The sequence below is a fragment of the Caretta caretta genome, chromosome 1, assembly GCF_965140235.1.
Source record: "Caretta caretta isolate rCarCar2 chromosome 1, rCarCar1.hap1, whole genome shotgun sequence".
Classification (NCBI taxonomy): Eukaryota; Metazoa; Chordata; order Testudines; family Cheloniidae; genus Caretta; species Caretta caretta.
In genome coordinates this window covers 166,451,931-166,524,019 of record NC_134206.1, presented here as the reverse complement: position 1 = coordinate 166,524,019, position 72,089 = coordinate 166,451,931, and the positions used below count along the sequence as shown (strand labels likewise).

At 44.3% G+C, this 72,089-nt stretch overlaps 2 protein-coding genes across 5 annotated transcripts in view; both read right to left on the bottom strand.

Moving 5' to 3' along the window:
• PAXBP1 (PAX3 and PAX7 binding protein 1) overlaps positions 1-8,093 on the bottom strand; it is a 35,053-nt gene extending 26,960 nt beyond the window's left edge. The window contains exons 1-5 of one of the 2 annotated variants that reach the window (XM_075133082.1): positions 7,597-8,093; positions 6,438-6,566; positions 4,014-4,205; positions 1,304-1,525; positions 560-663 (exon numbers count right to left, since the gene is read on the bottom strand). In XM_075133082.1, the coding sequence (XP_074989183.1) occupies positions 560-663; positions 1,304-1,525; positions 4,014-4,205; positions 6,438-6,566; positions 7,597-8,086 (1,137 nt within the window). In that variant the 5' untranslated portion in view covers positions 8,087-8,093. The remainder of the gene's footprint in view (positions 1-559; positions 664-1,303; positions 1,526-4,013; positions 4,206-6,437; positions 6,567-7,596) is intronic. The other variant, XM_075133086.1, reaches the window with a different exon arrangement.
• Positions 8,094-18,636: 10,543 nt separating this feature from the next.
• EPCIP (exosomal polycystin 1 interacting protein) lies at positions 18,637-55,771 on the bottom strand. 3 transcript variants are annotated; one of them, XM_075133072.1, is made up of 3 exons: positions 55,594-55,771; positions 27,230-27,639; positions 18,637-19,890 (listed from the first exon to the last, which is right to left on the bottom strand). In XM_075133072.1, the coding sequence occupies exons 2-3, from the start codon at positions 27,257-27,259 to the stop codon at positions 19,174-19,176; spliced, it is 747 nt and encodes a 248-aa protein (XP_074989173.1). In that variant the 5' UTR covers positions 27,260-27,639; positions 55,594-55,771; the 3' UTR covers positions 18,637-19,173. The 3 variants fall into 3 exon arrangements, with proteins under 3 accessions (XP_074989173.1, XP_074989181.1, XP_074989175.1); XM_075133080.1 differs by lacking the exon at positions 27,230-27,639 and adding an exon at positions 39,668-39,962 and having other exon boundaries at positions 55,594-55,770; XM_075133074.1 differs by lacking the exon at positions 27,230-27,639 and having other exon boundaries at positions 55,594-55,768.
• Between the last annotated feature and the right edge of the window lie 16,318 nt (positions 55,772-72,089).

Genomic DNA, 72,089 nt, shown 5'->3' with positions numbered 1-72,089 from the left:
CATTCAACCCAAATCTTCATTTTTTGGCCAAAACATTTCCCCTAGCTCTAGTCAAAAGTAGGCTCAGGCACTGGTACATCTGGGATGAACATGTACATTCATTAAGGCTTTAGATTTTATTAGCATGTCTTTCCAGTGTGGATTTGATATCGCTCCCACTGAAATCAGTGGCAAAAACCTCCAATTGACTTTAGTCGCAGTAGTATCAGGCCATACATGCCTAACAACTTCTGGACAGGAAGAATAGAAACAAAGTTCACTTCAAAGCTTCATTACTTACTGGCCCTAGTTAGCTAATAAGTGCTAGTCAATGCTACCACAATGCTCATTACTCTTCCATAATGGATAGAAAGCAGGAGCAAGACACCACCTATTTCCATATGAGAGGACTTTATAAATTAAAGTTACACCATTAATCTCATCAGATCAAATTATACCAACCAGCATAATACTGCTTTGAGTTTGGGGAAGTTTTAGTCAATATATGCACTGAAAGGTTAAAAATCCTATACCTTTCCCAAAAAATATACCATCTTTTTTGAACTATTTGAATACATGCCTGAGGTATGTTAATTCCTTTTCGTATCTGTTCCTGTTCCCATCGACTGAGTTCTTCATCCTGTTCCCCAGTCACGAGAGCTTCGTCATCGCTTCCCTCAATACCTGGGCACCCAAAGGAAATGAACAGACAAGATAAAAATGGAGATAATGGATTTATACCAAGGATATTTCATTCCGAATTCCAATAGTTAAATTTACGTAATCATTAGAGTAAGAAAAAACACCTAATGCTTATTACAAGCCAGAACCTTGCTAATCTTCCATGACCAAGAGATCCGCCGTAAATTCATTTTACACATTAGCTAGTAAATAATCAAAAGAATAATGTGGCACGATACATTTTGTTCAGTTGACAAGCATAGCTTTAATTAGTTTATACTTAAGAGTTCACCACAAATATTTTGTATAATTAAGTTTTCATGAAACTTCAGAAAAGCACTGTGCTATTAAAGCTTTGCTCAAAAGCAGAAAGGGGCCATTTTTGTGTGCAAACTGAATGTGTTTATTAGCTAGATTCTACTTTACCATAATTCCTTAAAATGGATCATTAAAGTTTTATGACATTGAGTTCAAATAAAATATTCTATACCAAACTACAATGTGGATTATGGTAAACCAAAACTGCTATTAGTTATGCAGAACATTTTGTTTAAGGGCTTGTAAAGGTCAGGGTGAGTAACCTACAATGAAAATAGTTTCTATATTTATTAGGTATGCTATCATCCTTCCAAAAACATTTTACCTATTTCCTCTGCAATCTTTTGCCTTTGGGATTTTTCCTTCACTGAGAATACTATTCTTCTCTTCTCATCATCATCTTCATCATCACTGGCATCATTTTCATCTTCTCGAACAAGGCGGCCTTTGCCCGGCTCATTGTCAATAGGCGTAAAGTCCCCAAGTTCCCGAGCCATTTGACGCTTTTTTCTAGCGGCATGAATAAAAGCAGCATCTGGGATTTCTCCTGGAAACATATGTTTACAAAGTTAAACAGCCAATGATTGCATCCGAACTCAGTGAGACTCTTTGCTACTTGTCTACTGCCATATCAGCTGAGAAAAATGGTACTGCAGACACACCAACCTGTCAGTATTTCTTATCAGTAAGGAAAACAGAGGAATCCAAGCAGAAAAGATTTTTAATGGTTAAAGCACTCTCAGCCCTTTCCACTGAGCCCTTTCCTGCTCGTAAGAACTTAAGAGTCCTCCGGCAAAGACAGGGAAGACAAGATATTCCACACAAAAAAAACAGAAGAAAGTTTAAAAATATATACATTTCAGGCCTTATTTAATACATTCCAGGGGCAAGAAGGGCAAACATTTTCTCCCTGTTAAGGAAACCAGAGAAAAAAATCCAAAAGAAACTATTCTGATAGGCAAGCCCTGAAAGATATTTCACAGGCTTTCAGAAAATGCAGCAGTATATACAAGCTGCATACATACAGCATAATGTCACCTCTTGCATATAATAGATATAGCCAAATGGATAGTTTTCTAGATTTAATTCTTTCTTGAACTTTCTTGTCTAAGTTTAGACAAACTATTGTTGGTGGCAGCTCTTTTCCCTTGCTCATGTGTTCCTGATGACTAGGGGAGCCCAAATGGTACTAATCTTCCAATAAAACAGCAATCCAAGGTTCCTCAATCTAGAATTCCTATTATTTGTATTACAGTAGTGCTAAACAAGATTGGGACTCTGGAGGCTGTGTAGGCACAATACAATTACTAACGTATTTTTTGTTTCTTCGTAAGCAGTGCAGTATTTAAATGGAATATCATCATCTCACATGATTTTTGTTATGTTTCAGATACTCTCAAAGTTCATGAAGCTAAAAATCTCTGGTAGCATGTAAGAAATACAGTTTTGAACCAGCAATATATAGTCAATGCACACATTTAATGATTTAGAGTCATTAAATGTAATGCTCCTACCTTTACATCATGTTCAGAAATTAGTGAACAGTATATGCTGCAGAAAGCCCTTCCTGCATGATTCTTTTTTAATTTACATTTTCTGAAAAGGCATCTCATAGTGCAGTTATCAATGCAGATAATAAATGTTAAAAAATAAATTGGATGCAGGCCAAATCCATCAAGTTCCCCCCCAAAAGATAACTTCCCATAGTCCATCCTTGATGACAGTGCCTTGAATATCTTTAACATAAGAGGTTCTGTTCTGCTTCCCTCAGCCTCTGTGGTAAGCACTTGGGGGTTCCCTCCTGGAGTCACTGGTATGTAGCCAGAAGTCCCGGTTGGACATCTCTCCCCCAGTAACAGCCAGCAGCAGCAGAACAAAGTACCTACTCTGCTACCCTCAGCCCATTTAGCTGGGAGAGAGGGTGATTCCCCTAGGGAGGTGCTCCCAGAGAAAGGGTAGCTTCTTAATAGAGTCTGGAGCTGTGTGAGGAGGTAAGAACTGAGAGCAGCTCTTCTCTCATTTTGCTCAAAGTTTAGTCCCTTCAGAAAGAGAGATTACCATAGAACTTGACAGAGTAGGACAAAGATAGTAAGGAAAGATGGGTGAATAAGGGAAACAAGGTGGCAGACATGTCTGAAAAATCTGTACAAGCAGTCCATCTGCTGTGTGTACCCAAGTTACATTATTTTAAGAGGGAATTAAGATGGATCCATGGTTGTCTGTGGATTGTGAGCATGAAGGCAACAACCTTATTCCCCAGACAGAAAGCTTCCTTATGTGCAAATTTGCTAGTTGTTATTATTCATGAAGAATAATACTTCAAACTAATTTCTTTGGCCCTTAATATTTCCTAGTCTATTTAACCAAGTTAACAGCATTCAAGACACTCAAATAGGGGGTCAAAAGTGTAAGAACATTTTCTAGTGCCTAAATTAAGGATAAATGCCAAACTACACCACAAGACAGGTTACTTGGAGAATTACCAGAATATCAAAAATAGAGGTGAGTTTTGAGGACATTCAATATTTCAAAGTTTTAGAAAAACAAATGCTGTAACTAGAAGGGGTGTTTATTTAGTTTTTTAAAGACCAGAGACTCCAGTTTGACTTATGCTTCATTTTGAAATATCACCCCACGAACTTGGCACCTGAAGGAATTCATATAAATACCTAACTTAAAAAAACCAAAACATTTTGTTACAGCCTTTGTTTTCAGCATATTAAACTCTGCTATTTGATACTGTGGTAATTAAATGGTCCTATTTTAGTTCTTAAATGAATCAGTTCAGTTTTCCTAGTTTTTCAAAAACAGTGTGCAATTATATTCTTCCACAGGCCAGCAGAATATGGATGAACCTTAGAAAGTGGACATTTCCATTTACTTTTAAATTTTCATTTCTAGTCACTGTTCAAGGGTGTGTAGGAGTTAAGCTTGGGAAGAGTGCATACAGCTGACTGGATATCAGTACTTACATTACAAATGTTAGAGACAGCATTTCCAAACCCACTAAACTAGATTTACTATAAAGTACAAACCTGGACGGAGAACATTCAGAGATGATAAAGCACTTGAAAAAGTTCCCCCGGTTTTAGGTTTTTCCTCTTCCTTCTCACTTTCGACTTCCATCTCTTCTTCACCTTGTTCACTGTTCGCAGTCCCATCTTCTTGGTTTGCTTCCTTAACCTGTCCTGTTTTCTCTATGGCCTGTTCAGCTGTAAGAGAAAAGTCTATATCGGTTTCTTTCTGTGAACATTTTTTAAAAGCACTTTTAAAAGAATACCACCAGATATGCTTAGGTTTAAGACAGCAATTAATTTTTAACTACTGAACTTACAAGGAGAAGAACATATGTTGTGGCTTCAATAAAAAACACTGAAATCTTCTCAAGTTCACACTATACAGTCTGACCAGTCTCAGATAGGAAGACTAATGCACCCAAGAAAACATTAAATATTAAGTTCACACAGTCAAGCATTGAGAGCCAGGAAATGCCAGAATTAAGGCTGCCTATGCAACCTTATTGTAGCCCTGCATACATATGCATTATGACAGTCTTCAATGACTGAACATACACCTTTTTTTCCCCCCCTCCCCCCACAGGAACCCTGCCTCACTCATTGCACAAGATGGACAGTACTCACTGAATGAGCAGCTATCCAATATTTTATTTTATTCTCATCAATCAGTGTGTGGCCCCAGACCCGATTTACTGCACACCACTCAAACACTGCTTTGAAGACAATTATTAATTTCAACAGAGGCTTTTCTATGACAATCACCATTGTAACATCTGAGTGCTTCACAAACTTACATTCATCTTCAAAATACTCCTGTAAGGCAACATTATTTCCATTCTACAAAAGGGGAACTGGCACAGAGGCACTATCAGAAATGCACACTAATTTTGGGTGTCCAATGTGAGATGCCCACGTCCTGAATTTTCCAAGAATTTAACATTTCATAGCTCTTTATTTGTTCAGAGCACAGATCTCATTGACTTCAGTTGCAGTTAAGCGCACTCAGCATTTCTGCAAATCCAACCCCAACTTCCACAAGATGGACACCAGAAAAAAAGGAGGAACATACAGTAGCCACCTGTGAAAAGTTTGATTTAGATTACTTGCCCAGCATCACATAGGTACTCTATGGCAGAGGCAGGGATAGAATCCAGTTCTTCACAGTTCCATTCAACTACAAAACCATCCTTTTACTTCCTGCAGTCCTCTGCCTCATTTTCTACATCCCATCCCTGGGCAGGCCCAGATTTTCTGCCACAAGTGAGGCAGGGGTCCTAAAGACAACAGGGGTCCTACACAATCATGATTGACTCCCTGAGCAACATACATTTTGTGCACTGAGATCCCAGGGAGCAAAGTTAGCAAAGTTAGTTAGATTACATGATCATAAACGACATAACAAGATACATACAGTGGCCAAATGAAGGTTACACATGCAACCTTCATTCTGGCATTTTCTCACTTTTGAGTGCTTGATTTTATAACTAACATTCCTTTAATGGAATTTTTTATATAATTTCTTTTTTTTTAAAATAGCAAACAGAAAAAACAGAAATTCCATCATTTGAAACCATACTGAGTCTCACATTATTCATCAGCTGGCCATGAACCTTCACAGCACAGACGCTCCACCTAAGCTAACAGTAACTGATAGCAGTAGTAGGTTGCCATCCTGTATGTGGTCCAGCTGTTAGAGGGAGATGAAGCACACACTTTTGCCAGTAGGCTTCAGTTATTAGCTGACAGCAGGAATGGTGAAACTCAGGAACCCTAGGCTCTATTCCAGGTTCTACAGATGTGTACTCAAATGGTTAGAGAGCTTTTTGCCCACCACTCTTCCAGCCTGTTCTCATCTCAGTCTCTGCCTCACCTCCCCATGCTCATTGATCCAGTCCTTAGTTTGGAACACACAGATGTAGGTCACTTCTTCTAACACAGGATCTCAACATAAGGAATTCAACTCTGCCAACCCCCTCAATAATTTTCTCCCTCACTTTAATGCTCTCCTTTTAACACCTGTGTTGAGAGGGCATCCTGGCAGAGAAGTGTGCTAGATGCAGATCCAAACTCCAGCTGTTAGAAAGCAGAAGTACAGCGTGATTTAAAGAAATGAGTCTAGGCTTGAGAGTCAAGAACTAGTCAGCTTTAATCCCAACTCTAATGAGGATTCACTGTGTAGCCTTCTAGTAACTGTCCTCACCTCTCCATATCTATTTCCATAACCATAAAATGGGGATAAATTCCATCTACGCCAAAAGGGTGCTTATGAGGATTAACTTAATGCTTATACAGACTGCTCTGAATACGTAGAGCAATCTACGTATTAAAATGCTCAGTCTCCCTGCAGAATTGACACTGCATCTTTAACACAACTCATTTTTATGAACAGTATTTAATCTTTCAGTTAATACAAGTTACTAGTAGTAGTAGTTTTGCAATTACCATCTGCTGGAGAATTGACTTCTGGTTTAACCTTTGATTTTTCGAGATCTTCTTTGTATTCTTTCTTCAGTAGTTTTACTATCTTTTTGCTGTAACTTGATTTTTTCACTTTAAAAACTTCTTCAGCTTCTTTAACAAAGAAAATCAGAAAACATTAAGTGACCTGGGAACAGATTGGTCAGCTACAACTCACAAAAATAGTTTCCATCTGTCAAGTCTTTTCACGTGGTGCACAGCACAACTTCATAGTAGAGTTACTAACAAAAGTATCCCACAAATCTAAATTCAAAATTTAACATAAAAGTTTTGAAAAGTAGGCACTGCATTTGCATGTTTTCAGTGCAAAAACGCTCATAATTTTATCATAAGCCTTGTGATAACAGGTGTTCTTCTTGAAGCCCAAACTCCTGGAATCACATCAAGATATGACAGGTTTCAGAGTAGCAGCCGTGTTAGTCTGTATGAAATGAGCTGTAGCTCACGAAAACTTATGCTCAAATAAATTTGTTAGTCTCTAAGGTGCCACAAGTACTCCTTTTCTTTTTACCAATATATGAGAATCTCGTCTTTCATTTTAAAACACATACCTAACTATCCCAGTTGAAGAATATAAAAATAAGCCCCTCGTTGCATCTTAAAGGCTCAAAAACAGAAGGCAAACAAAAAAAAAAAAAGAACGGATGTGCACTTTTTATATAATTTTTAAATCAAAAATTGAAGACACCTTATCATTCATTTTATTACCCAAGCAATATACTGTGAATCGCTGTGATGGCCCCTCTTTAAGTGCTAGTTTTCCTCTCCACTTAGCCCTTATTGGGGGAAACCACACGTTCAACATTTTGCCTTAATACAAATCGCAGCAGGTAAGCTGCGAGTCACACGTGGCCCCGGGAAGGAAGAACCAGGGCCTACATCGGGGGGAAGGAGGAGAGGGAAAAGAGATTTGACCTGATAGCCCGATAGGCCTCTTCCCCTCCCCCCTAACACCGACTCTCCCGACTTGCAGCGACGCTGGGGGGCCGGGGCCCGCGCGAGCAGAAACCGTCATGCAGCTGCGAGCTCCCGACGGGGACCCGGCCACCCAGGGGCTGGCTAGGTGCAGCTAGGGGGGCCCGCCTGCCCGCCCGCCGCTGCCCGGCCCCACTCACTCACTCACCCTCCTCCTCGTCCTGGAAGCTGAGCAGACTGGCCCGCGGCGCCGGCGCCTCTTTGTTCTCCCGCAGCCGCTTCCGCTCCCGCTCCCGCGCCCGCCCGGCCCCCGGCAGCCCGTTCCCCTGCTGTGGCGGCGGCAGCGGTGGCGGCGGCGGCGGCGGCAGAAGTGCGGCCAGGCCGGGAGCGAAGCCCGGGCCTAGGCCGCTGCCCGCCCCGCAGCCCGTCAGGGCGGGGACGGCGAGGGGGACGCAGCCGGTGGGGAGCGGCAGAAGCGGGGCCGCCTGGGCCATGGCGGCCTCGCCGGGCCCGTCCGCCTCCGGCGGCTCCTCGTCCCGCTCCCGCTCCTCGTCCTCCTCCTCGGAGTCGTTCCGCTTCCGCACGTTCACCCGCCGCGCCTTGCGGAACATCCCGCCGGGCCCGGCAGCGCGCAGCCCAGACACTCGCCCCGCAGCAGCGCGTCGCGGCCCAGCCCCAGCTCCCCCTCCCCGGAGCATGATAACCGGGCAGTCACAGCGCCACCTGCTGGCCCGCCCAGCCGCCGCCAGCGGCTGCCAGGGGAAGCGACGACGCGCCACACCATAGAGTGCCGCGCCGGGCTAGCGTGCCTCGCGCTACCATAGAGGGCGGGGGACTAGAGCGCCCACCCGTGACTGCACAGCCGCCGCCATCTTGTGTGAGCGGGGAAACAAGGGGGTGAGGGGGGAGCGATCACGTGACGGCAGTGGCGGCCCAGGTGCCGTTGCTTTGGGGGGCTGGGCGGGCGGCGCGACGGAAGCGCTATTGAGGACGGTGGAAACTTGACTCCCGCGGCGCTCGGCGCTGCCCATGACTTGGCTAGGGCGTTAGGGACTGACCTCTGCGGGTTTGTGTCACTGAGGGGCTGGTGGAGGCGCCAGCATGGCAGTGGGGAGCACTGGGGCCCCTGGCTGCATAGTGGTCACAGTGCAGGCCACCCCCCTCCCCCAGACACAGACTCAGCGGTGTGCCAGGTGCACCAAGTGTAGGCGGGCAGGCTCAGCAAGGCAGGATTCAAGTGTAGGGGGAGCTCTGTGTGGGGCAATCTGGGTGCAGGTGGCTCGGGATGCAAAGAGGCTTGTTGGGGGGGTTCTGGGTGCAACGGTCATCAGGCTGTGCAGGGGGGTCCAGATGAAACTGGTTAGGGCTCAGCAGGGAGGGTCTGGGTGTGGGGGGGATAGAGCTCAGGATGGGGATGTGGGAGGATCCAGATGCAGTTGGTTGGGGTTCAGTGGGGTGGGGATCCAGGTGACTCATCAGGGTGGTGCGGGGCTCATGGGGCTCATGGGGGACAGAGTTCTGAGTGCTGGGAGTGAGGATCTGGATATGGGGGTGGTCTGGATGCATTGGGGTTTAGCAGAGGGGGGAGCAGTTCTCTGTACAGGGATCCCTCCCCCTGAAGCTGAGGAGCAATGGGTGCAGGAAACAGGGGGTAGTGGGGGGTGGGAGTTTGCAGAGCTTCCTTCAGCCAGGGGAGAAATCATGGGGTGGGTCTGACTCGGTCTCGGATGCCATGCAAGGGAAGAAGTTGTTCCGTCCTCCCCAGCCCAGCCGGGACTAGCAGCTGAATCCAGTGCAGGGTAGGAGCCACTAGTGGGGTCTTCCCCATTCTCACCTCCAGCCCCACAGTGATTTATCTCTCTGCTGGGCTCCTGAAACACATTGCTGGGGAGGGTTGTATGACCGCTCTTGTGACTTCCCTTTGCTTCCCTGTCAGAAAGTCATTTTTCTGCAGCGAAGTAAAGAAATCTGCAGGGGATATAAATTCTGCACATATGGTGCAGAATTTCCACAGGAGTATGTTCTGTTTACACTTTCTGGGTCTCAGCCTCTCCTGCCAAAGAGGGAGGTTAATTCCCCCTGTTATAGTTTAAATTTCAAAATAAAAGTCTCCCACTAATAAAGATATTAGGACAAGGTCATATATTTATCATACACAAGTCCTACCAGAGTTCAAATTCAGTAGGCCTTAAAACATCCCAGGGGTCAACTATAAATGCACAAGATGTGTCCCTGCTGTATCCCTTCTTGTGCTCATTTCCCTGCATCTCCCTCAGTTTCCTTTCCTGCCTCAACCCTGTAACCCTTCAAGACTCCTATCTCCTATTCCCTAGTGCTCCCTCCTCAATCTCCCTGCAGCCTCCCTTCCCATGTTTACTCACCATTCATCAGCTGTAAGCACTAAGAATAGCCATCCTCCCTGAAGACAGCCTGGCTTCTGTCTTCTTAGAAAAAAATGGAAATTGGGGGTCATCTTTATTAGGGGTAGTTGTCAGGAAATGGTTTCATCAGAACTGAGGGCACCCTGGTCAGTCCTTCCTACTGGCAGTAATAAGAGATGGCAGCCATTTTAACTAAGCAAAATTCATGAGTTTGCTGGTAGAAATCAGAAAATAATACAATTTGAAACAAAGCATCTAAAATCAGAAGAGTTAGCAACTCACGTGACACTGTTTAGCAGCTCCCAAGGCATCCCTGCAACCCTCCTAGGATATCAGGCATCTAGCAAGATTGCAGGAACTTCCCAGCAGATCCTCCTTCCAACCACAGTTGGCTTCTATAGTAGAGAAATTGCAGGCAGCCTACCTCCATCTCCCTTTGCTCGCACAACTCCCTCTTTTGGATCCAAGTAAGCCTAGGGTAGCTGGGAGGAGGAGGCAGAGGTACCTGGCTGCCCTGGTGTGTTCTGCTGGCAAGGAAGGTGAGAATACTAGAAAAAGGGGGCAGAGACTTTGGGAAATTGAGGTAGTGGAGGGAGAATGGGTACAGGGAGTGGCAGAAGTAGGGGACAGAATCAGTGGGAGAGACTGAAAGATGATGGACAGCATGGAGAGCTAAAGAGACTGAAATTAGAGGCGGACGAGGTCCCTCAGAAGAGCAGGTTCCCCCAGAATCCCCTTGCTTACAGAGTCACTGTATTGCCAGCATCTAACTCATACTTTGTAAACCCTGTTGAATAGGAAAGGTGCTCTAATTTCTGTGCTGTTCTAAATTTATAGTGTTGTTCATAGGTTATGTCTGAACTACTGAGTGACAGGAAAACCATTCCATAGCCCTTGCACCAGTGTCCATTTTTTGATATATTTAATTTTTTGATGTTCCCATGAATGAGAAGCACACATTAATTTGAAAGACTTTATGGCAGCCACTTTCCTTACATGCTGCAAACTGAGCCAGATAGAGAATCTCATGTAAACGTTAACCTTTTCATGAAAATACATTGTTAAACACTACAGGTCTTCATCAAATTGTTCAATCAGTATTAAAGCCTGGAAAGTGGTTTACAATTTCTTAGGCACCTTACCTGGACCCCGATACTTGTTTCACAAAGATACATTATTTGCTTCAAGACAGAGCCAGAAATAGTGGTGCTTGTGTGTGGCCCAAATCCTCCCTTTCACCTGCAGATGAGACGGGTCCTGAACTGTGGCATTAATAGAGTTTGCAGCTTACATGGTGTCTACATGTGTTGTATTGGAGGCCAGCTATGTGGCATCTAAGGCAGCAGGTTTTTTTTGGGCACAACAGAAACAGGGTAAGGTTAGGAGCAGGTTGATTGACTTGACTTTCAAGTCTTTGGTGTCTCCAGAACAGGGGCATGAGGACTGCAGAGGCTACTCCAGCTAACTCCACTTTGCGGCTCCTTTCTCTCTCATGGGCTGGAGGAAGGTTTCCTCCCTACTTCCCCATCAGAGTTCTCTTGTGCTCAGCTGGGTATAGGGTTGAGGATTTTATTATGCGACCTTTATTCAGAACATTACTCTAAGCAAAACTAAGTGCAGTTTTCTTTTAAGTTACAGTATCTGGAAGACTTATGTGCTTTCCTATTTCCATATTAACCTTCCCACCAAAGCCAGAGCTCATATTTAATAGTACTGCATGCTTCCATTTTAAAAGATGTTGTTATGGTAATACTTAATTACTTTGTTATTCAATGCCTTTTTACTAGAGGGCAGCAGACCCTCACATATAGTCACTAATAATCTATTAGACTTTCTTGATTATATCAGTTTTTATATATGGTGTACTAACATCCATAAATGAGTTACTTTGTATAAACCAGTTCTGAGAATTTTTAAGACAGAAGTGTCCTGCCTCAGGATTATTAATCAGCCAAAAACAATTTGTGCTTTCAACCTTAATACGCTTGATTAGAGAGGAGGTGGCTGGAGTTCCTAGAAAACCAATCTGAATTAGTCTCTCTTGCTTGCTCATGAAGAGCTATGTCTCTCTCAACTCAGCTACAGTTCAGAACTGAGCCCTTAGCATTTATGAAGCAACCCCAAAGGCTCCATATCATGAGTGAGACCTAAACATCATGAAATTGGGTGAAAATTAGTGAGATGAAGATTAATAGTGCATTTTAGGTTCTTTTTATTTGCCTTCTGGCTTGTGAGCCTTTAGGATACATTGGGGATATATTTCCATGCTTTTCTCAGTAATCAGGAAGGCTAGAAATTTGTTTTTGTTTATGAAAGCTGGAATTCTCATGTATACATGTGACTCTAGGATCTGCAGCTTTAAGAAAACACCAATTATTTCAAGACTCATGATAAAATCATGGGAGTTGGCAAGATCAGCTAAAAAGCCCTTTATTTATTTATTTGAAATAATTTTTTGAGGAAGGTTGAGGGTATATTCCCAGAGATGGCAGGTGGAAAGGAGGCCGTTTGTAGCTGATTCACTGTCTTGCTGAATTGAGTTAGGTTCCAATCCTTTAAAAACGCACATTCTTAACTTTACTACCATGAGTAGTCCAATTGAAATCAATGGGATTTCATGGTAGTAAAGTTAAGCATGATTGTAAGTGTTTGCAGGATTGGGGGCTTCCTTTGTTCCTCCTGAATGTTTGTTTTTTGAATGCTGCTGGATATTATAGAAACTGTGAAACAGGCATGCACCAGACCTGCCGGCATAACACCCAAACTTATCAGGTGTGCCATAGAGGCCATAAGCGTAGCATTATTATACCAACTTTTTGTCCAGGCTTGGACTACTGTGAAGGTACCAGTAGAGTAAAAGGAAGGGATCATCAACCCACTTTATAAGGAGTAAGTCCCACACACTGAGTGCAGCAGCTATAGGCCAATAACTCTGCTTAATGTTCCTGGAAAAGTTTTTACACATGTCCTACTTGCCCAGCTCCAGCCTTTCCTTGTGAAACAGCATCACTAGAGCAATCAGGCTTCACTGCTGTGTGATCTACAATGGACTCTATACTTCCTCTTCATCTTTTATCTGAGATCAATCATGAATTCAATTGTCCTTTGACAGCAGCATATGTAGACCTAAAGGTAGCCTTCAGTTCTGTCGATAGAGCTGACCTGTGGAAGGCCCTGTGAGGCAATGGTGTTCCCGACATCTTCCTGAGATTAATTCCAGATCCACATAATGACTCACGGGCACGGATGCAATGAGGGACCCATAGGTCTGACAGGTTTTACATTAGATCTGGGGTGAAGCAGGGATATGTCCAGTGGTACAAGTAGAAATCATTTCTTGCCAGTACACTGCACTCATGGGAGGGAGACAAAGGGGGGCCACATGACTAAACCTCACCCCCAGCCCAGGGCCCCCATGCTCTCCCTGTCCCCTCCCCATGAGCCACATCTATCCCATGTTACCTGTGGGGGGGGGGGATTCTGTCCTCCAACTGCGCCAGAGACTTCTGCTGTACAGACCCCAGTCAGGAGGACTCAAGAGATGCAGCTGTGTGGAAGGGCTGTGGGCAGTATAGCCACACCAGAAGAGCTGCCGGCGTGGAGCCACCCGGTGGCCCCACGTTCTGCTTCTTTCGCCACTGTGGTTCCTGGGAGATCAGGGCTCTCCGGAACTGCAGCGGTGAAAGGAGCAGAAGAACATGGGGCCGCCAGGCTGCCCCACACCAGCAGCTCCTCCGGCGCAGCTGCTGTACTGCCCCCAGTGCACATACCCCCAGCCCTGTAGACCCCAGGGAAGAGGATTCAGGAGATGCCGCTGCGAGGAAGGGCTGGGGGCGGGCTCCTCCTGTGTCTTTACGGTACGCCATACTAACTATAAATATCTTACTGGTATGGCATACTGGACCGTACAACTGTACTTGCACCACTGAATATGTCCTGCCCCCAGCCCTGTTCTGCCATCCAATGGATTGGCTCCATAAACATGTCTCCACAAATACCGGTATAACTTGGATCAACTTCTTTTACCAAACTGGATTATATGGGTGATATCATCCTCTTCAGCCAGGGCGTAAATGACCTTACAGACACACTAGAGAGTTTCCTGCATGTGGCAGCTGCCCTGGGACTAAGGATTTCTTGGGCAAAAACAAAAATCCAGAGTGTCAGTGCAAAAGTTGTGATACAAGATAGCTGTGCTGCTAGACAAACTGTGGAAATAGTGGACAATTTCATCTGTCCAGACAGTACATTGTCATCAAATGGTTGTAGCCAGCCAGATATCCTAAGGAGAATCAGTTTAGTACTCTGAACCGTGAAGGATCTGCACAGGCCCTGGAGCCAAAAGAAGGTGAAACTACATACAAAAGTATGGATTTATCAAACCTGTGTACTTCTGAGCCTTTTATATGGATCTGATTCTGAAACATATATCAGAGTAACAGCCGTGTTAGTCTGTATTCGCAAAAAGAAAAGGAGTACTTGTGGCACCTTAGAGACTAACCAATTTATTTGAGCATAAGCTTTTGTGAGCTACAGCCCACTTCATCGGATGCAACCGATGAAGTGAGGTGTAGCTCACGAAAGCTTATGCTCAAATAAATTGGTTAGTCTCTAACGTGCCACAAGTACTCCTTTTCTTTTTGTGAAACATATATGTTGCTTAAACATGACATTAGGGAGGCTGGAGGCATTTCATATGCATTGCCAGCGGTGACTACTGGGTATAAGATGGTTTGATCTCATCAATAATAGGGATGTATTATTGAGAACTGGCCACGAGAGGATTGAAGTCACAGTCATCGCTGGCTGGCACTTTTTGGTCATATAGCCTGCAGTAGAGATAAAGTCCCTGCACATAGTGCCTTGAAGATTGGACTTGAGGTCAGGAGGGGACATTGCCCAGCCAAGGATTGTCAGGAGCCACACAATCGTCTGCAATTAACCTGGTTTCACCAGATCAGTAATAATTAGGGCTGTCAAATGATTAAAAAATTAATTGCAGTTTTAATCAAACTGTTAATAATAGAATACTGATTTACATTATAAATAATTTTGAATGCTTTTCTTAATTTTCAAATATATTGATTTCAATTATAACTCAGAATACAAAGTGTGGAGTGCTCATTTTATATTATGTTTTATCACAAATATTTGCACTCTTAAAAATCTACAAGTTGAAACATGATGGGGCATATGAATGTTTAGCATGTCTGGCATGTAAATACCTTGCTATGCTGGCTACAACAGTGCCATGCAAATGCCTGTTCTCACTTTCAGGTGACATTGTAAATAAGTAGCATTGTCTTCTGTAAATGTAAAGAAACTTGTTTGTCTTAGCAATTTGTTGCACAAGAAGTAGGACTGAGTGGACTTGTAAGCTCTAAAGTTTTACACTGTTTTGTTTTTGAGTGCAGTTATGTAAAAAATAATTCTACATTTGTAAGTTGCACTTTCACAATCAAGAGATTGGATTGCATTACAGTACTTGTATGAGGTGAATTGAAAAATACTACTTTTATCTTTTTTACAGTACAAATATTGGTAATAAAAATAATATAAAGTGAGCACTGTATACTTTGTATTCTGTGTTGTAATTGAAATCAATATATTTCAAAATGTAGAAAAATATTCATAATACATTTAGATTGGTATTCTGTTATTGTTTAACAATGTCATTAAAACTGTGATTCATTTTTTTAAATCAAGTTAATTTATTTTGAGTTAATCGCTTGAGTTAACTGCGATTAATTGACAGGCCTAGTAATAGCCCTGTGGAATGTTTAGATAATTGGAATAAAGCTATATAGTGTGGCTATGGACACTCAGCACTACGGCATATTGTCGTTGGATGTTATAAGGACAAGTTAGAATGCCTCATTTTTGGATAGGCATCTTTTTCATTATTCCCTAAAAGTAAATAAATGAAAGGTCCTACATGCAAATAAAATTGAAGAATGCATATGAAGAGCTGTTTCTTCTCTGTGGGCCAAACTCTGAGGTTCTTACTCAGTTTTCACTCAGGTTTTATACTCTATCCTTACTCGATTTGCAATGGGAGTTTGCCTGAGTAATGACTAAGTTAAAAAATGAGTAAGTACTTGTGGTCCCTTGATTGAGAGAAGGGAGAAAGGAGCTTCAGATCCAAGTGGTTAGTGCTTTGATGGAATCTGTTTTCACAAAAGAGAAAATGTGTCTTTACTTTTCAGACGTAAAAATAAAATAATGCTGAATCTCACCATCAGAAACAAAGCCCTAAAGAAAATAAAAGGGTAAAGAGAAAAAAGTGGGTAAAATGATGCTGGTATTTACTTATGGCATCAGGGTATTTACGACTATTCATGGATATAAATAAATATTGCATCTGGAGGGCCTAACTCATATCTTCATAATTTAAAATAGGAGCTCCTTGTTAAAGATACCATGATGGTGAGGATGGTCTGACAACGTATATAGATCAGAAAGATAGAAATTAGAGGTCAGAGTTGTAAGCTTTCTTACAACTACAATACCCACCTGCAGAAGTAAAGAAACAGATTGATAGAGCCAGAAGAGTTCCCAGAAGTTACCTACTACAGGACAGGCCTAACAAAGAAAATAACAGAACGCCACTAGCGGTCACCTTCAGCCCCCAACTAAAACCCCTCCAACGCATTATTAAGGATCTACAACCTATCCTAAAGGATGACCCAACACTCTCACAAGTCTTGGGAGACAGGCCAGTCCTTGCCTACAGACAGCCCCGCAACCTGAAGCAAATACTCACCAACAACCACATACCACACAACAGAACCACTAACCCAGGAACTTATCCTTGCAACAAAGCCCGTTGCCAATTGTGCCCACATATCTATTCAGGGGACACCATCACAGGGCCTAATAACATCAGCCACACTATCAGAGGCTCGTTCACCTGCACATCCACCAATGTGATATATGCCATCATGTGCCAGCAATGCCCCTCTGCCATGTACATTGGTCAAACTGGACAGTCTCTACGTAAAAGAATAAATGGACACAAATCAGATGTCAAGAATTATAACATTCATAAACCAGTCGGAGAACACTTCAATCTCTCTGGTCACGCAATCACAGACATGAAGGTCGCTATCTTAAAACAAAAAAACTTCAAATCCAGACTCCAGCGAGAAACTGCTGAATTGGAATTCATTTGCAAATTGGATACTATTAGTTTAGGCTTAAATAGAGACTGGGAGTGGCTAAGTCATTATGCAAGGTAGCCTGTTTCCTCTTGTTTTTTCCTACCCCCCCCCCCCCGATGTTCTGGTTTAACTTGGATTTAAACTTGGAGAGTGGTCAGTTTAGATGAGCTATTACCAGCAGGAGAGTGAGTTTGTGTGTGTATGGGGGTGGGGGGGATGTGAGAAAACCTGGATTTATGCAGGAAATAGCCCGACTTGATTATGTAAAGAGTTGTCACTTTAGATGGGCTAGCACCAGCAGGAGAATGAATTTGTGGGGGGGGGGGGTGGAGGGTGAGAAAACCTGGATTTGTGCTGGAAATGACCCACCTGATGATCACTTTAGATAAGCTATTACCAGCAGGACAGTGGGGTGGGAGGAGGTATTGTTTCATATTCTCTGTGTATATATAAAGTCTGCTGCAGTTTCCACGGTATGCATCTGATGAAGTGAGCTGTAGCTCACGAAAGCTCATGCTCAAATAAATTGGTTAGTCTCTAAGGTGCCACAAGTACTCCTTTTCTAGTTATGAGAATGTTTTCCCATTTAAAAGAAATCCTAATTAATAGATTCCCCAGTCCCTTAACACCATCACTCCCCCTGGTGTTATCACAGGCTAAGGAGGAAAGATTTGCATTCATCGGATGCATAGAATGGAACATATAGTAAGAAGATATACATATATACATACAGAGAAGGTGGAAGTTGCCATGCAAACTGTAAGAGGCTAATTAATTAAGATGAGCTATTATCAGCAGGAGAAAAAAACTTTTGTAGTGATAATCAAGATGGCCCATTTAGACAGCTGACTAGAAGGTGTGAAGATACTTAAGGAAATAGATTCAATATGTGTAATGACCCAGCCACTCCCAGTCTCTGTTCAAACCCAAGTTAATGGTATCTACTTTGCATATTAATTCAAGCTCAGCAGTTTCTCCTTGGAGTCTGTTTTTGAAGCTTTTCTGTTGCAAAATTGCCACCCTTAAATCTTTTACTGAGTGGTCAGAGAGGTTGAAGTGTTCTCCTACCGGTTTTTGAATGTTATGATTCCTGATGTCAGATTTGTGTCCATTTATTCTTTTGCGTAGAGACTGTCTGGTTTGGCCAATGTACATGGCAGAGGGGCATTGCTGGCAGATGATGGCATATATCACATTGGTAGATGTGCAGGTGAACGAGCCCCTGCTGGCGTGGCTAACGTGATTAGGTCCTATGATGGTGTCACTTGAATAAATATGTGGACAAAGTTGGCATTGGGCAAGGATAGGTTCCTGGGTTAGTGTTTCTGTTGTGTGGTGTGGGATTGCTGGAGAGTATTAGCTTCAGGTTGGGGGGCTGTCTGTAAGCAAGGACTGGTCTGTCTCCAAGATCTGTGAGCGTGAGGGATGATTTTTCTGGATAGGTTGTAAATCTTTGATGATGCACTGGAGAGTTTTTAGTTGGGGGCTGAAGGTGACAGCTAGTGGCGTTCTGTTATTTTCTTTGTTGGGCCTGTCCTGTAGCAGGTGACTTCTGGGTATCTCCAAGTTCTGTGTTAATGTAGAACCAAATTAAGACAACACTGGAGTAATTAAACAGCCTTCATAAGGAGACATAATTGCTCATCATACACTAGCCTAATGGTATTCCAAGGCAAATAATGGTGTGAGCTTTCAAACTACAACTGAAAAAGGTCCATGTACTTTTATGTAAAAAGATAAGAGATTCAGTACATATAACTAGACAAACTCACTACAATTCATACTATTTATACATTTTCCACATATTTACTACATCTAGCAGAATGTGTAAAAACACATTACAGATGGGTTATTATTATTAGGTAGTTCTGTACCTAAAGGTACATTGTCATGTTTTCATATGCCCAAGTAATGCACATTTCATAACAAAATTAATCAACATATTTCAATCTTTACCATACAATAATTAAGTCATTTTGAAAACTTAGTTACATCACTTTTAAAATTGATTGTTTCACACTTTCTTTGTTCCCTAAGAAACAGTTTACAGAATTAATTATCTGTGTTCAAACTATTTTGAACCCCACATTTTGTGAGTAGTGTCATTTTGAGTGCAGTAAGAACTGACCCACACTTACTTTCCTTTCTGGCTCAAACAAAACAGACTTGCAAATGCTCCATATCTTGTTCTAATGACAGGTTAACATGCCCCCTTACTGTACTGCTGAAGTTGTTGAACATGTTTCAGTAAATGAATGTTACAACGTAGCTTTTGTTATTAGTAGTTGAAAATATATCAGAATATGGCAGACTTGGAAAGTGGTCTGTAATGCTGGAGACATTTTCCACACTATAGGACTTCAGTAAAGAATACCTGTTGAAAAGAGATGTATCCAAGACAGAAATATACAAAAACATTTGCCTGTCTTTGTGTAGCACCTTCAGTTTGTCTGTCATCTCATTGTCTCCGCTTTTGTAGATTGTTAAATTTTGCTCTAGAAATTGGCCCTTAACCTCACTGTTTATTTGCAGCTTTCGCAATCCCAAAATGGCCAGGTATTCTGTTGGTAGAGGAGTGGAGCCACAGAGTGAAAGCTTCAGGTAGTGCACCACTGTAAAGTTCAACAGCATTCCAAGCACGGTCGTATCTGTGAACCAAATTGTTAGGTCACTGTGGTAGCTGGCTCTATCTATTGTATAAGGCAAGATGGTTTTGCAACTGCACATGAGGTTTGCCAAGCTGTAATCACAATCATGGATATCAGCAGAACAGCTGCAGTTGCGAATTGTGTTTTCCTTGGTGAAAATCAGAGTGTTGTTCTTTTGACCTCTCACAAAACTGTTAAGACAGAAACCAAGAAAGCCAACCAAAAGGAAATGGTGCTTATGGCAGGATACTGACATCATGCTTCCAGGCATCTTGTCTTCTTTTACTGAGTGATTCTTATCATTTGCCATTACCTAATGAGAATAAGAGTAACTTTATTATATTAGGGTTCACTTAATCGTTAAGACTTTCTCCCACTCATTGTCTGACTTGTCTATTCAGGGCTACACTGCCACTTTACAATTTACCCTAAGTTAGGGGACAAGATGGGTGAGGTAATATCTTTTATTGGACCAACTTCTGTTGGTCAGAGAGACAAGCTTTCAAGCTACAGAGACAGGGCCAGCTCTAGGTTTTTTGCTGCCCCAAGTGCAAAAAAAAAAGGGGGGGGGGCCCGAGCACCACCCCTTGAAAAGTGCCGCCCCAAGCACGTGCTTGGTTTGCTGGTGCCTAGAGCTGGCCCTGCACACAGAGCACTTCCTCAGGTTAGGGGAGACACATAGCTTCACTGATCCCAGTGCAGGTCAGAGAACAAACTGTGACTCCATTGGATTTCTTGCCACTTCTTCTACTCGGGGAGGAATAAATTGTTTTATCCACTTTTATAGAACAGCTTACTTTCCCCTGTGCACTTCGCCAGATACTCTGGCTGACAAGGGTGAGGGCAAAGACAGGGCTCCTCCTACTCCTTGCTCCTATCAGTTTCCTCCCAGTGCACTTGCTTGCTGGCAGGAATATTGAGTGAGTGCTGATAACCCCTGCAACACTAGCTGCAGTGGAGGGCAATCTGAGCAGGGAAGTAAAAGGTGGGGTCTTACTGCCTCTTACTCCCCTGCATGCCTGAGTAAGGGCTGTGACAATCTAGCCCTTAGAATGTGAACTCTTTGTGGGTAGGGACTGTCTATTACTATGTGTTTGTACAGTGCCAAGCACAATAGTGTCCCTACATTCATTCTAGGCATGCCTGTAATAGAAATAATAAAGACATGGAGATTTATAAAGAACAAATTGTATCTCAGTCATTTAATCTTTACTGTTTTATAGCTCTCATCACAGCTACGGTTAAGTACCAAACCAATATGAACATTCTTCTCTCAGGCTATAGTCTACACGTATGGCGATGTGTAGACTATACACACTGCATGCCCCCCAGCATGGGTATAAATAGCAGTGAGGCACTGCTTAAATGAGTAAAGACATGACAGAACCTTAGGATACATATCCTACACAGCTCTCTACTCACCCAAATAGTGTGTCTCCCATCTACACTGCTATTTTTAGCAGTGTAGTGTCCCGACCCTCCAGCAACAGGAAAAGGGTCTGTCAGGGGGGGAGGCAGCAGGGAAATGCCGCAGCAACTCCCGCTCTTGGAGCTGTTCCTTGCTGCAGTGAAAGACTCGGGCAGCGGGGCAAGGCTCCAGCAGGGGGAGGCAGGGGAACAATACACTGCTAATAATAGCAAGTGTAGATCAGGGGGGCACTGATTGGGCAAGTTAGAGAGCCGTGGTGAGTGCATCCCTATGGTTCTGGTGTGTCTTTACTCTACTCACCTAAGCAGTGCCTCACTGTCTACACTGCTATTTATACCCAGGCTGGGAGGGGTATGGAATGTCTGTACTGTGTAGACACCAGATTCAGACAGCATCTTACAATCAGGCTGTGGTGATTTGCCCTCATCCTGAAAAAAAAACCACTTTTTCTTCTGAGTAAAACTAGAACAGGCCATGAAGATTTTATGAAGTAAAACACAAAACATATACATTCACTTCATATGCATAATTATTCCTCAAACATAAAAAGGCATTCTGTCCAAAATGAAGAGCTTGTTGGATCATATTAAAGAAGTTCTGTATTAAAATCTCAAATGAGTTTGATTCCCCATAGTTTAAATTCCAGGGTATTACTAATTAAGAGGTCTCTTGGTTTTTGGTACTGTTTTTCTCCCTCTATGTGTGAAACTTGCAAGCTGCTAATTGTGTTAGTACATTCTAAGACAGAGTCTGTTCTCAAAGCAATTCACAGAGAGAGAGACTCAAAGCAATACTCTAACAACAGAAACAGCACCCAGAGACTCCCCACCCTTTTGTTGTATTAACAATTGTGATTAAAATAGAGATAGAGGATGTATGTGGATGGATGCTTGGTGTGGATAATAACTGAATGATCAGGGAGGTGCCAGCCTAAGAATCCAGTGTCCATCGGCTGAAGAAGGCATCAAGTGGAAATAACCAGAGGACCCCCCCCTCCCCCCGGAGGGCAGACTGGAATCCACCCAACAGCCTCAAGAATGGGAGAACCAAAGAACAAGATAACATCTAGCAGCACGGAGCCGCCAGGAATGTGCTATCTGCTGATTGATTCAGCAACAGCATGATGAAGCAATTCCCACAGACTGGCATAGGAAGAAATTCCTATAAAAATAGACTCTAAAAAGTGAGCACTTTGGGGTCTGATTCTGCAAACCAACTTCCAGGAGCATCAGATGAGCATCTGACAAGGCCCTGCTCCCTCCTCATGTCCAGGCCACCTGGCCAGTGGCTTGGCATGAGCAACTCTAAGGCTGGTAACTATGATAACAACCTTGCAGAACCTGTGTGTGTGTTTGTATGAATGAATGTGTGAATAAATATGAGATTGAATGGAATGTTATAGCTATAACTAACTGCTTACTATGATTCTTTCTGTATTCACAATAAATGTGGTCATTTGCCTTTTTCCCTTTAATAAGATCCTGCTGGTTTTTATTTTATTGGTATAACAAGCTTGCAATCTTGTAAGTAAAATACAAGAACACAATAATTTACTCCTCTGGTCTGCTAACTGGCTAGGCCCACCAGACTTTTGTATTTGTTCGGAGATACTTTTACCAGCTTATTTACTTTTTCAGAATCTAACCTGTTGCCCAATTTAGATTTAACCAGACCAAATATGCTAAAAACACACTTGATTGATACTGGGCTGCTTAAACAAGGGTGTGGGTCTTTTAAAATTTGACACAATTTTGAATTCAATTAATTTTACTTCCATAATTTTTCACCATTATGATGCAACCAAGTGTGCAACAACTCCTTTCCTGAACATAAATTTTAAGCAGAAGATGAATGGAGATTACTCATGAATGAACCTGATGCTGAAGAGTTGCTAAAGAGCCTGACACCGGGACTTAAATTATCATCACATCTATGTTTTCATGATGACAACGGCATGGAAAATGTCTCACTTTCAGGATCATTAAGTTAATGTTCTACTCTTCCATTTCAATAGACAGAGTTTCAGTGACTCCTTTAATCTTGAAGAATCTGAAAAACTGACTTTCTGCACCTTTTGAGATGGATATAACTCCTGTCTTACTACTTATCAAGGTTTACATTTTATTTCAAAATAATTATTTTTTTTCATTACTTCAAAACTTATTTCCTACACTCCCTTCAACTTTAGACATGTAGAATCAGATAAGTTTATACAAAGTTTGATCATCACTAAACACTAACCATATGTTCGCAGCACTGATCTGCAGCTTTCACATTTATTACTGGTAAAACCACATAGTGAATTCAACTCAAGACAGAAGACTCAAGACAGAAAACTAAGATGAGCTAGTCAATTATGTGGTCTGCTGGCCTTCCGAAAGCATTGTTGTAAACGGACAATTCACAGCTCCATCTTCTCCCCTCTCTTCTGTGTCCAAACACAGGTGATTCCACTCCTTATTTATGACCCTCTATGCAGTCGCCTTTGACTTCACCCATTCTCTTTCTCCTCCTAGCTTCTAGACAGTTCTATAATTTTATTACTGTCTTGTAATAGGCATAACAAAAAAATCTTTATTTTCTTACCACTTTCCTTTTTACTTTTTGGGGCCAGATTCAATGATATGTTCTGCCTCCTTTACGCTACTTCATCAAAGAAAAGTAGCAAAGCAAAGCAGTTTAACAACCTTCATGTGTGCTACAGACAACAGAGTAGATTCTTCATTCTGCCCAAGCTCCCCTTGGGTGCACTGGATGGGGGAGCCACAAGAGCTAATAGGGACACCTTGATCTTCAGCCATCCAGCCCCATGTTTTTACAGTATGTAGTACAATGGTACCAGATCCTGACTGTGGCCTTTGGTCCCTACCACAGTGGGTATAAATAATAAATACCATGGGCAGTGTGTGACTCCTGCATTTGGGGAGGCTGGGTGTGAGCACCAGAAGCTTCCTAGAAGTGGGGGAGGCCACTGGTGCCTGGACTGTGGCCCCTCCCCCTGCTCCACCCTGAGGCCTCCTCCCCCAAGGCCCTGTCCACACTCCACTCCAGGCCCCGCTCCTGGTTGGTCCCCTACCCTTTCTACCCCCTCCCCCAAAGCTCTCCCCCTCCTACCCGCCACTCCCTCCTCTCCGCCCCCGAGGCCCCCCACCCACTTCTTGTGCCTCTTTGTCCCCTCCCCTGAGGCCGCCGCCACTCGTGCCTCTTTTACCCCTTCCCCGAAGCCGCCCTACCCACTGCTCGCACTTCTCCGCCCCCTCCCCTGAGACCTCCCCTGCCCACCGTTCCTCAGAGGGGGTGGAGAGGTGTGAGCGGGATTAGGATCCTCGGGGGAAAGAGGCAGAGCAAGGGTGGGACCTTGGGGGGAAGAGGGAGTTGGGGCGGGAAGAGGAGAAGTGTGGGCAGGGTGATGGGGGAAGAGGACAAGTGGGAGCAGGGCCCTGGAGTGGAGCATGGGTGGGGCTATGGCCCAGATGCCCTTTTGGCAGCAGCGCTCTGAAGGCGGCAGGCTGGCGGCAGCACCTCTAGAGAGAGGTGCGCCACATCCTGTTTGGAGAGGCTTAGCCTCCCTGGTCTCTTATACCTGCCAGGCATGGGAGAGGGCCCACCCCAGGGGGAATCTTCCCTCCCTCATGCTGCCCCACCGTGACCTCCCTGAATCCCTGAGCCATCGCCCCGCCCCCCGACCCAACCCCTGTTAGCCAGCCCCCGGATGATGCCATGGAGGGCTGGGCCCTAGTACAGGGGAAGCGGGGCAAGTGAAAGGCTCGAGCTCTGCTCCTTCCCACCAATGCGGAAGCCCCCCTGAAGACCAGGAAGGGGGCACCGATGCCAGGCCTTCCGCCTTGCCCCTGGGTGGAATTTGTCAACCAGTACCAGCTGGGGAAGACATGGCAGCACCGGAGGGCAGTACCACCCCTCCACTGGAGTCCCTTCCCTCAGAGGCCCCCGATGGAGCCCTTCCTGCCCCCTTAACAGTTGAAGCCCCTGCGAGCCCCGAAGTGAGCGTCGCTTCGGGTGCCGGGAGGGAGAACCCCGGGGTGGTGGAAGGTGATCTCCCCTCCATTTATGAGGAGATCGAGGCCCTGGGTCTGACCTTGGTCACCCAGGGGGAGGATGACCCTCTGCCAGCAGTCCTCGATCTAAGTGACCTCACCTCAGCCCCCCTTTCCCCATGCTCCCTCCCCCTAACTGCTGCTTCTGCTCCTGCCTCTGAGGGTCCCCTGGGCTCTTTCATCTGCCCGGCACAGGTGGCACCCCGCTGATGGCCACCGAGCCTACTGAGGCGATGGCCAGTGCCACGCGGCCAGGACCCGAGTCCCATGGGGTATCCCTCATAGGTGTGGGGCAACCGACCTCCTTCCCGGGCGGGGACCCTACTGAACACTTTCCACCTCCCGATGCCGTGGCTGCCACACCAGCCATAAAGCCTGAGCCCAGCATCATTGAGGGTCCCCTTCCCACCCCCCAGATCCCTGAGCTGAACAGAGAGGGGCCACCTCCCAGCTGCCCAGCTGCTGGGGCTCAGGATCCTGCCTCTGTCCCTCTCCCCGACTCTGCTCCTGCCCCCTGCCCTGCCCCTACTCTTAAAAAAGGAAAAAAAGATAAATACTACAGTATTCCGATGCTAAATACTACTACTACTAATAATAATAATAAATAATATCCTGCCTCAAGATAAGAGATAAGATACTTGGGTGGAAATATTTTTTTACTGATTAATTTGAAATCTTATATAGTAGGACCAATTAGGACCAAATTGTGCCCATGGGTGTGGTTCCCACTGAAGCCAGCCAGAATCTTCTTTGAATCCGAGAGAAGAATTTAGCCCTTAGAATATTTAAATGTTCTCCCATCTCTAGAACACATGTCCAGTGCATCAGAAAGCCAGTACAATAAAAGCTGATTGTTTAAAAAAATGTCCTCAAGAAACTAATAGTAATAATATATAATAATGTATAATTAATGAATATTCACAGGGTACCAATCCAAACCTGATTTAATTAAACAATGGAGCCTTTTAATATACAAACGTTTGTGTAGCACCCTATTAACAGAATATTTTAAAATGCATTTAGTAGCTTGTTAGATTAGCCTTGTATTAGTAATCTGTGGTTGATCCTCAGAGGACAGCTCCCTGCTAATGGGTTTGCTTTGGAGCAAGATATTCTGGATTCAGTTCCTCCTGACAACCCTACAAAGAGCATTGTTATTCTAGGATACATTGAACATTAAAATTATAAACATCATTGCATCTTGATAGAATGACTTCTTTGTCCTTTTAATTACACTCCAAATTTACAGTTTACAAAAGAGGTACATTTCAGTCCACTTATTTCTTTGATGTTTGGTCACACACTAGTATATTTACAGAAATTATGGTGGCCAGTAAATGCCCCAGGATTTACACATCCACGAAAAGAGGAAGATGAGTGTTCTAGAGAACAAACTTTAATGAGCTCACTCCAAGGAAATTTAATTTCATGCTCACCTTCCATGTCTAGCAACTATTTTAAAAGTTAGAAAAACATGTTTCTCTTGAATTCAGGATACAGACAGCTTCTTGTTGAAATTAAATATTTAATCCAAATTCCACAGCATTATCTCTCACAACATACCAGAAATGCCACCTGAACATTTAGTTAATGTTAAACTTCAAAGGTCAAGTACAACCATTCTGTAACTCCCCTGATATTATGCAGTTACACAAGCAATGAAGTTGGCCCCAAACATCTAAGGATCCAATCATGCATTATAATGAGAATTCTACTACCATACTTTTACATTATAATGAGAATTCTACTACCATACTTTTACATTTGGTTTATTTTTCCTTGGCTTGAGGCTATGATAAAATAAATCAGAATATTTACAGTATCACTATTGTGTCATAAATGCAGTAATATTCCCCTCACACATTGCCGAGAATGATCTGGATTTATCTGTTTTGAAGATAGTATTTTACAAGCAAAATTCATAGATAAATTTAGCAGCAGTATGAATTTAATCTCTATAAAAGAGATTTTAATTAAAGTGCTATATGAGCCTGCCACTCAGAATTTCTCCTGAATCGCAAACACCAACCAAAATCAATAGAAGTTTAATGATTTTTCAAAGTTCTGAAAGCGTATAACCATGACAAAAAACAAAAGCAAAACACATTTTTTTGATAAATTCTCATCAGAGCTAACTAGTTATTCCTCTGCTAATTCTTTGCACTCACCTGAGCTTTGCTTTGCTTTGTTACTCTCATGCAGCCACCATAGGAAAATTCTGTTTCACAGTTAGTTTAGTCACAAGCTGTGTTCTGTATCTTGGTATTGAATGAAGCTTTATCTCCAAAAATACTTGCTATCCTCTTTTGTTCCTTGCAACTCAGAAAAAATCATAGCAATAAGTACTGCATGCTAAGTTTTGGTGTGTTTTTGGCAAGCAATATGCAGGCAGTGAAATATCTGTTGTAGGTTATACAGTGTCCACAAAATATTAAAATCACCTGCACTGCACTGCTATTTGAGCCTCCAACTATCTACAAAGAAATATGCATTACATAACTCCTACTCATGCTACTCTGCTGTCTGCACACTTTGGGGGTTTTGAAAAAGGTTTTTGTTGATTTTTTAACAAGCTTTTCTGCAAAAAAATAAAAATATAATAAAAGTAAGAAATTAGTTAGAAAACAGTGATAAAACCTGAACACAGCAGCTTAATGGCTCCTACCCTTAGATGCATCTTTTGGATAACTATTAGTGCTGTGGAGGGGCTGTTAGAAGGGCAAGGGTCACAACTGAACAGGCAGGAGAGAACCCCTGGGAAGTCTGGAGGAGCTGGAAACCTGGAATATGATCATGAGGCATCAGAGAGGCTCAGAAGGCACTGGGAGTCTGTAGGAAAGAAAAAGTGGAGGGGGGTTCTAAAGGAGAAGGCAGTAGAGTTCGAGACTGGAGAGGGAGAAGTGAAGTGAGGAACAAGAGCCTAAGCCCTGGTCTACGCTAGGACTTTAGGTCGAATTTAGCAGCGTTAAATCGATGTAAACCTGCACCCGTCCACACAATGAAGCCCTTTATTTCGACTTAAAGGGCTCTTAAAATCGATTTCCTTACTCCACCCCTGACAAGTGGATTAGCGCTTAAATCGACGTTGCCGGCTCGAATTTGGGGTACTGTGGACACAATTCGATGGTATTGGCCTCCGGGAGCTATCCCAGAGTGCTCCATTGTGACCACTCTGGACAGCACTCTCAACTCAGATGCACTGGCCAGGTAGACAGGAAAAGAACCGCGAACTTTTGAATCTCATTTCCTGTTTGGCCAGCGTGGCAAGCTGCAGGTGACCATGCAGAGCTCATCAGCACAGGTGACCATGATGGAGTCCCAGAATCGCAAAAGAGCTCCAGCATGGACCGAACGGGAGGTACGGGATCTGATCGCTGTTTGGGGAGAGGAATCCGTGCTATCAGAACTCCGTTCCAGTTTTCGAAATGCCAAAACCTTTCTGAAAATCTCCCAGGGCATGAAGGACAGAGGCCATAACAGGGACCCGAAGCAGTGCCGCGTGAAACTGAAGGAGCTGAGGCAAGCCTACCAGAAAACCAGAGAGGCGAACAGCCGCTCTGGGTCAGAGCCCCAAACATGCCGCTTCTATGATGAGCTGCATGCCATTTTAGGGGGTTCAGCCACCACTACCCCAGCCGTGTTGTTTGACTCCTTCAATGGAGATGGAGGCAATACGGAAGTAGGTTTTGGGGACGAAGAAGATGATGATGAGGAGGTTGTAGATAGCTCACAGCAAGCAAGCGGAGAAACCGGTTTTCCCGACAGCCAGGAACTGTTTCTCACCCTAGACCTGGAGCCAGTACCCCCCGAACCCACCCAAGGCTGCCTCCTGGACTCAGCAGGCGGAGAAGGGACCTCTGGTGAGTGTACCTTTTAAAATGCTATACATGGTTTAAAAGCAAGCATGTGAAAGGATTACTTTGCCCTGGCATTTGCGGTTCTGCCTTTGCAAAAGGTTTCTGGGGAGGGCAGCCTTATTTCGTCCTTCATGGTAGGACACTTTACCACTCCAGGCCAGCAACACGTACTGGGGAATCACTGTAGAACAAAGCATTGCAGTGTATGTTTGCTGGCATTCAACCAAAATCCGTTCACGCGGTGGGAGGAGGCAAAATGCGACCTTGTAACGAAAGCACATGTGCTATGTATGTAATGTTAACAGCAAGGTTTACCCTGAAAGAGTGTAGCGACTGTTTTATAAAATGTGTCTTTTTAAATACCGCTGTCCCTTTTTTTTTCTCCACCAGCTGCATGTGTTTCAATGATCACAGGATCTTCTCCTTCCCAGAGGCTAGTGAAGCTTAGAAAGAAAAAAAAACGCACTCGCGATGAAATGTTCTCCGAGCTCATGCTGTCCTCCCACACTGACAGAGCACAGACGAATGCGTGGAGGCAAATAATGTCAGAGTGCAGGAAAGCACAAAATGACCGGGAGGAGAGGTGGCGGGCTGAAGAGAGTAAGTGGCGGGCTGAAGAGAGTAAGTGGCGGGCTGAAGACAGGGCTGAAGCTCAAATGTGGCGGCAGCGTGATGAGAGGAGGCAGGATTCAATGCTGAGGCTGCTGCAGGACCAAACCAGTATGCTCCAGTGTATGGTTGAGCTGCAGCAAAGGCAGCTGGAGCACAGACTGCCACTGCAGCCCCTCTGTAACCAACCGCCCTCCTCCCCAAGTTCCATAGCCTCCACACCCAGACGCCCAAGAACGCGGTGGGGGGGCCTCCGGCCAACCAGCCACTCCACCACAGAGGATTGCCCAAAAAAAAGAAGGCTGTCATTCAATAAATTTTAAAGTTGTAAACTTTTAAAGTGCTGTGCTTAAAGTGCTCTGTGGCATTTTCCTTCCCTCCTCCACCACCCCTCCTGGGCTACCTTGGTAGTCATCCCCCTATTTGTGTGATGAATGAATAAAGAATGCATGAATGTGAAGCAACAATTACTTTATTGCCTCTGCAAGCGGTGATTGAAGGGAGGAGGGGCGGGTGGTTAGCTTACAGGGAAGTAGAGTGAACCAAGGGGCGGGGGGTTTCATCAAGGAGAAACAAACAGAACTTTCACACCGTAGCCTGGCCAGTCATGAAACTGGTTTTCAAAGCTTCTCTGATGCGTACCGCTCCCTCCTGTGCTCTTCTAACCGCCCTGGTGTCTGGCTGCATGTAACCAGCAGCCAGGTGATTTGCCTCAACCTCCCACCCCGCCATAAACGTCTCCCCCTTACTCTCACAGATATTGTGGAGCACACAGCAAGCAGTAATAACAGTGGGAATATTGGTTTCGCTGAGGTCTAAGCGAGTCAGTAAACTGCGCCAGCGCGCCTTTAAACGTCCAAATGCACATTCTACCACCATTCTGCACTTGCTCAGCCTGTAGTTGAACAGCTCCTGACTACTGTCCAGGCTGCCTGTGTACGGCTTCATGAGCCATGGCATTAAGGGGTAGGCTGGGTCCCCAAGGATACATATAGGCATTTCAACATCCCCAACAGTTATTTTCTGGTCTGGGAATAAAGTCCCTTCCTGCAGCTTTTGAAACAGACCAGAGTTCCTGAAGATGCGAGCATCATGCACCTTTCCCGGCCATCCCACGTTAATGTTGGTGAAACGTCCCTTGTGATCCACCAGAGCTTGCAGCACTATCGAAAAGTACCCCTTGCGGTTTATGTACTTGGCGGCTTGGTGCTCCGGTGCCAAGATAGGGATATGGGTTCCGTCTATAGCCCCACCACAGTTAGGGAATCCCATTGCAGCAAAGCCATCCACTATGACCTGCACATTTCCCAGGGTCACTACCCTTGATATCAGCAGATCTTTGATTGCGTGGGCTACTTGCATCACAGCAGCCCCCACAGTAGATTTGCCCACTCCAAATTGATTCCCAACTGACCGGTAGCTGTCTGGCGTTGCAAGCTTCCACAGGGCTATCGCCACTCGCTTCTCAACTGTGAGGGCTGCTCTCATCTTGGTATTCATGCGCTTCAGGGCAGGGGAAAGCAAGTCACAAAGTTCCATGAAAGTGCCCTTACGCATGCGAAAGTTTCGCAGCCACTGGGAATCGTCCCAGACCTGCAACACTATGCGGTCCCACCAGTCTGTGCTTGTTTCCCGAGCCCAGAATCGGCGTTCCACAGCATGAACCTGCCCCATTAGCACCATGATGCATGCATTGGCAGGGCCCATGCTTTCAGAGAAATCTGTGTCCATGTCCTGATCACTCACGGGACCGCGCTGACGTCGCCTCCTCGCCCGGTATCGCTTTGCCAGGTTCTGGTGCTGCATATACTGCTGGATAATGCGTGTGGTGTTTAATGTGCTCCTAATTGCTAAAGTGAGCTGAGCGGCCTCCATGCTTGCCTTGGTATGGCGTCCGCACAGAAAAAAGGCACGGAACGATTGTCTGCCGTTGCTCTGACGGAGGGCGGGGCGACTGACGACACGGCTTACAGGGTTGGCTTCAGGGAGCTAAAATCAACAAAGGGGGTGCCTGTACATCAAGGAGTATTTCAGGCAGGACTTCACGGAGGGTTCCAATAAGAAATGGTGCACCTAAGTTATTGTTCTTATTGGAACAAGGAGGTTAGCCTGGCCTCTGACTGATACATGCCTAGATTTACCTCGCTGCACCTTCTCTGTGAGTGACTGCAGTGTGACCTACAGGAATGAGTCCCCTAGACAGGGGAGGAGGCAAATGAGTACAAAACAAATCTGGTCTATTTCTTGTTTTGACCCACTCCATCTATCTTTTATATCTTTGGCTGGCAGCAGACGGTGCAGAAGGACTGCATGCCATCCACATCTCATGGCTGCTCGGCAGAAGATGGTACAGTACGACTGCTAGCCATCCCCATCTCTTGCCTGCCTGGCAGAAGATGGTACAGTACGACTGCTAGCAGTCCGTATCGCCTGCCCGCTCACCATAAGACGGTTCAATAGGACTGACTGCAGGACTAAAGAGAATGACCTGGTCAAGTCACTCCAAATTTAGTCCCTGCGCCCATGTCTGCCCAGGCGCTCCCAGCCGACGTGGCCAGAAGCACCTCGGACACGACGAGGACGACTACCAATCGTATTGCACCGTCTGCTGCCAGAAGGCAATGGGTTGCTGCTACTGTGCAGCAAAGCCATACCGCGTCTGCCAGCACCCAGGAGACATAGGGTGACGGTTACCTGAGCAGGCTCCATGCTTGCCGTGGTATGGCGTCTGCACAGGTAACTCAGGAAAAAAGGCGCGAAATGATTGTCTGCCCTTGCTTTCACGGAGGGAGGGAGGGAACGGGGGGCTGACGATATGTACCCAGAACCACCCGCGACAATGTTTTAGCCCTATCAGAGTGCTCCATTGTGACTGCTCTGGACAGCACTCTCAGATGCCCGATTGTTTGCCGTTGCTTTGACGCCGGGAGGGGCGCTTACAGGGTTGGCTTCAGGGAGCTAAAATCAACAAAGGGGGTGGCTTTACATCTAGGAGTATTTCAGGCAGGACTTCACGGAGGGTTCCAATAAGAAATGGTGCACCTAAGTTATTGTCCTTATTGGAACAAGAAGGTTAGCCTGGCCTCTGATTGATACATGGCTAGATTTACCTCGCTGCACCTTCTCTGTGAGTGACTGCAGTGTGATCTAGAAGAATGAGTCCCCTAGACAGGGGAGGGGGGGAAGCAAATGAGTACAAAACAAATCTGGTCTATTTCTTGTTTTGATCCACTCCATCTATCTTTTACATCTTTGGCTGGCAGCAGACGGTGCAGAAGGACTGCATGCCATCCACATCTCATGGCTGCTCGGCAGAAGATGGTACAGTACGACTGCTAGCAGTCCGTATCGCCTGCCCGCTCACCATAAGACGGTTCAATAGGACTGACTGCAGGCAGGACTAAAGAGAATGACCTGGTCAAGTCACTCCAAATTTAGTCCCTGCACCCATGTCTGCCCAGGCGCTCCCAGCCGACGTGGCCAGGAGCACCTCGGACATGACGATGACGGCTACCAGTCGTACTGTACCGTCTGCTGCCACAAGGCAAGGGGTTGCTGCTACTGTGTAGCAATGCCGTACCGCGTCTGCCAGCACCCAGGAGACATAGGGTGACGGTTACCTGAGCGGGCTCCATGCTTGCAGTGGTATGGCGTCTGCACAGGTAACTCAGGAAAAAAGGCGCGAAATGATTGTCTGCCCTTGCTTTCACGGAGGGAGGGAGGGAACGGGGGCCTGACGATACGTACCCAGAACCACCCGCGACAATGTTTTAGCCCCATCAGGCATTGGGATCTCAACCCAGAATTCCAATGGGCAGTGGAGACTGCGGGAACTGTGGGATAGCTACCCACAGTGCAACGCTCCGGAAGTCGACTCTAGCCTCGGTACTGTGGAAGCGCTCCGCCGAGTTAATGCACTTAATGCACTTAGAGCATTTTCTGTGGGGACACACACACTCGAATATATAAAACCGATTTCTAAAAAAACGACTTCTATAAATTCGACCTTATTCCGTAGTGTAGACATACCCTCACAGAGAAAGGGACATAGGACACAAAGGGTCTGAAGAGTATGCAAGGATGGGAATTTTTGGTTTGAACTAGGTAGACAAACCTTTTCCTGCTTAGCCAAACCACATCTCTGAACTATTTGGTTTAGTCATCACAAGTGTGGCTATGTAGAACTGGACAACAATTTCAGGATTGTTTTTTTGTTGTTTTTGTTTTTATAAGATTCTTCATTGAAATTTCAAATTTAAATTAAAAAAAGAGGGAAAACATTTTAACAAGATTTTTGTGATCTCTCACGACTCATGGTGGGTTACACCTTCCTGAAACATAAGTTTTACTGCTTTGCAGGGAGACTCTCTTAGTTTGGATTAATTTTTAGAGAGTTTTTAAAAGCCACTAGGTGCTGGAACGGGCTCGCAGGGACACTCAGAAGCTCCTTGTTAAAATTCTACCACTAAACTAAAGGGAAGATTAGGGTGATTTCCTGCTGTCTAATGGGACTGGATTTTCCATTGTGTCCAAGGTTGCATCATGGCACAAAGTGGCTTTAGGACTAGAGAATCTGGGCTATGTAATCCACCCCTCCTCCTCACATACTCTCATTCTCTGGATGTTGCTTAATTACCTTAATAGAGACAGTTTATCCCTGGGGCTCTTTAAAATACTTCTAGAGAGTAGTCTATGGAATTCAGAAGATTGCATTAAATGTTAGGTACTTTAATAAAATTTCACAGAGAAGGAACTTGAGCCCCCGCCCTGAAAGGCCTGTTGTACACAACACCCCATTTCAAATCACACTTCGTTGAACACTCCGCTGTACTATCAATATACCCCCTACATTTTCAGAAACCAAGAGTAAACATTTCCAGTGAAATGTGTTTCCTATACATTTGTTGCCCTCCTTCCTTGGCTATGGTTAAGAGACAGTGTTTTGGACATAAAAAAAATGAATAGATGGTCCAGTCAGTCCCCCGTTCCTCTTTGCAATCCAGGCACATTTGGAAGAAGGGATTTATCACAGGCTAACAGGGACATTTTCTTGTGGGAACTCCTCATTAAAATATTAATGATACATGGCTATTTAAAAAGTCTCTGCCACTGTACAATTTGTTTTTCCTTAGACATGATATTTCCTTGACAGAATCAGCAAGTACCATAAAAGTAAGAAATTGTGACCATTCCACATGCAGGTTTTTTCAGCTTTTCAATTTGTACTTTGAAAGACTGTAGAGCTCAGAGAACCATTACTTCTTGAATTTCAAATTTGTGCTTGGCAAGTGGACTGAACCCTATCCTTCCACGAGAGGTCAGTAAACAGAAATTGTCCATCCTCACATACTCATTCTGGCGCCAAGTATGGCCACATTATCTGAGGAAGGTGGGTGTATTCCTGATCTTAGAAAGACTCTGGTATGGATTTTGTTTTTAAATAACTGTTCAATCCAGTAGTTTCAGACAGTGAAACTTGTCCAAGCTCATGCACAATATTTAATCTTTAAAATTGTTTGGAGTGGTGAAAATCAGTACATTTTGATATCAGATATGTAGAATTAGTTCAATCATTTATTTTAATTAACTGTTTGCCTGATAAATACTTTCTGAATGGAACGTGTAGAGGTTCCATACTCCAAGTGCAGAGGCAGTTTAAACCAGTGTTTATGGGATTCTTTTGCTTCCAGTGAGAATCTGTTTTAGACTTAGGACTGGAAAATTCTAAGCTGTGTCTGCCTATGTCAGCAAAATTTATGTCCCTGAGGGGTGTGAATATTCTACCCCCTGAGTAACATAAGTTACACTGATATAAGCGCTAATGTGCACAATGCTATGTCGGTGGGAGCTTCTCCTGCAGATATAGCTTATGCTGCTCGCAGGGGTGGTTTTTTTATGCCTATGGGAAACCAGCATAGAGCATCTTCACCACAGTTCTGTACATGTAGACATGGCCTAAGACTATTATGTCTGCTTTTCAGTTACAAGTCAGAGTACTGCCAACTCCACCCCCAATGTATAAATAGTATAAACTGAGGTCTGCTTTCTCTCATCCTCCCCCATGGAATCTTTTTTTAAATGGTGCCTTGTGGAAATAAATTCAGTGGACAGAACAACAGGAGAGGAACAGAAGACAGCTATAAACAGCTTCTGAGTTATGCCACTCGGAACTACCATTGCAATGGGAAATTAATCAAGTTTACAAGTTTCTGAAATGAGCCAAGGCCTTGAAATAATAATTAGGTTCCACCACCAGGAAGTGCTCTTCTTATCACTGCTCTTTCATGATATTATTACCCCTTTCCTTTTAGCATTAATCCAACCATCCTATACAGTGTTAGAATCCCTGTCCCTACAGAATAAAATCATTTTCCTCTCAGAGTTTCCTGTGACTAGTCTGGCTGCCCTTACTGTTCTCCAGGGCTCTGGAGCCCATTTACTTACTGTTACGTGCCTGCTTACCAGTGACAGGACTGATAAACCACAGAAGCAGTGGTGGGCAACCTGAGGTCCGCAGGCCGCAAGTGGCCTGTCAGGGTAATCCGCTGGCGGGCCACCAGACAGTTTGTTTACATTTGCATGGACGCCTGCAGCTCCCAGTGGCTGCAGTTTGCCATTCCTGGCCAATGGGAGCTGCAGGAAGCGGCACAGGCCACAGGTTCTCCTTCTCCCCTCTCCCACTGCCTGTAGGGATACCCAAGGCTCTTCTCAATTCTCACCCTGTCTCTGGGCAATTTCATCAGCACTATCATCTCTAGGATAATGACTTGCAAATCTCTCTTTCTGCCCCAGCCTATCTCCTTCCATTCAATCCCACATTTCAGCCTCTCTCCCGGAAGCAATGTCTTGTCATCAGCTGAAACTTAACATGACCATAATCAAACTCCTTATGTTTCCTCCCAAACCTTCCCTGCTGACAGCACCACCATCTCTCTCATTACTCAAACCTGCAATTTGTGGTACTTTTGACTCCTCCCTTTCCCAGTCATCCAGGCCAGATCCAAATCCTGCCATTTTTTCCTCCTCAAATCCATCCTTTTCTTTTCATCACCAAATCTTCTTTTCACAGCCAAATCTTTCATTCACCCCCTCATTATAGTCCACTTTGATTACTGCAATAGCCTCTTATTTAGCCTCCTAAGTATCCTCATTGTCCTTTTACCAGAGCACAATAAGTCCCTGCTGTTCTGGGCTCCTGCACTAAGAAAGTGTGGCAGGCAGAGCAGTCTCTAGAGCTGGTCTAATTTATGCCTCCAGTATTCAGTGGGAACAGAACTGGGATTAATGTCTTCGACTCTACCTCTGAACTTGAGCTCATCCATAGATAAATACAATCTTATTTGGGTCATGCCCAACTCTTGGTATACTTTAACCCTCCCCCATACATTATGAAGTATAAATTCCTAAAGAATTCAGCTGTTTTCTTCTGGACACAAGTAAATTCTCTTTTTATAGGGCCCTGTCTAGAGGCTGAACTATGCATTATAGCTACAGCCTACTGCTAGATCCTTGGGGTCACATTCTGGCAGGCCTTGCCCATGGACTCCTGAAAGAAAGTCTATGGTCAAAAGTGGGATGGGGACATAGAAGTTGTCCACCCCTATTTTGCCTCTCTCCAAACCTATACAGAGAGTGCTCTGCAAGCACTTTGTAACTAGAGTTAGTGTGATGTGTACTGGGCATGTTCATCTGCATAGAGCTCCTGCCCTGGCAATGATCCCTACCTACCGGCTTTACAGAGATTATTCCTAACAGCAATTCCTGCTTGAACGAATCTTTGGGTGGGGGTACGGAGAGGCCTGCTTAAAGGTTACATCATTAACTCTGATTTTACAGCGTATGCATTAACACTGTGCACAGCACTGAAAGAACTCGGGTGTACACAGTAGCAAGGTTTTCACAGTGTCTGGACCTAATGCTGCAGCTATTGAATTTAATGGGAGTATCTGCATATATCTGACTGAGGTGAGGCTATCCTGCTTTGCAGTGACCAAAGGCCATATAGGTTATCCCAACCATTATTTATGTACTCTGATTATTTAACTGCAGTATAATAGTGTCCAGAGGCCCCAAACAAATAGAGGGCTCTAGTGGATCACTTGCTGTGCAAACACATAATAAGAAACTGTCCCTCCCCCAGACAAGCTCCCCCAGTCAAGTCTAAATAGACAAGACTGACAAAGGGTGACAGAGGGGTCCAGCTACATCACTTGTGATAGGTGCTGGAGACAGGATTTTGGTTTTTGTGAATGTAGAACAGCCATTTCCTACCTTCCAAATATGCAACTCCAAATTCCTTCCACATACCCAACAATTTGGATCCTAGTTCTATTTATCTTCTTCACTTAATATTTTTATCCATGATGGTAGTGAGTTGAGTGAAGAGGACTATCCTACTCAGAAATCTGCGGCTCTCCCCCATTCCTGAGGGAGCCCATATTATGATATGCGATTAGGGTGACCAGATGTCCCGATTTTATAGTTGTCGGGACATCTATAGTTCAGCTTGACAGTGTAGGGTGTTTGCTGAACTCTGTGCTTGCCAAGGGACAGTGAGAAAAAGGTGTATTTTACTCTTATCATTTGAAGCTGTGAGTGCACTAACAATCATGCCTCTGTTTATTGTTTTTTGTGCTTCTGCAGATGTGGTGTTCACAGGAACCCCCTACACACCAGCAGAGCACCTCCGCCAGATAAGGAAGTGACCGAGGAGGAGCAAGGAGGATATGTTTTGGGAGATGCTCTAATCCTCTCATGCCACAGATGAAGAACACAAGGCGTGGAGAGAACTCAATTAATGAAAATTTAAAAATAGTTAGTCAGGAGAGGAAGCAGGGGCATAAGCAAATTGTAGTGGGCCAGGAGCAGATGATAAAAGTGAAGTAGGAGCAAACAGAGATGCTCAAGTCCCTAATAGTGCTGCAGGCAGAACACGTGTGCTTGCCTCCCCCTCTCCCTTGCAGCCCATACAGAACTGCTTGCCGTGCCCTCCCAAAATTCTTCCCACACATTCCTTGAGTCTTCCCAGACCGTTGCAGTACCCTATTCACTCCACCCCTTCAGACAGCTTCCAAAATGATAGCTGTAGTGAGATGCAGCTATGAGAGCCTCCGCCAGGGAAGTGCCCTTGTCAATGTTATGTCCCTTTCCAGAAAGTGTTTTCTGAGTGTTGTTTATTGATACTTAATAAAAAATACTCTCTGAAAGATAATCAATCTTTATTTGTCTCCTACACACGGTGGTTGCTACTGGAATTAATACACAGTGGCAATTAGCACATTTGCAGTCTGCAAATCATGGTCAGGAAGCAATCATCAAAATTTTCATGCAAGGTGGCAAGTTAACAAAGCATGGCAGAATGCTTTATAGAAAGACACATTACTGGTGCTCATTGTCAAAATGGTACCTCAAAGCCTCCCTGATTCAAATAGCGCCCCCTAGTGCCCCTCTAATAGCCCTGGTATCTGGCTGCTTAAAATCAGCCGCCAGGCGATCCAACTCCACACTCCACCCCTGGGGAAACTTTTCACCCTTAGCCTCTATCACAGGGTCACCTCAGGCTTTCTCCCTCTTGAGCCTGCACCCTGTGTTTAGGCTGGTATAATAAAGAATCTTCCATGCCTTCTTTTGCTGGATCACCCAAGTGTCTTTATTTACAGTGTTTGTGCAGTCCCCAATAGCTCGTGCCCCACAGACCCTCCCCAGAGACTCCTGGCTTTTGAGACTTCCTTCTTTGGTAAGGAGACAGTGATACTGCCCTCCTGTCTCCTCCCAGGCTAGCCTCCCCACTGAGATTTGCCCAGGGCTTTTATAGCCCTCTCGTGCCTCAGCCCAACTGTCACTACTTAGCTCAGCATGTTCCTCTGAGCCAGCCCTCGTTAGGGCTTGCAGCTGAACCCCCTGCTGAGTACCTGCATCTCTACCCCGGCCTCCTGGCCAGAGAACAGGCTGCAGCCAGCATTTTGGCAAGGCCTTAAAGGGGTTTACCCCTGCCCTGCCACAGCCTCACAAATATTATGCAGCACACAGCAGGTTGCTATGACCATGGGAGTATTTTCCTCCTTTAGGTCTAACCTGCAATAAAGACAGCCCCGACGTGCTTTTAATCTGCCAAATGTACATTCAATGGTCATTCTGCACCTGTTCAGTCTATTGTTGAAGCGTTCCTTGCTGCTGTCCAGGTTTTCTATGTACGGCTTCATGAACCAGGGAAGTAAGGGGGACTGACATGGGGGAGTATCCTGTGGAAGGCTGGGTCTTCAAGGATCACTGTGGGCATTTCAACATCCTCCAGTGGAATCTTCTGGTGTGGAAAGAAAGTTCCTGTTTGCAGCTTTCTGTAAAGGCTGGTGTTCCTGAAGATGCATACATCATGCACCTTCCCTGACCACCCAGCTTTGATGTTAGTGAAGCAACCTTGGTGATCCACAAGCACCTGCAATACCATAGAGAAGTACCCCTTTTTGTCAATGTACTCCATCACAAGATGATCCAGGACCAAAATTGGGATATCCGTGCCATCTATTGCCCCACCACAATTAGGGAATCCCATTGCCGCAAAGCCAGCCACTATTTCATAAACATTTCCAAGGGCCATAGTCTTTCGTAGCAGGATGTGATTAGTGGCTCTCCATACTTGCAAAAAAGCAACACCCATAGTGGACTTCCCGACTGCAAACTAATTCATGACTGACCAGTAGCAGTCTGGAGTTGCTAGCTTCCACAAAGCAATCAACACATGCTTCTCACTGAGAGGGCAGCTCTCATTTTGGTGCCCTTGTGCCACGGTGCTGGTGCAAGCTTCTCACACAGTACCAGGAAGGTGGCTTTGCACATCCAAAAGTTCTCCAGCCACTGCTTGTCATCCCAGACCTGCATATCGATGCAATCCCACAACTCAGTGCTTGTTTCCTGAGCCCAAGAGCAATGGTCCACTGTGTGAAGCTGCTCCATGAATGCCAAAAGTAATCTGGCATTGTTTCTTTCCATGGCACACAGCAGGGCAGGCACCACAAATTCCTATTCAGATTTGACGTTTATGATATACTACATGATCAGCATAACATTGACCACAACAACAGAGAGCAGCACAAGATCCATTCTTGCAGAAAGAGATGGAGGGTGCAGAGTAAACAAGGGTGGTTTAAAAATGGTGCAAAATGTAGTTGGAAGCCCATGGAATGATGGGACGGAAAAAACTGCATCATGGACGTTGAGCCCACATCATAACACACTCTGATCCACTCTGCGTTCCCACAACTCCTAGCAGCAGAAGGTGGTGAGTTGCACTGAGATAGCTACCCAGCACTCACTCCTCTCACTGTCTATGCTAGAGCACCAACTGTGGACACGCTCCGCCAACAGAAGGAGCATTGTGTGAACATGCACAAGAGATGTAATTATAGCGGTTTATGACCATTGGTGTTACATCGACTTAACTCTGTAGTGTACACTATACCTCAGACATAGTCTGTCCACTAGGTGTCAAGCCTTTGCTACAAAATGGATGCTCTAATCCACAATGAAGGTTACAATCACCAATGGCGTGCATAAAACAATATGGAATTCATAATTTGACACAGGCATATCCCCAAACTGTCAGAGTGACCCCTCCTTTCTGTCCTTCCCCAGAAGCTCCAACTTTTCCTTCTCCCTTTCATCAGAGACCACGTACTGGTCAGGTTGGAGATGGGGATTTCCATTGCTAGTTCTGAGAGACCAAGCCATTATGCTGCTATGGCAGAGTTCAGTCTCACAGGAAAATTGAAATCTAGGCCTGCAGACTCCCATCTCACCATGCAGCTATGCACATAAAATACTCTTGTGGCCAAGTGCATTTGGAGCTGCCATAGAAAGAATGAAAGATGAGTGGTTTTCAAGGCTCTGCCCATTGCTTTACCTGCAGCAGGAGAACAATTACAGTGAGGAAGGGTGGCTCTGGGGTCATGCAACTTTCTCAGCTCCAATTTTCCTTTTCTCTACCCTGTCCTACCCTAAGAGGCACAAAGCTCAGATTCTTCTTGCTGTACACATAAGGACATAAGAATGGCCATGCTGGGTCAGAACAATGTTCCATCTATCACAGTATCCTGTCTTCTGACAGTGGCCAATGCCAGGGGCTTCAGAGGGAATGAACAGAACAGGCAATCATTGAGTGATCCATCCCCTGTCGCCCACTTCCAACTTCTGGTAATCAGAGGCTAGGGACACTCAGAATGAGAGGTTGCATCCCTGACCATCCTGGTTAATAGCCATTGATGGGCCTATCCTCCATGAACTTATCTAGTTCTTTTTTGAATCCTGTTGTAGTTTTGGCCTTCACAACATCCCTGACAATGAGTTCCACAGGTTGACTGTGCACTGTGTGAAGAAGTACTTCTTATGTTGGTTTTAAACCTGCTGCCTACTGATTTCATTACGTGAGCCCTGATTCTTCTGTTATGTGAAGAGGCAAATAACACTTTCTTATTCACTTTCTCCACACAGTCATAATTTTGTACATCTCCATCATATCCCCTCTTAGCTGTCTCTTTTCCAAGCTGAAAAGTCCCAGTCTTTTTCATTTCCTCTCATATGGAAGTTGTTCCATATCCTTAATCACTTTTGTTGCCCTTCTCTGTACTTTTTCCAATTCTAATATATATATTTTTGAGATGGGGTGACCAGAACTTCATTCAGTATTCAAGGCATGGACAAAGAATGGATTTATATAGTGGTATGATGATATTTTTCTGTCTTATTAGCGATCCCTTTCCTAATGGTTCCTAACATTCTGTTAGCTTTTTTGACGGCCACTGCACACTGAGCAGATGTTTTCAGAGATTGTAAAGTTTCATAAGGAACACCTGACACAGTCATGCCCTTAGATATCCAAATGACATCAACTGACATCAAAAACTGAGGGTGCAAAGCAGAGGCCAACTTTTGAACATTTAGACCACTCTATGTGAAGTATCTGAGCTACATCTGTTGTGAGAATTATGGGCCAGTTCTTGAGCTAAAATCAGCATAGGTTCAATGGAGCTGTGCTAATTTGCACCAGCATAGGATCAGCACAACTACAACATAAATGTATCCATCTTTTGTGTATATGCAATATCGTCCATAATATTGCAACAATGTAATTTTTAAAATTTCATTTCCTTGGTGTTGCATTATATTTGTATCTTAAGAGAACACTGTTAAAGTGCTAGTGGAGGAGCTGGTAGCAAGCCCTAAATTTAGGTTGCATAACATTTTCCATTATAAAAGATTCTTGTGATCTTCTCTTTGATAAATTCTCACAACTCCATGGTATTCAGAAGGCCTTTGATATTCGGCAGGGGGAATGGCTTTTTTTTTTTTTTTTTTGGCTTCATGAAATTCAGTTATGATTTGGCTGAGCTATGATATGTTAAAAAAACACATTCCATTCTCTTGCTTGTGTTCCTCAGGAAAATTTGGACAGCCTGCCAAAATCACTGAATGTTGTGAGGCCAAGCTCATGCTGCTGCTGGAGTGGGAGTGAGGAGAGAGAGCCAGGCTGAGCGCTGCACACAAACCTCCAAACCCAGCCTCTGCTCTCAGTGGCCCCTTCACATGCATACACATACTCCAAGGCACAACATGGGATAGAAACTTGGCCAACATCCAGCTGTGGAGGGGGAAAGAGAGAAAGAGATGGGGACAGGGCTCCTCTCAGCCACTCCTTGGTGCCAATAGCCAGTCTCTCCCACTGAGAGCAACACCTGGGGCAGGAGCTGCCCCAGTTCCTGAGGGTGGAGAAGAGAGAAAGTCAGGCCAGGCTGGGTTTCCCCCTGAGTATCCCCTGGACTCAGCACCCGGACCAAGCAACCCATCCTCCCATCTGTAAAGAGAGCCTTCTTCCTTGCTAGCTAATGTTGTTAGCCATGTAGCGCAGGTAGTGGCAGTCTGTGCTACAGTATTGAAAGTCTGTGGGTCCAACCCTTCTGATGACTCATGAGCGGGCAGGGGGACTGTTACAGATGCACACAGTAGCATCTGTTTGTTCTTTTTTCTTAAACAAAAAAATCACACCCCCCCCTCTACGATTCTCCCCTTCCCCAAAACCTAGGAAACTATGTTACAACAAACTACATTAAAATATGTTATTAATGTTGCAAAGCTCATGCAAACTTCATTCTGGCCTCTTGTGTGTGCATTATGATACAATCATTCAGCACACAGATGGGCTACAAGAAGGCAGGCCTGACGTCAGGGCACTCTATTTACAAGGGGGTTTTTTGTATTTAAAAACCAACTACCTCTTCCTCCACCACAATTTAGAAGTGCAATTTTTTATATATTTTATATCATTTCTCATTGTTACTTGTGAGATGCTAGTAATATTCATATTCCTTTCTGTTTTTGCCTCTATTCTATTGCAAGTTATAAGAAATGACTTGTGGGTATGGTTTTGAAACCTAACCACCTCTCCACTACTCAAAAAATTAGTACATATGAATGAACTTTGCAAACTATTAAACAAGACAAACAGTGCAGGCTACATATTTGGCTGACTAACTTTGAGAATGTGAAGATGGGCAGGATTTGTTCCCTTATCTTTACATTTGTGTCATTTCCTTCAATTATACATTAAAACTGAAAAACGTCTAGCACAAGAGGCAGCTGACCCAGTACAGAAGTTTGTAAATTCAGAAACTTTCAAGGTTATTATTAAGGTCAGTGCACGAATTAGATTACTGAGTGGTATGCAGGTGACCCAGTAGTTATCAGTCCAAGAAGACTGAAAAACTAGATTTTGAGAGAATAAATAAATGACATTTCTGATATATTTCAGAGTAACAGCCGTGTTAGTCTGTATTCGCAAAAAGAAAAGGAGTACTTGTGGCACCTTAGAGACTAACCAATTTATTTGAGCATGAGCTTTCGTGAGCTACAGCTCACTTCATCGGATGATTCATCGGATATTCATCTGATATAAGAAAGCTGAACAAGAAACAGAGTGTATGTTCATCTGTCTAAGATCAGAATCATGGTCAACCATCCTGCTGAAGGATGTCTCATGCTAATAGAACTTGTGATGTACTGGGTATCACATAAAATAAGCAAATACAATTCTCTTTCAGATTTTATAAACCAATGTTATAATAGAGCCTAGTGAAAAGTATACTCAGAACACAGAATTGGGTCTCTGGGCCAGTATTTCCCCTGTTCCTAGAAATGTCTGCTGACAGGGCATAAAAGAAGATAAGAAAGAAACAGAGAACCAGTTACTGTGTTGGATTTAGCTTGTTTCTATTTTGAAGAGTCTTGCCCCAGATGACAGGTTTCAGAGTAGCAGCCGTGTTAGTCTGATGAAGTGAGTTGTAGCTCATGAAAGCTTATGCTCGAATAAACTTGTTAGTCTCTAAGGTGCCACAAGTACTCCTTTTCTTTTTGCCCCAGATGCTGACTCACTGTTATTTCAGTTCAGATCGAATTCAATACATACTCACTGCTCAGGAGTGTATTGCTCGTTCCACACAACAACGTGAGGAAAGATATGACTCAGCACTTTCCCCCCCACAAAAACAAAAAACCTTTTGTAGTGATAATCAAGGTGGGCCATTTCCAGCAGCTGACAAGAACATCTGTCAACAGTGAGGAGTGGAGGGGGGAATAAACATGGGGAAATAGTTTTACCTGTGTAATGACCCATCCACTCCCAGTCTCTATTCAAGCCTAAGTTAATTGTATCCAGTTTGCAAATTAATTCCAATTCAGCAGTCTCTTGTTGGAGTCTGTTTTTGAAGTTCTTTTGTTGAAGAATTGCAACTTTTAGGTCTGTAATCGAGTGACCAAAGAGATTGAAGTGTTCTCCAACTGGTTTTTGTATGTTATAATTCTTGACATCTGATTTGTGTCCATTTATTCTTTTACGTAGAGACTGTCCAGTTTGACCAATGTACATGGCAGAGGGGCATTGCTGGCACATATCACATTGGTAGATGTGCAGGTGAACGAGCCTCTGATGGTGTGGCTGATGTGATTAGGCCCTATGATGGTGTCCCCTGAATAGATATGTGGACACAGTTGGTAACGGGCTTTGTTGCAAGGATAGGTTCCTGGCTCGTTCACCTGCCAATGTGATATATGCCATCATGTGCCAGCAATGCCCCTCTGCCATGTACATTGGTCAAACTGGACAGTTTCTATGTAAAAGAATAAATGGACACAAATCAAACGTCAAGAATTATAACATTCAAAAACCAGTTGGAGAACACTTCAATCTCTCTGGTCACTCGATTACAGACCTAAAAGTGGCAATACTTCAAGAAAAAGACTTCAAAGACAGACTCCAACAAGAGACTGCTGAATTGGAATTAATTTGAAAACTGGATACAATTAACTTAGGCTTGAATAGAGACTGGGAGTGGATGGATCATTACACCAAGTAAAACCATTTCCCCATGTTTATTACCCCCCACCCCCCACTGTTCCTCAGATGTTCTTGTCAACTGCTGGAAATGGACGACCTTGATTACCACTACAAAAGGTTCCCTGCCCCCCCTCCCCCCTCCCGCTCTCCTGCTGGTAATAGCTCACCTTAAGTGATCACTCTGGTTACAGTCTGTATGGTAACACCGATTGTTTCATGTTCTCTATGTATATAAATCTCCCCACTGTGTTTTCCACTGAATGCATCCGATGAAGTGAGCTGTAGCTCACAAAAGCTTATGCTCAAATAAATTTGTTAGTCTCTAAGGTGCCACAAGTACACCTTTTCTTTTCATCACTACATAATTTTCCTTTGGTTTTGTTGGCTTAAATCAAGCCATGCTATTTAAAAGTGTTTTTTTTTTTAATTTAAAAAAAGAACTATCCCTCCCTCGCACACTAAAGATTGTCATTCACACAGGTATTGGGACTGACTCCACAGCAGCTTTATGCCAGATAGAGCAATATACATTATTAATTAGAACTCCATGCTTCTTCCAGAGTTCAGACAGAGCATGCAGAGAACCCTTCAGACACATGGACAGCAGAAGAGCCACATTTAGAGCTCTGAAAAGGCTCAAAAGGCACAGGCTGAGGATCACTGCTTTGTATTATATAAATATATCTTGCCAAGAAAAGTTATGAAGTTACTTACCTTCTCATATAGAAATCGCAAGACAGAAGCAGAAGAAGGGGGAAAAAGCAAACTTTTTAGCACTTGAATTAGCTAGCCTTAATGAGCAAAGAGCACTCCAGACTTGTGTTCATCTTTGTGTTTTTTTATTTTTATATTTAATATGGACTGTCTCTAGAAAAGAACACCTGGGATTTCCTTTAGACGGTTGTGTTTATGTTCAAATTGTGACTACCTCATAGTTTTTGATATGCGTCTTTCTGGCCTTTGAAGAAACAAGAATGACATCCTCCTCTTCCCACTATACACAGCATAAAGATTACCTTAATATGTACATGAAAACCTATCAGATTTTCTGGACATAACTTTAGTCCTACTGTAACTCCGTGAAACTACATCTCCATGGACATCCTGAAAAGACTTATTCATGTGCTTAACATTAAGGACATGAGTAGCTTCATTGAATTCAAAGGGATTACAAATTATGTTCTTAATTATAAGAACACTAAAGCCAACCTGGCAGTGTAAGGAAACCTCAGAACATGTGTAATTTATATTTATATTGCATAATGGTGTAAGGGGCCTTACTGTAAACGAGAGTCAGGCCCTTTATAAGTCTTCAGATCAGATGAGATACCTGGCCTTACCATGCAGCCATGGTGGAATCCATGCTAAGGAGGCAGTAGAGTCCTGGGGTTGGCCCAGAATGTCCAGTTTACTGTAAGGGAATTTGTAGTGGGTTCACTGTGGAGAACGATGGCAGAATAGGACTTATGAGGTTTTTTGTTTAGTCAGTTTATGTATGTATTCAGTTAGACTACAGATAAATATAGAAAACCCCCATCCCTAAGAGCCTCTGGTTCAATAACCTAATGATTAAAGCTGATGCTCTAAAGACTTTGATGCTACAGGTTCAAGACCACAGTATGATCTGCTATTATTGTTATTAAACTACAAATTATATTTACAATATCTTGCACTGGGGAAGTTAAGGCTGCTATCTCTAAGCAGAGCAGCCAAACAGTTGTAGCAGGAGTGCTGCCTGGGTATAAGGACACAGACTTGTTCATAGGTTTTATAATCTTTCTTTTACACACAAACTATGTAAAACTGTAACCTTAAACTCAGATCCTGCAAACACTCATGCGAGTGCATAACTTTACTCATGTGAGTAGCCCCATGGACTCCAGTAGGACTATTCAAGCAAGTAAAAGTATGTGTGATTAAGTGTTTCCAGGATTGGGGCCTTAGATACCATAGAATGAGTATTCTTGTTCAGGCCTGGGCATGTGAAGGATGCAAATTAGCATTCTTTTGAAATAGCATGCTAGTGAATGCCACTGGTTCAGTCACTGATACTGTTAGTGTTTGGTTTAGTCAAGTATGTGGTATCATAGCAGCCTGTCACTCCCACTACATGTTTTTGTAGATATTGGAAGAAAACGTTTCAGAGACTTGGGGCTGTGATGTTTAAAATTAAGTGAGGCAAATTATCATAAAAAACAGACCCAACGGGAACAAGAAAGCATTATCCCCCAATAAGTGGGGATGATAATATTTACCTACCTCACAAGGGTGTTGTAAACTTCAGTTGGTTAGAGCAGGGATCAGCAACCTTTGGCACACGGCCTGCCATGGTAAGCCCTCTGGCAGGCCAGGCCAGTTTGTTTACCTGCCGTATCCACAGGTTCGGCTGATTCCAGCTCCCACTGGTCGCGGTTCGCCACTCCAGGCCAATGGGGGCTGTGGGAAGTGGCGACCAGCACCTCCCTCGGCCCGTGCCACTTCCAGCAGCCCACATTGGCCTGGAGCGGCGAACCGTAGCCAATGGGAGCTGTGATCTGCCGAACCTGTGGATGTGGCAGGTAAACAAACCGGCCCGTCCGGCCCGCCAGGGGGCTTACCCTGGCGGGCCACATGCCAAAGTTTGCCGATCCCTGGGTTAGAGCAAGACTGTTCCCAGCTCTGCATAAGTCCACATGGGTAGAAGAAAGCACAAGAGACCTTCTCTCTCATGTCTGCACAGAGGCCAGGCACAGTTGCCTTCCATAGTCTCCCTTAAGACTGTATAAGCCTAACAACCTAGGCAGAGTTAGTTCCCCCAAATAGTTCTGGAGCTAGTCCCACTTGGGTGTGTGTGGATGGAAGTGCACACTGCATCCTGTCAAAGGGTGACACTGGCTGTACCAGCCCAGTCATTCACCTTCGGCCTGCATCATGTGTAGGCATTTATACCAGTGCAAAGTGAGAACCAAGCGGTGTAAGATGCTATCAAATCAGATGACCGCATTTAACACACAATATGAATTGGTCTAATGGTTACATAAAGTGCCAGGCAATGGTGAATTGGACCCATTGTGTCTACAGAAGCACAATGGGCCTGATTTTCCATTCCACCAGAGTAATCTCACTGCAATCAATAGTGTAAATTTGGTGTAACAGTGGAAAATTAGGTCCATCATTCCAGCGCCTCCAGTAGGGTGTTGTGCCTCCAATCTGCCCTGTCAAGTGTGTCCTTAATGTTTAAAAAAACACACACTTGGAGACCCTCAGATGGAAGGTACAAAAACAAAAGAAAACACAGAGCGCACACTCACACAAAAACCAAACCAAACCAGAACAACCACTACCATAGCAAAACAGCAGAATAAAAGAGGTGGTCAGAAATAAAGACATCCTTTAAAAACTGGAAGTCAAACCCTAAGGAGAAAAATAGAAAGGAGTATAAATTCTGGCAAGTCAAGTGTAAAAGTTTAATTAGGCAGGCCAAAAATGAATGCAAATGCGGCAGTGGCAGCAGGCCCCTGGGGCCCTTTTAAATTGCTGGGGCCCCTGGGCAATTGCACCCTTTGCTCACCCCCTATCTGCAGGGGGTGACCTGCAGGTGTCAATAGAGGAGGTTTGGGAACAAATTGATAGGTTAAACAGTAATAAGTCACCAGGATCAGATGGTATCCGCCCAAGAGTTGTGAAGGTATCCAAAAATAAAATTACAGAACTACTAATTGGGGTATGTAACCTATCGCTTAACTCAGCTTCTGTACCAGATGACTGGAGGATAGCTAACACGATGCCAATTTTTTAAAAAGACTCCAGAGGCATTTGTGGCAGTTACATGCCAGTAAGCCTAACTTCAGTACCAGGCAAATTGGTGGAAACTATGGTAAAGAACAGAATTATCAGACACATAGATGAACACCATTTATTGGGGAAGAGTCAACACGACTTTTGTAAAGGGAAAGCATGTCTCATCAATCTATTAGAATTCTTTGAAGGTGTCAACAAACGTGAACAAGCATGATCCAGTGGATATAATGCACCTGGACTTTCAGAAAGCCTTTGACAAGGTCCCTCACCAAAGGCTCTTAAACAAAGTAAGCAGTCCTAGGATAAGACGGAAGGTTCTCTCATGGATTGCTAACTGGTTAAAAGATAGGAAACAAAGGATAGGACCAAAAGGTCAGTTTTCACAGTAGAGAGAGGTAAATAGCAAGATCCTCCAAGGATCTGCAGTGGGACCAGTGCTGTTCAACATATTCTTAAATGATCTGTAAAACGGGGTAAACAGTGAGATGGCAAAGTTAGCAGATGATAAAAAAACTACTCAAGATAGTTAGGTCCAAAGCAGACTGCGAAGAGTTACAAAGCGATCTCACTAAACTGGGTGATGAGGCAAGAAAATGGCAGACAGATTCAGTGTTGATAAATGCAAAGTAATGCACACTGGAAAAAATAATCCCAGTGTAACAGGGATCTTGGAGGGCCAGGTGGCCTAGTTGTTGGAACACTTGAGTTCTGGTCTTTTGCTTCCCTGCTCGAGGTGTCTCAGTTTTTAAGGCCGTGGAGTAGGGGTACCTGGGCCCTCCTACTCCACCATGTCCCAGCCGAGGGCCCTGCATGAGTCCACCCTTGAATAGGGGACCTCCCAATGGGGAGTCTATGTCCACTGCCCTGGGCTACTTCCTACTGTTGTCCCTTCGGTTTGGGGTGTGGCCCCTATAGTCCAAGTCACTGTGGTGGCTTGTCTCTAGAAGTGCCCCCTTGTGGAATTTGGGTGGCATCCTGCTGCGGTCCCATGTTCCTCCAGGTGGGGCAGCCATAAGTTTGGCAGCGCTGGAACCCCACAAGGTCTCGATGCCTCAGTCACCCCGTTATTTCTTAGGCTGGGTACTTCTAAGTTCTTCGGCCAGGGAGATGATACTTATTTCCTTGTGACTGCCTTGGCTGGCAGGCTAGTAACCCTTCCCCTCAGGGAGGGAGGCAGCAAGCTCCTGCCTTTTCACCAGTCAGCCCCAAACTGAGCCAGACTCCCTCCTTTCCTCCTCCACCCCTCCAGGCCTGGCATTGGCTGCAGGTATAACAGGGCAGAGCTAACTGGGCCCAAAGTCTCTCTTTCATCCCTTCCCTGCTGGTGGTGATCTCTCTGCTTCATCACATGCAACTATACATACAAAATGATGGGGTCTAAATTAGTTGGTATCTCTCAAGAAAGAGATCTTGGAGTCATCGTGCATAGTTTCTGAAAACATGGCTCAATGTGCAGTGACAGTCAAAAAAGATAACAATGTTAGGAATCATTAGGAAAAGGGTAGATAATAAGACAGTAAATATCATAGTACCACTATATAAATTTTTGGTACACCCACACCTTGAATACTGTGTGCAGATCCAGTCGCCCCATCTCAAAAAAAGTTAGATTAGAATTGGAAAAAGTACTGAGAAGGGCAAAAAAAATTATTAGTGGTATGGAACAGTTTACAGCTTCCATATGAGGAGAGATTAACAACACTGAGACTGTTCATCTTAGAAAAGGGATGACTGAGGGGGGATATGATTGAGGTCCGTAAAATCATGAATGGTGTGGAGAAAATGAATAAGGAAGTGTTATTTACTTCTTCAAATAACACACGAACCAAACGTCACCCAATCAAATTAATAGGCAGAAAGTTTAAAACATACAGAAGGAAGTCCTTTTTCACACAATGCGCAGTCAACCTGTTGAACTCCTCAGGGGACATTGTGAAGACCAAAAGTAAAACTGGTTCAAAAAAGAATTAGATAAGTTCATGGAGTATAAGTCCCTCAATGGCCATTAGCCAAGATGGTCAGGGACGCAACCCCATGCTCTGGATGTCCCTAAACCTCTGAATGCTAGAAGTTGGGAGTGGATGACAGGGGATGGATCATTCAATAAATTGCCCTACTGTGTTCACTCCCTCTGAAGCATCTGGGTCCAGCCACTGTTGGAAGACTGGACTAGATAGACCATTGGTCTGATCCAGTATGGCCATTCTTATGAATATTCCTCACTCACATGAGTAGGCTCATTGACTAAGACTATGTTTACACTACTGTGGTAAGTTGACCTACACTCTGTGTGATGTTGCATTCCATATGTTTATGGAAATATGCTTATGAGTGTGAATATAATGTAACTGGACTATGTTTTATGCAAAAGGTCTCTTGTAAGGTATCATTACAAAGCTTATAATCTACTGAGTGTGTTCATCCTATTTGTATGAATGTATCATCCTTGTATCTGAAGCTAGAAATATGAAGTATTACTCTGAAGTCCTATTGTAATTATACAAAGTGTGGGCCATTAATGGTGGCTTGGAATCTTGATGGCTCCCATCGACTAGGACAATTGGTTGTAAATGGCTCTGTTTACTTGCAAACCTTCCTGGGTGTGTGCAGGCCAGGCCTGGAAGAATGAAGGCTGGGGTCTCACAGGACATGTGACCATGTCACATGATACTAGAATCCATCTTAAACCTGGTGCTTTTCCATTTAGAAGGAGGGGTGAGGACCCAGAGAGAGACAAAAGATTCCCGCCTTTGCCAAAGCTATAAAAGGGGGTGGAACAGAACAAAGGGGGTCCCAGTCATGTGAAATCCCCTGCTATTCACTGAAGATGCCTGCTGGAACTAACAAAGTCTGTACTAGGGGAAAGGATTGGGCCCAGACTAGGAAGGAGTCTAGTCTGTGAAAGAAGCTTATTGGAACATCTCTGAGGGTGAGATATTACCTGTATTCAGTTTCTTAATGTATTAGGCTTAGACCTGCGTGTTTTGTTTTATTTTGCTTGGTAACTTACTTTGTTCTGTCTGTTATTACTTGAAAGAATCCTACTTTTTATACTTCATAAAAATCACTTTTGTTTATTAGTAAACCCAAAGTAGTGATTAATACCTGGGGGAGCAAACAGCTGTTCATATCTCTCTATAAGTATTATAGAGGGTGAACAATTTATGAGTTTACCCTGTATAAGCTTTATACAGAGTAAAATGGATTTATTTGGGGTTTGGATCCCATTGGAAACTGGGTGTCTGGGTGCTCAAGATAGGTAACCTGCAGAGCTGTTTTCACTTAAAGTCTGCAGCTTTGAGGGCGTGGACCAGAGCTGGGTCTGTCTTGCAGCAGACTACCATTTCTGGCTCAACCAAACAGGGTTCTGGAGTCCCAGGCTGGCAGGGAAAATGGGCTCAGAGGTAATTTCAGCATGTCAGGTGACAGTCCCAAGGGAGTCTCTGTGACCGAACCCATCACATTATGTAACTCCAGCTACATGAATAACATAGCTGGAGTCGATGTACATTAGGTTGAGTTACTGCGGGGTCTACACCGTGGGGGGTCGAAGGGAGAAACTCTCCTGTCGTCTTACTTTACTCTTCTCATTGGGCGTAGAGTACAGGGATTGACCGGAGAGCGATCTGATGCCAATTTGGCGGGTCTTCACTAGACCCGCTAGATCGACCGCTGGTGGATTGATCTCAAAGCGTTGAGCCCAGCTACGGTGTAGACCTGCCCTAAGGATGTGTTAGGGCTGTATAATAAAATCCTCAGTTTGTCATAAAGAGAAATCTTAAAATACATGTATATAATTTATATTATGGAAAGATATTTGTCTTACTTTTAAATGATATATCAGCTATCAATTTCAGAACTTTCCAGACTTGCCTCTTATACAAAAATACTTCGTTCAGTCTTTCGGAAGAGAATACCTTACAAGTATGATGTACTTTACACTTATTCTGAATAGATATAAAATCAGTAGTTTTAGGATTCTGTGTTCCCAGTGGTTTAAAAGAATAAAGTATTACAAAAAAATGCATAGATGCATGAATGTGTGTCTATTTGTGTGAGTGCATGCATGTGCCAGTCTCCCACTGAATGATTTCAGTTAGTAAACACAATATATTGATAATTGGTTATTCAATTGTACAATAGCCTAAATTTTCAAAAGTGACTAGTGATTTTGGGTGCTTCACGTTTTGGGTGCCCAATCTAAGACATTTTATATCATCTTGCATATGAGACATTTACAGCATCCTGTATACATGTGCATGAGTAACTTTACATATGACGGTAATGTGGTTGGTGGAGAAAATAAGGGAGGGTTGATATTCTGAGGGTAGGTGCTTCAGCACTTTTTGATATCAAGGCCCTTTAAGGTGTCTCAGGTTGGGTACCTAAAAGTTGAAACATCAAAATTACTAGTTTCTATTGGTTTCAGAGTAGCAGTCGTGTTAGTCTGTATCCGCAAAAAGAAAGGAGTACTTGTGGCACCTTAGAGACTAACAAATTTATTTGAGCATAAGCTTCGTGAGCTACAGCTCACTTCATTGGATGCATTCGATGAAGTGGGCTGTAGCTCACGAAAGCTTATGCTCAAATAAATTTGTTAGTCTCTAAGGTGCCACAAGTGCTCTGTTAGTTTCTATTGGTAATTTCTTTCATTTTTACTGGGTTTCATGAAGATGTTGACTACAGAACATATTGGGCTAATTCTAGCTTTTAAACAGCACAGTCATTTTATTACAGCAACAAAAAATTCCATCAATTCCTCCCCCCGCCCCCCCCCCCAACCACACCACTTATATGTGTATGCAAGATCAGGTCCTAGGACAAGAAGCTTGCATGCAGTTAATTTTTATTTTTTTATGCCTTTTCTAACATGTCCTGGGCAGAGGTTAAGTTAATCAGGAAACATTTTCCAAGGCTGGAAAAAGTAATGGAGAATCTATTGACTAAAGAGATATAGTAATTGTAAAAAGTGTATTTTATTATTTTCTTTTCTTTGGGTCAAAGCCTATATTTAGAAAAGGGAAAGAAAGAAAGAAAAAGAAGATGAAAAACAGTAATGACCACTGATTAAGTTGACAGTGAAGTTATAAAGGAGAACTATATATAGTTCACACCATGTTTTCAACTGTTGTATTAACATTCCTATTTATACATTTTTGTCACTGATGCTAGGATTTCAGAGCCAAATAGCCACAGAATGTTTATCTCATTTATTGTGTAATATATAACTAGCATGATTCTGAATTTACAACTTAAATCAAGGAACACAGTTCATCGGTGCTGCTTTCCTGATCCTCCTCTTTCACTCCTTTTCAAAAGGCAGCTTTATTCATAGAAAATTACACATGGTGGACCCAATCCTTACTCTTCTATTCTGGCATTACTCACACAAATATTCCCATTGACTTTAATGGAACTACTCTGAAGTGAGCTGTAGCCCACAGAAGCTTATGCTCTAATAAATTTGTTAGTCTCTAAGGTGCCACAAGTACTTCTGTTCTTTTTGTGTAAAGAAAGTGTTTGCAGGATTGGGCCAACTATTTCCATAGTAAAATCATTCCTCAGCATTATTACTTATAGAATTATTATTTGTTTACTTTACTATCTGTAGTGAGCCCAAAATGGACAGTTAACTTTACATGCACATAGAAGACAATCCTCCTGTCTTAAGGTGTTTGCTATCAATTCACTGTGAAAACAAAACCACAGTACAGTATTTGAAATACCAACTTTCAGTCTGAAGAGAGAGTTAATGGCAGGGTAATAATGGCAGGGTTAATGGCAGGGTAATAATTGTGTTATAAGAGAAATTGCCTGTTGCAAAATGCACAAGATACTACATGCCGCTCCTTTAATCACAGCAGTGCATGTTTTTATAAAAGACGAAACAAAGACAAGTACTTACGTTTCTAGGTTTAGTCTGTGAGGCTGTTTACTGTGTGGCTGTCTACTTTATAGACCTTATCTACCCACTGATGCTTTGCTCTTGTTTGACAGGCTGGTTAATCTACAAGGAAGGGTGGAACGTGTGCTCTTGCACTTGCTGTTCTTTTATGTTTTCTAGACGCCAACAGCTCAGGCTGTTTCTATGACAACCAGGAGAGCAGCCCAGGCCTACCAATTTCATGAATAACACAGCAGGATAAGTACCTGTCTTTATTAGCTCTGTCCCTACTTCTGATTGGTAGCATTATACTGATCTTGAAAGTGTGTCCCACACACAAGAAACGTTGTAATATATGAAAGCAAACACGGAGCCCTGAACTTTAATTGTGGCAGGTTAACAAAACAGACATTGTGCATCAGACATGCTCTCAGTGCACAAATAGTTTACATTTAAATATTTAGGACCAAGTTAAAAGTGCCCCAGAGCAGCTGCCCTGAAAGAATGGTGAGAAAGGGCTCCCTGAATCCTTCCCTGCCCCACGCAATCTGCTCATGCTGGGAGAGCAGCTCTGAGGGGAGTGCACACAGTAGCTTTAGTACAGGTAGGGCACAGCTTCCAAGGGTGCTTCTCTAGCGCCACTGTGCTCAACCTGGGTGGAAATTCCATAAACTCCATCAGAATCCTTCTGCTGCTCTCTGCTGGCTTGGACTAGGCTTGGTTGGTTTAAAGTGGAAAGCCAGTAGCTCCAGGAAGGCTAGTACCCAAAACCCGTTGCTCCTTTCCAAAACCTATTTGGTCAGCTGGAACTGGTCGGAACAAACTGTAGATTTTCGGTTGGAATTTCCCCTAAGCTACTCAAGCATAATGCCTTCGTCAACCACTTTTCAGGTGCTGCAGCTGTTCCCACCCGACCTGGTGTTCCAAGTAGCAATACAGACCCATGTCACTTGGTCAGTGTCATTGTTATCCACATCGGACCCAAACCTGAGAACATATATTATCGAAGTGTAGTGCTCATCACCTGGAGTTGTCCATGGGACTAGTAGCAAGGGTTTGAAGGACCATATATGTATCAGCAGAGCTCACCGTCACAAGGATGCATAGTTAGAGGAATCCCCGTAAATCCTGGGACAACAGAGCAGAGGCAAAAGTTCTCTGGCAGGGCATTAGCATGGAATAAATAGCAGAGTGTGATGCGGCAAGGCCAGATGGCTATAGAAAAGTAGTGGGAGATAGATATATTAGCTCCCTGCTAAACAAATCCCTGGTATAAGATAAGTGAAGATATCCCTGGGATAAGTGAAATGGCAGCTGCTCTAGGTCAATTAAGACACCTAGGGCCAATTAAGAACTTTCCAGAAGGCAGGGAGAACGCTAGGTTGATTGGGACACCTGAAGCCAATCAGAGACTGGCTGAAACTAGTTAAAAGCCTCCCAGTTAGTCAGGTGGGGGTGGATGTCAGGAGCTGTGGGAGGAAGTTGCCCTGTTGGAGAGACTGAGCAGTACATGCTGTATCAGACACAAGGAAGGAGACCCTGAGGTAAGGGTGAAGTGGAGCTTGAGGAAGTGGGGGCTGATGTGGGGAAGTAGCCCAGGGAATTGTATGTGTCATGTTTCTAAAAGGTCAGCTACCATAGCTGATACTATTAGGGTCCCTGGACTGGAGCCTGGAGTAGAGGGTGGGCCTGGGCTCCACCCTTTGCCCCCCTGATTAATCACTGAGACTGGGAGACAACAGAGACTGTGCAAGGGAGGATAGCTTCTCCTCACTTCCCTCACTGGCTTATGATGAAAATGGCTCAGTAGACTGTGACCCTTCTCCCTAGAGAGAGAAGGGTTATGTGGAGGGTCACAGTGAGCCTCTGACGCTATCAAAATCTGCCAGGAAATGTGGGACCCATGGAGACAAGGACAGAGCTTTCTCATGAGGTATTAGGATCCAAGGGAGAAGATTTAAAAATAAAGGGTCTAATCTTTCAATGCTTATTTGGGCAAAACTCTTTTGTAAATTATTTGGTGTGTTACCTGAGCAAGGTCAAGGGTATCTGAGCCCGTCTGGGACAGGTGTGGTACTGAGATCTCCATTTTGATCTGTATTGCCAACGGGAGTTGTGCAAGTAAAATGAATAAAAATTAATAGAGATTCATACTGCAGAGAGGAGACCCACAATTCAGCGAGAAGGGGAGAATTTTGTCTGTGGATTTAAGAGTTGAGTTTGAGTGTTTTTTTAGCTCTGGGAAATTCAGAACTATCTTGAATTTAGCAATTTGCCTTTTGATTTCTGCATCTAAGAATTCCACTATGAAGTCTGAATCATCAAATTGGTAATTTTATTTCAGAAAGCATGATTTAAAAAGAGAAATTTGCTATAACATGCTTGCTACAGCACATTTGTAGTTTCAGAGTAACAGCCGTGTTAGTCTGTTTTTGCAAAAAGAAAAGGAGTACTTGTGGCACCTTAGTGTATATCAGACAAATGTGAAGAGCATATATGAAGAGTTTACTACTTAATTTTTTTCAATTTAATGTTACATGATGGGTTAAATGCTGCTCTTGAATTACAAGTAAGTCAGTGATGAATTTGGCCCAATATGTATAATTGTTAATACGTCTTCAATCCCCTTATTCTCCTGTCTGCTAACTCCACCATCACACTCTTGAGAGCCTATCTGTTCTCTTTGCTAATCTTTCCAGTTCAAGTTTGTTTTCTCACCGATACCACCCATCTATTTAGAATTCCCATCTTCACTCCCCTTTTCTGAAACACTTATTATTTATCAATTATGTTGCAATAATGCTTAGAGGCCCCACTCACCATGCCATGTGCTGTGCAAACAAACAGAAAGTGACAATCCATGCCTTGAAGAGCCTAGCATTTCCTCATTTTGCATTACAAATGGCCCCAACAGCAGTATGTGGTACTGTGCCAATGAAGGACTCTCTGGGCCCATTCCTGCCATTAACTTCAATTGAAGCAGGATAAGGCTGGGGGGAAGGCATAGGGTATAAACATTGCTAAGCCCATCATGCCACCTAATGGCTTTGGCCAGTGAAATATGGTGATGGGCTGTAAACAAAGCTGTAAGTATCATTAAGAAGAAAGCAACAGCCTTTCCTTGTAAGTTAAAAGTTTTTCTATTTGTAACCCTTCTGCCCGTCAGAGTTGGCAGCAACAAGGCCTGGGTTTAGTATCTAGGGGTTTCATTCCAATAACACAGTGCAAAACCGGCTTGAGCCCCCACCCAGTGACCTGGGACAAATATATACCACTCCCGCTGGGCGCCTCCAAGAGGCAATACTTCCCCTCTCGCAAGCACAGAGTCTGAGTGTAGCAAAAGCCTTTTAATAACAGAGAGAAACAACGTGTCATTATGTTGGGGAAACACCACCAACGAGCAAAAAAAACCCACCCCAAGCAAATTGGGGTGTGACCTTGGTCCAGCAACCAAAAGTCCAACAACCCAACAGTCTCTGTCCCTGGTCAGTGCAGCAGCAGAGTTTGAAAGTTTATCTGCAGAGTTTTACCTCCCAACCTCGGTGGAGATGGGGGTGTGGGGGTTAAGGGCCACCTTATATGGTCCAAAGCCGATTGCCTCAACCTCTCCATGGGGCTCCACTCCGCTCCACCAGCAGTCCCACAAATTGCTCCGCTCTGCCAGCCACCCCCATGAGCTGCTCCAGCCATCCTGTGAACCACTCTGCTCACCCACAAACTGCTCTGCAATATATCTTCAGGCTCCCCCACTACTTAACACAACACTCGGTGATTTCAGCTTGTAGTAGGGGAGCCTCAGTACTGGTGCACTATTAGCCCAAAGTGAATTACAGCTCAGCAACCTGTAACTAGACTCCTAATGGAATCAAAATTAGCTCTGATATTCCACAGTGGAGAAAGAAGGAAGTGCAATTAGCATGTAAGACCCTCACCAGAGGGCCCATACCACCAGATATTAATACATGTTCTCAGCCTCTCTTCTTTCACTGAGGTTTTGGAACCCATGTCCCTTGCCTAGCGAGTGCTATTCAGGTGATGGCGAGTCCCTCCATCATAACAAAAGGCTAAGTACAGTTCCACTGTCCTTGATTCACATAATTAGGATAATTTATTCTTCCTGCCCCAATAACAGAGAAACTGGGGATCCCACAGCAGCCAGAGTGACTATTTGGGCAGCTATGGGCTCATGGTAGGCAGGGTGGGTGTGCCTATGCAAATGAGATCAGCCCCTGAAGTTCTTTTCCACAATTTGCCACAACTCACCACCAGATGTCAGGGTGCAGCTCATCCTGACTCTGCTTACATATCCATTGACTTTGATGAGTTTTAGAGCAGGCCCTCTGGGCTCAATTATGACATTTACTTCCACCCCATGGAAAGCATCAGGTCACAGAGAAGCACAATGCCTCCAGAGCTCCAAGAAGCTATTCTCAACACTCATTCAGGAAATGCAGCATACTTTCAACATACACCTTCCCATGTGGCTGGTCAGCTCTAGGTGCTACCATGTGCAGGGATGGAGAGCAATGGCTTTGCCTACTCTCTGCCCCCTTTTCACCAGCAGCCCCCAAGTTCTTCCCAGCATGCAGCTGTAGGGGGGGGTCCTACAATATGGCCCTATGTTTTTGGATAGGTTTCCTCAAAGTGGGGTTCGAATGGTTGTATATTTGATTAATTTTCCTCAGCTAGTGTCAAGATCAGCTCAGATAGGCTTCAGACTGGCTGTGAAAAACTTGTACCAAACCGTTTTGCTACGTTTCTCAGGTCAGGTTCATTGATAGGTTTGCTGGCAAACCTGACCTAAATTTTATGTGAAGGAGTAACTTATTGTAACTGTCAGAAACCAGGCAAAGTTCAATAGATGGACATATTTTCCATGCAAAGTCAGGCAAAAATGGAATTATTTGGCTTAGTTTTGTTTGGAGATTTTAGGAGATTTGAACCCTGCAGAATTAAACCAAAAACTATTTTGTATGAACAATTGTGGGCTGAAAGCACCATTTACACAGCCTTCCTTCAGATTTGAAATTAGCTATATGGTGTCATAGTTCCATGGGGTTCCTAGGAGCAATACATAACACAAAAAGGTAAATGGAGGGACTTGATATTCATCAACCGATCCCTTTCCTAATCATATCCGTGTAAATAGATACACTATACTGAGACCTAAACATGCATCAAACAGCCTCACATAAATGACAATGGCTGCTAATTTTACTAATCCCACCTAGCAAAGTATCATGAAGATGATGTGCTTCTATTGTATCTTTTCTTTGAAATTAGAGCCTGAAGGTTACATTTTCTTAGTGAAGATCTCTGCTAAAAACTCTCACTCTGGCTTCACATAGAGCATTCTGAACTGCCTGCCTTGGCAAACCAGAAACACTAAGAGTATGTCTACATTGCCATTAAAAACCTGCGGCTGGCTTGTGCCAGCTGTCTGGGGCTTGCAGGGCTCAGGCTAAGGGGCTATTTAACTGCAGTGTAGACATTTGGGCCCGGGCTGGACCCTGTGCTCTAGGACCCTGTGAGGTGAGAGGGTTCCAAGGCTCAAACTGCAGCCTGAGCACAAAAGTCTAAGCTACAATTAAACAGTTGCTTAGCCCAAGCCCCATGAGCCCAAGATAGCTGGCATGGTCCAGCCATGGGTGTCTAACTGCAATACAGTCATATCTTAAGACTGGTGCTGGACCTAATAGTCAATACAGTCTAGAATGATCCACACAGTCGTATGAATTTCAGATGAATGTTTCCTCTGACTTAAACTTTTGCTAATAAAATAAAGGGCATAACCATGCAGAAGCCTGCACTAGAAGTCACTCTGAGGGTCTGACTTTAATCCCACACTTCTGTTGTATCTAGAATTCTGTTCTTGTACCTGTGTTACAGCACATACAGCATTTTCACTCCCATATACTAGGCATCTGTTGCAACTTATTTCATTCTTGTAGTGAATTAAGGACAAAGTTTCAATTTCCCCACTTGTGTGGGTTTAAAACAGACCCTTAACTTTACTTTAAGGCAGGGCTTTCCAAAGTGTGGAGTGTAACCCCTTAGATGGATGCGAAAGGATATCTGCGTGTGTGTGGACACATCTTGCAGTTGTTCTCCAAAGCCTCAGCTTCTTTTGGGGGGGAAAGGGGAGAGTAAATCTCTAGCTGTTACGACTGCCAACAAAACAAAATGTGCCTTGACTTCAACCAATTAGGAAGTGTCTGCCTGAGTTAGCAGAGCCTGAAACAATAGCTCTGAACTGCTTATTCATTTTAATAGGTACTAGCTCAAATGCCAATGATAACACTTTAAATGTTCACTGCTCAAAGCATGGATGAAAGGAGAGGAAGGATCATATTATGAAGACCTGCACTAGCAAGTTCCTAGGTAATGGGCCATGACTGGTTTTATTTTTGTGAAGGGGAGCTAAGTTTTCTAAACTTTGGGGAAGCAACGACTTAAGGGATCTTGTCAAGGCTGATGGGCCTAGAACTATCCCTAGATCAATGATTTTTTATCCTGAAAAGTCTATCAGCTCTCCAAAATGAGAGCTGCAACAATGCAAGCTGTGACTAAACCTCCACTGCCATCTTTAAATACATGCTATCTGTGCTCTTGAATAGGATGCCAGGTTGGAAGCAGGATTGAAGGAATCCAACATCTGCTGGTTGGAAAAGTTCTTATGCTCAAGAACAGGGAAAAGTCTGGAGGTAGAGTGGAACCTCGCATTTTGGCATAGAATCAGAGGGTCTCCTATGCATTATTCATTCAGATCTCAGCATCAGTGGGAGTTTTGAAGGCCCTAGCTCCTGTCTCCTCAATGCCGTCTCTGAGGGGACATGCAGCAGAGCTGCAGAGCAGACAAAGCAGATATGTTTCCCCGTTCTGTACTTTCTAATATGGCAGGCAAGCATGGTTTTTAAGCTCTACCCCTTCCAAAAGGACACCATAAACTTCTTTTTAAAAATGAGTTTAAAACAGTGTCAGATATAAACACCTGCCCATGAGTCTCACTGCCAACTTTTAGGGTTTTATAAAAACAGTTTTCTAAAATGTTTTCCTCTCTTCAGTTGTGAAAGACCTACCCACACACATACTACAGGAGAAACTGACTGCCCATCAGACAGCGAAACTGGCTATACACAAAGTGCTATCAAATGCACAGAGTAAACAAACAAAGATCCAGGAAACTTTTTTTTTCCTGTAATCCTTTCCCGCTATAATTTTAGGCCTTTTCTGCACAGTTTGCACGAGTTTAACTTAAATCAGTTGTAAAACTGATTCCATGTCTGTCTCTGCACCATACGGCAGTCTGTTCATTTTGATCTTTGTGCAAATGCTATTTCACCCCCCCGCCCCACAATCATGCAGACAACCAAATGCAGAGCTAGCTTTTTCGATAATATTGACTTCACATCCTCCTCTATTACAGCATCGTTAGTCAGGAGGACACTTTCAGGTAGGTAAATGTCAGTTCATTTAGTGCTGCACCATTAATCCTGATATTCAGTTCAAGATACTGTTTGCTTAGCTCAGGTCATTATATATCCTTGGTCTTTGAAATGCTAATTGTCAAGCCAAAACATTCAGATGTAGTCGCAAAACAAGATGTCATTATCTTCAGGTCTTGCTCTGAGTGGGCTAAAAATGCCAAGAGTAGGTTTATGTATCTACACAAATGAGAGATTTAAGAGTTTGCCTGAGCAGAATGTTTTCCCATTTCCACAAGATGCTTCAGCTGACATTGCTGTGTTTTGAAGGAACATCCAAATTATATAAGTATGTAACGTACAATAGTGCCATCTTGTGGCATGCTGCACTTCAGTTTATAACTGAGTGTTATACACAACTATTACTGGCTGTTGGCAAATTGGCTTTTGAACTAGGGAATGCCTCACATGGAGAAATGTTGATGATTATTGGGTACAGAAAACATTTATTTTACCTATTATAATTATGTATATTACAGTACCACTGCCCTGCCCCAACTGGAAGTGGGGCCCCATTGTGCGAGGCACTGTACAAACTCAAAGTGAGAGACAGTCCCTGCCTCAAAGAGCTTACAAACAAAACCGACAAGGCAGACAGCAGGAAGGAAGCAGAGGCACAGAGTGCATAAGGTCACATAGCAGGTCTGTGGAAGAACTGCAAATAGAAACCCCGCCCCCTCATTTACAGGCTACTGGCACTTGAGCACACTGACTCTCAAATATGAGTGTTCTTGTACTTTATAGTATTGCTGCCCATGGCTTTGCTTACATGGTGACAGATTACTCTAACCCAAGTGGCCAAAAAAAAAAGAGCTATCTACAGATTTGGCCCTTCACAGCTGTTTGTAGTACAGAGCTTACTGATTTTTGGCAAGGAGAAGAGTTGTGGTGGTTTGTTTTTTACATGTTGACTTAAAAAAATACATTAGACTTTTATACTGATGGTGCTAATTAGATGTCAATGGTCCACTCCACAATAATAGCATTGTAGGATAATTTTAACAGTCCAGTTTTCCCTGATTCTTTTTTTTATTTTAGTGTTAAGCTTCTTTTAAACTGACTCCCTCTAGGTGAGGGAGAAAACATAGACGGGATTTGGGGGGCTGGGGGTGGGGTAATGTTCACAATCTTGAATGAGATTGTGAATTCTGCAAAACTAAAAAATTGCTCAAGAAATTTGTGAACCCTCATTCCAGCAGGCTTGTCCATCCCTGAATTTGAACTTCTTACATACTGTGCTCTTCCACAAACAACATCCACTGAAGTCCACTTCTGCTGTGCTGCCTATGGAGAATTCAGCCAACTCATACTGCCCACATTAAAAAAAGAATGTAGCCTTACTTTGTCAAGATGTTGGCTGAGATCCTTGACTACTCTGCTTAGATGTTGCACCCCTTGCCCTCTGTATGTTTGTCTGTCTCCCTCTAGACTGCAAGATCCTTAGGATAGGGACCATGCCTTCTTTTCTGTGTGGACAGCACACAGCACAGTATGGGTGCTACCAAAACCAAATAATAATCCCTGTGCTCCAGTAATCTATCATACACCGATTTCTTCTGCCTTTTATTGACGTAACTTCCTTAAAGGCCAGATCCTGTGATATGCTGTGCACTTGCCACTCCCATTACCTTCAAAGGTGCTCTGAGCACCACGCAGGATCGGACTCTAAACCTTGAATTGCAAGCCATACTGGTGTTAGCCTTGTCAGTATTTAGCTCTGCTTTACTGGCTGAGGAATGAGCCAAAGTTTGGCTTTTATCCAGCAGTGCATGACTGATGTTGTTCCTATATACTTCCAGAATTGGTAATGGTAACACATTCCCACCTGCGTGCTCAGCAGACTGTGCATTTATCTAAGATGACTGATATCCTTTGTCCCTTGGTTCACCCCATGTCTTTAATGTGACTACAGGAAAAAGACTAGTTGTGTTGATGTCTATATTTTTTTCCATACAAATTAAGAACATTTTTCTTTGGGCTGCAGACAGCAAATCCACCCCCATTTACTATCTGATCTATCGATAACGTTCTTGTGGGTACCAATGGCTATGGTGTCTACCCACCCCTCTGCTTCTGAAAGGGGGCAGTTCTGCCTGTGGAAGGTTTGGTTACAGGGAAGAGGCAGAATATTTTAAATTCTTTAGGTAAGCACATGCCTAACTTTAAGCATAGTAAGTATTCATTGACTTGAATGACAAGTCAGAGGTTTAACATTAGGCACAGGCTTAAGTATCTTCCTGATTCAGGCCCTGAATCAGGAAATTATTTCAAGTTTTACCATTCCTTGAGGGAGAATTTTTGGAAGTCATCGGACAGGGGAGCTAAACTGCCTTGTCTCTTATACCATACATTCTTTTTCTTTTCTATTTATTGTGTGTGTAACAGAGGGAAACCTTATGATGCCTCAGGGCTTGCTACAACCATAGGTCAATAGAAATCAGCAACATTTCAACAAGAACCTACACAAGCAAGGAGGGTTTATGAAATATAACATTAAAACACTGGATACTGAATGGATTGGGGGAGTAGTAATGGATGTTCTCTTCTCAGCTAAAAGCTGGTCAAGGTTGGTAGATAGTGACTGTTCAGTACTATCTGTGAAGTTAGATGATAGGTCTTAGTCTAGCTCTTAGCAGAGAAGTGTCCAAAGAACAAACCACCACCACAGTTGGCATCAACTGGCATCCCTGGACAATCTCAGCAAAGAGGCCAAGGACTGAATGAGTTTGGAGGCTGATATACTGTTTGTCTCCCTCCTAAAGGTGGTCACTACAGGTCAAGGTTAAGGAATACTGATAGTATGAAGAGATGCTTATACTGCAATGGTCCAAGCTGCATTAGGGAACTTTACTCTGGGCCTCTTTCCAAGAAGAAGCTCAAGTAATGTGCTTAGTTCATATGGACCACACCCAATATAATGCCCTGTCGAAAATCCTGGGCCAGCCCTGCTCTCCCTGTTTACATTGACTTCTGTACAGTAGTTGCAAAATGGTAACATGCCACATTATCAACAAACACATCTGTGGAAACAAACAAGTAAAAATATTCTTTATCTCCATATTTACCTTGCAGGAGCTATCTTCTTGGTCAGATCTGAAGTAGTTGGTTGGGGAGTTTAATTCTGAAAGATACATGCATGAGAAATAACTGTTCATATACTGCAAATATTGTACATATGCTAGTGTATGACCTAGGAAAAGGGATACTTTTCATACTGTTTTAAGGAGTTGAACAGTGTGGGCCTGATCCTGCAAACCCTTACTCATGTGAGTAGTCCTGAAATCTGTGGGGACTGCCATCAGGATTAAGGACCAGGCCAGAGACTTGTATAATTCTGTGGGTATGTCTACACTACAAAATTAGGTCAAATTTATAGGAGTTGTTTTTTTAGAAATCGTTTTTATATAGTCAATTGTGTGTCCCCCACACAATGCTCTAAGTGCATTAACTTGGCAGAGTGCTTCCACAGTACTGAGGCTAGTGTCGACTTCTGGAGTGTTGCACTGTGGGTAGCTATCCCACAGTTCCTGCAGTCTCCGCTGCCCATTGGACTTCTGGGTTGAGATCCCAATGCCTGATGGGGCAAAAAACATTGTCATGAGGTGGTTCTGGGTACATGTCATCAGGCCCTCCCTCCCTCTGTGAAAGCAATGGCAGACAATTGTTTCGCACCTTTTTTCCTGAGTTACCTGTGCGGACGCCATACCATGGCAAGCATGGAGCCTGCTCAGCTCACTGTCACCGTATGTCTCCGGGGTGCTGGCAGACACGGTACTGCATTGCTACACAGCAGCAGCAACCCATTGCCTTGTGGCAGGAGACAGTGCAATAGGCCTGAAAACCATCCTCATCGTGTCCAAGGTGCTCCTGGCCGCCTCGGTAAGGTCTGTCAGGAGCGCCTGGGCAGATATGGGCGCAGGGACTAAATTAGGAGTGACTCGACCAGGTCATTCTCTTTAGTCCTGCATGCAGTCTTATTGTACCATCTTATGGGAAGCAGGCAGGAGATGTGGATGGCTTGCAGTCCTACTGCACTATCTGCTGCCAGCCAAAGATCTAAAAGATAGATGGAGTGGATCAAAACAAGAAATGGAACAGATTTGTTTTGTACTCATTTGCTCCTCCATCCCTCCGTGAAATCAACAGCCAACGATCGTTTTGGTGAGGTCTGTCAGGGGCACCTTGAAATACCAGAGGGAGGGATAGCTTAGTGGGTTGAGCATTGGCCTGCTAAACCTAGGGGTTTGAGTTCAATCCTTGAGGGGGCCATTCTGTGTGACAGTTGTTTTTGTTTCTCCTTGATGTAAAGCCACACCCTTTGATTTTAATTCCCTGTAAGCCAACCCTGTAAGCCATGTCGTCAGTTGCCCCTCCCTCTGTCAGAGCAACGGCAGACAATCGTTCCGTGACTTTTTTCTGTGCAGACTCCATACCACGGCAAACATGGAGCCCGCTCAGATCACTTTGGCAATTAGGAGCACATTAAACACCATGCACATTATCGAGCAGTATATGCAGCACCAGAACCTGCCAAAGCAAAACCGGGCGAGTAGGCAACATCAGCGCAGTGACGAGAGTGATGAGGACATGGACACAGACTTCTCTCAAAGCACGGGCCCTGCCAATGCATGCATCATGGTGCTAATGGGGCAGGTTCATGCTGTGGAACGCCGATTCTGGGCCCAAGAAACAAGCACAGACTGGTGGGACCGCATAGTGTCGCAGGTCTGGGACGATTCCCAGTGGCTGCGGAACTTTTGCATGCGTAAGGGCACTTTCATGGAACTTTGACTTGCTTTCCCCTGCCCTGAAGCGCATGAATACCAAGATGAGAGCAGCCCTCACAGTTGAGAAGCGAGTGGCAATAGCCCTGTGGAAGCTTGCAACGCCAGACAGCTACCGGTCAGTCGGTAATCAATTTGGAGTGGGCAAATCTACTGTGGGGGCTGCTGTGATGCAAGTAGCCAACGCAATCAAAGATCTGCTGATACCAAGGGTAGTGACCTTGGGAAATGTGCAGGTCATACTAGATGGCTTTGCTGCAATGGGATTCCCTAACTGTGGTGGGGCCATAGACGGAACCCATATCCCTATCTTGGCACCGCAGCACCAAGCCGGCGAGTACATAAACCGCAAGGGGTACTTTTCAATAGTGCTGCAAGCTCTGGTGGAACACAAGGGACGTTTCACCAACATCAATGTGGGATGGCCGGGAAAGGTGCATGACGCTCGCATCTTCAGGAACTCTGGTCTGTTTCAAAAGCTGCAGGAAGGGACTTTATTCCCAGACCAGAAAATAACTGTTGGGGATGTTGAAATGCCTATATGTATCCTTGGACGCAGCCTACCCCTTAATGCCATGGCTTATGAAGCCGTACACAGGCAGCCTGGACAGTAGTCAGGAGCTGTTCAACTACAGGCTGAGCAAGTGCAGAATGGTGGTAGAATGTGCATTTGGACGTTTAAAAGCGCGCTGGCGCAGTTTACTGACTCGCTTAGACCTCAGCGAAACCAATATTCCCACTGTTATTACTGCTTGCTGTGTGCTCCACAATATCTGTGAGAGTAAGGGGGAGACGTTTATGGCGGGGTGGGAGGTTGAGGCAAATCACCTGGCTGCTGGTTATGCACAGCCAGACACCAGGGCGGTTAGAGCACAGGAGGGCACAGTGCGTGTCAGAGAAGCTTTGAAAACCAGTTTCATGACTGGCCAGGCTACGGTGTGAAAGTTCTGTTTGTTTCTCCTTGATGAAACCCCCCACGCACACCTTGGTTCACTCTACTTCCCTGTAAGCTAACCACCCTCCCCTCCTCCCTTTGATCACCGCTTGCAGAGGCAATAAAGTCATTGTTGCTTCACATTCATGCATTCTTTATTCATTCATCACACAAACAGGGGGATAACTGCCAAGGTAGCTGGGGAGGGGTGGTGGAGGAGGGAAGGACAAGGCCACACAGCACTTTAAAACTTATTGAATGCCAGCCTTCTGTTGCTAGGGCAATCCTCTGGGGTGGAGCGGCTGGGTGGCCAGAGGCCTCCCCACTGCGTTCTTGGGCGTCTGGGGGAAGAGGTTATGGAACTTGGGGAGGAGGGCCGTTGGTTTCACAGGAGCTGTAGCGGAGGTCTGTGCTCCTGCTGCCTTTCCTGCAGCTCAACCATACGCTGGAGCATATTAGTTTGATCCTCCAGCAGCCTCAGCATTGAATCCTGCCTCCTCTCATCACGCTGCCGCCACCTTTCAGCTTCAGCCCTCTCTTCAGCCCGCCACTTGCTCTCCTCAGTCCACCACCTCTCCTCCTGGTCATTTTGTGCTTTCCTGCACTCTGACATTGTGTGCCTCCACGCATTCGTCTGTGCTCTGTCAGTGTGGGAGGACAGCATGAGCTCAGAACATTTCATCGCGAGTGTGGGTTTTTTTTGCTTTCTAATCTTCACTAGCCTCTGGGAAGGAGAAGATCCTGTGATCCTTGAAACACATGCAGCTGTTGGAAGGGGAAAAAAAGGGACAGTGGTATTTAAAAAGACACATTTTATAGAACAATGTGTACACTCTTTCATGGTAAACCTTGCTGTTAACATTACATACATAGCACATGTGCTTTCATTACAAGGTCGTCTTTTGTCTCCCCCCACCACGTGGGTAGCCCCTCCCCCCTCCCCATGGGTAACAGCAGGGAACATTTCTGTTCAGACACAGGCAAACAGCCCAGCAGGAACGGGCACCTCTGAATGTCCCCTTAAGAAAAGCACCCTATTTCAACCAGGTGACCATGAATATCACTCTCCTGAGGATAACACAGAGATAAAGAACGGATGTTGTTTGAACGCCAGCAAACATACACTGCCATGCTTTGTTCTACAAAAGTACATGCTACTGGCCTGGAGTGGTAAAGTGTCCTACCATGGTGGACGGAATAAGGCTGCCCTCCCCAGAAACCTTTTTGCAAAGGCTTTGGGAGTACATCCAGGAGAGCCGCAAATGCCAGGGCAAATTAATCATTAAACATGCTTGCTTTTAAACCATGTATAGTTTTTTAAAAGGTACACTCACCAGAGGTCCCTTCTCTGCCTGGTGGGTCCGGGAGGCAGCCTTGGGTGGGTTCAGGGGGTACTGGCTCCAGGTCCAGGGTGAGAAACAGTTCTTGGCTGTGGGGAAAACTGGTTTCTCCACTTGCTTGCTGTGAGCTATCTACAACTTCATCTTCCTCATCCCCAAAACCTGCTTCGGTGTTGCCTCCATCTCCATTGAAGGAGTCAAACAACACGGCTGGGGTAGTGGTGGTTGAACCCTCTAAAATGGCATGCAGCTTATCATAGAAGCGGAATGTTTGGGGCTCTGACCCTCAGCGGCCATTTGCCTCTCTGGTAGGCTTCCCTCAGCTCCTTAAGTTTCATGCGGCACTGCTTCGGGTCCCTGTTATGGCTTCTATCCTTCCTGCCCTGGGCGATTTTGACAAATGTTTTGGCATTTCAAAAACTGGAACGGAGTTCTGATAGCACAGATTCCTCTCCCCATACAGCGATCAGATCTTGTACCTCCCGTTCAGTCCATGCTGGAGCTCTTTTGCAATTCTGGGACTCAATCATGGTCACCTCTGCTGATGAGCTCTGCACTCACCTGCAGCTTGCCATGCTGGCCAAACAGGAAATTGAAATTCAAAAGTTCGCGGGCCTTTTCCTGTCTACCTGGCCAGTGCATCTGAGTTGAGTGTTGTCCAGAGTGGTCACAATGGACCACTCTGGGATAGCTCCCGGAGGCCAATACCATCTAATTGCGTCCACAGTACCCTAAATTCGACCCGGCAAGGCTGGTTTCAGTGCTAATCCCCTTGTCGGGGGTGGAGTAAGGAAATTGATTTTAAGAGCCCTTTAAGTCAGGGGGAAAAAAGGGCTTTGTCATGTGGACGGGAGCAGGGTTAAATCGATTTAATGCTGCTATATTCGACCAACTCCTAGTGTAGACCAGGGCTATGTTAATGTCTGGGTTGGCAGCTGAACTTTGCCAGCGTAGTTTTACTGTTTGACTTTGTCCAGGTAGGGCTGGGGGCAAAAGTGAGAAGGAATTAGCTTATGTTTGCTGGGTACTGCAGACGATTGGTAAGAGAATTTTGAGACCACTCAATTGCTTGACATCTAGGTACATCAAAGAAGAGAGGGATATCCAGTGGTTAGGGCACTAGCCTAGAACTTAGGAGACCTAGGTTCAAGCCCCTGGTCTGCCACAAACTTCCTATGCCTCCTTAATCAAGTCACTTAGTCACTGTCTCCATTCCCCATCTATAAAATGAGGATAAGAGCACTGCCCTGCTTCACGGCAATGTTGTGGGGCTAAAATACACTGAAGTGTGTGATGGGTCCCATATGTATCTTAGATTGAGTACATGGATTAGGTTTAATAGGTGATTATTATTTTATGTGGCTTTACGAAATCTTACTGTGTTTGTATATGTGAGGCCAGACTTTGAATAAAGCTCCACTCTGAGCAACACCCAGTGCGAACAGCAGCAACTGCCAGATGCTGATCCCTTTACAAATTCTGGCCAGTGCTGTTTATGAAGTATTGTGCCTATGTTTTTTTTGCTAGAACTAAATGCATTCCCTCTCCACTTTCTCCCCAAGAAGAAAGCTCTGGAGTACCCGCTGATGTCACACACAACAATTGTTAGTGCAGGTGCTTGGCTGCCGGGGAAAGAACCAGGCTTTCCCCTTGCACAGATTCATGGCCCAATTGAAGGTCAGGCACAGTTGCTAAGGGAAGCACAGGGACTATGCCTTTTATATTCTCTCAGGAATACACAGACTCCACTAGGCTATGAAACAGGCCCAATGTACAGGGGAAAGTGTGATGCACCATATAAAGAGGTGTAGCAGCATGCATGCTTTCCCAGCAGCTCAGAGAACTCCAGGAGGCATTCTGTGTGCCAGTGCTCCTCCTTGGCCACAGTGGCTGTGGAGTGTCCCCAGCACAGGTCTGTGCCTTTAAGGCTTTACATGAAATCTCATTTATGCATGGGACATCTAAATCTTTTAAT

Bases quoted from the DNA above. Each gene is read 5' to 3' on its own strand.
- EPCIP (XM_075133072.1), bottom strand. From the start codon at position 27,259: ATGAGAGTAACAAAGCAAAGCAAAGCTCAG. The intron at 19,891-27,229 runs GTGAGTGCAAAG...TATTCTCATTAG, and splicing joins CAAAGCAAAGCAAAGCTCAG to GTAATGGCAAATGATAAGAA.